The sequence below is a fragment of the Cavia porcellus genome, unplaced genomic scaffold (genome assembly GCF_034190915.1).
Source record: "Cavia porcellus strain 051 isolate PalLab524CR breed Dunkin Hartley unplaced genomic scaffold, mCavPor4.1 scaffold_24, whole genome shotgun sequence".
NCBI lineage: Eukaryota > Metazoa > Chordata > Mammalia > Rodentia > Caviidae > Cavia > Cavia porcellus.
This window is the reverse complement of record NW_026947507.1, coordinates 27,753,823-27,825,911: the sequence shown is the minus strand read 5'-3', so window position 1 is coordinate 27,825,911 and position 72,089 is coordinate 27,753,823. Positions and strand designations below refer to the sequence as shown.

General features: G+C 34.9%; 1 protein-coding gene across 1 annotated transcript; it reads right to left on the bottom strand.

The window, feature by feature from the left end:
* Positions 1-57,788: 57,788 nt before the first annotated feature.
* On the bottom strand, positions 57,789-63,803 carry LOC134472691 (endogenous retrovirus group K member 13-1 Env polyprotein-like). The gene is made up of 2 exons (XM_063234790.1): positions 63,193-63,803; positions 57,789-60,301 (listed from the first exon to the last, which is right to left on the bottom strand). Exon 2 carries the CDS (start codon positions 60,296-60,298, stop codon positions 58,214-58,216), a length of 2,085 nt encoding a protein of 694 aa, XP_063090860.1. The 5' UTR covers positions 60,299-60,301; positions 63,193-63,803; the 3' UTR covers positions 57,789-58,213.
* Positions 63,804-72,089: the final 8,286 nt, after the last annotated feature.

Genomic DNA, 72,089 nt, shown 5'->3' with positions numbered 1-72,089 from the left:
CCATAAATTACAACACTGAACAACAAACTGAACATAAACTAAAACACCAAGTATCCCTTCACCACTAAAAACCTCCACTTCAAGGCTTCCTTTGGGCAGGTTAGCTTTCACTGGAACTCCAACTCTGCAGCATAACATGATCACAAATAATTCCTGCAGGACAGCACAGTCAACTAAAAAAAAAAAAAGTACTTTTGGGAAGAAACCATTGAATCCCAAGTCGTCTTTTGCACTGAATTCTGTTTCTGGGAGTTAAAGCTGAATATTTTTTAGTTTTTGCTTTGAGAGAAAAAGTATTTGAAGGAATGTCTTAGCAGGTGAATATTTAATTCTTTATATTTTATGTGTCCTCTGGTAGATTTCATATATGAATAAGTCACTCAGTAGAATAGAAAGACAATCAAAAATAATGAGATATGACTAGTTCTTCCTCTCATTTCTAAATATTTTAAACATGTATATAATTGTAACTTTTTAAAAAAATATAAGTCACAAGTTTTCACATCAGTATACTTAAATAACTTGATATAGATTACATGAAGGCAGTAATTATTCAATTACTTTTTGGGAAATTTAAGGTTATTTATTTTAAATAGATGAGATTATCCAGGGGTATTAGTGTACACCTGAAATCACAGGACTAGGGAGGCTGAGGCTGGAAGGTCACTGAGAGTTTGAGGCCGTCCTGGGCTACATATTTCATGGACCTCTCTGAATTACATGGCAAGATCATTTCAAAAGACCTAAGCAAAAAATAAATAAATAAACAAATAAAATGTTCTGGTACACATTTTATAACTATAGATACATGTTTACTCTTTTACCTGCCATTCTACTTATGTTTTGCATTTATGATGATTTTTAGATTATTTTAAGGAATTAGTCCAAAACGGATGGTTTGCAGTTTTTTGTTATAGTTTAGTGTACTTATCTTTTTTTTTCTTAAATGGATTGGTAGTTATTCATCCTAAATATGGCTGTATTCTACTTCTGGAACTACACAGTTCTCTCATTCTGATACATTATTCATTTGTTTTATACTTTTAAAAAAAGATATTAAGATAAAAGAGGACATAACAACACAGGTCAGAACAGAATGTTTTAAGCAACATAGTGTTTCATCACAAGATAACCCGACATAACAGTAGATACCATAGTGTCTCTTTCTTTGAAATATTTGAGTTTACTTTCATAAACTATAGCATCAAACATAACAAGGCGATGTAAAACCATTCAAAAGAATGAAAGTGTTACAAGGTATTTAGAATCAACTAACAGAAAATGAACAATGGTTTCAATATTATCTCCTTGTCTATAAAAATTTTATTTATATTGTCACATAAAATAAAATCCAAAAAGATACAACATGATAAAACCAATGGAGACAGAAGAACAAAAGTTTGATGGGACTTCAAACAAGATGATATTAAATTAGCACTATAACATCTTGTTTTCTTGAAAATACCTGTTCATACCATCTCAGACAATAAAATCAAACTACCCAGAATAAAACCATTCCTATTAATGAATGAAAACATTATAAGGCTTCAAAGCAATATAATGGGGAATCATGATTGCCACATTCTTTTATGTATTCTTACCATTTCTTACAGTAGGGAAAATATTTGGTACTTATACATGTGAGTTTGATTTATTTCACTTATGAGTATGGTCTCAAGCTGCACCCATTTATTTATAAATATCTCAATGTGGTCATTCTTTATAGCTGAGTAGTACTGCACTGTATTAAAAATATCACAACTTTTTTTTTATCTATTCCTCAGGTGATGGACACTTAGGTTGTTTCCAAGATCTGGCTATTACAAATTGTGCTGCTATAAACATGGGTGCACATATATCACTGTGGTATGATGCTTTCAGTTCTTCTGGGAATATACTTACAAGTGGAATAGCTGCAACAAATGGCACTTCCATTCCTAGCTTTTTGAGAAATCTCCAGACTGACCTCCACAATGTTTGCACCATTCTACACTCCCAGCAACAGTGCAGGAGAGTTCCTTTTTCCCCACAGCCTCTCTAGCAATTGTTGTTGGTATTTTTTTTAATCCTTGCCATTCTTTCAGGAGTGAGATGGAATATCCATGTGGTTTTGATTTGCATTTCTCTAATGAGTAACGGTGATATACATTTTTTCATGTATTTATTTGCCATTTGTATTTCTTCATCTGAGAATTTTGTAATCATCTCACATGAATACAAAATTTTGGATTGGATCTTTGAATTTTGAGCGTCTGATTTTTTAAAATTCTTTATATGTTTTAGACAGAAGTCCTCTGTCTGAGAGTTTACTAAGATTTTTTCCCAGTTTGTGGGTTTTCTTTTTACTATGCTGGAGATTTCTTCTGATAAGCAGAAAACTTTTAATAAGAGGTGATCCCTGTTATTGATACTGGAAACTATTTCCCATGTGATTTGATTCCTGTTCATGAAATTCTCTACCTACCCCTATGTCTACAAGGTTTTTACTGAATTTGTCTTCCAATAGATTTAGTGTTTCTGTTTTGATATTCAGATCTTTGACCTACTTAGATTTTAATTTAGTACATGGTGACAGGCATGGGTCTAGTTTTAGTTTTCAGCATATAGAGAGCCAGTTTTTCCAACATCATTTATTAAGGAGACTGTCGTTCTGCCAGTGAATATATTTGCCGCTTTATCAAAGATAAGGTGGTCGAGGTGTTTGTAGTTGCGGTTGTAACTTCTCATCTATTCCATTGATCTTTGGCTCTGTTTTTATTCCAGTACCATGTTGATTATACACCATGACCAATTGAGATTCATCCCAGGTATGCAGGAATGGTTCAACACATGTAAATCAATAAATGTAATCCACCATATCAATAAAGCCAAAAGTAAGAATCACATGATCATTTCTATAGATGCAGAAAAAGCTTTTGATCAGTTCCAACATTCATTTATGATAAAAACTTTGCAGATAATTGGAATACATGGTCTTTACCTCAATATAATAGACAAACCAACAGCCAGAATCATACTAAATGGCCAAAAACTGAAGGCCTTTACTTTAAAATCAGGCACAAGACAAGGATGTCCCTTATCACTACTCCTATTTAATATAGTACTGGAAATACTAGCCAGAGCAATTAGACAAGAGAGAGAAATAAAAAGGTATAGTTAGTAAAAGAGGAAATTAAATTATCATTTTTTGCAGATGACACTCCATAGGAGACCCCCAAAATTCCATTGAAAGTTTCCTAGATATAATAAATAAATTCAACCATGTAGCTGGATACAAAATCAATACTCAAAAATCAATAGCATTCCTATACACTAACAACAAAATCACTGACAGAGAAATAAGACAAGCCACACCCTTCACACTAGCAACCAAACTAATGAGATATTTAGGAATTATTCTCATGAAAGAAGTGAAAGACTTATACAGGGAAAATTATAATACACTGAGAAAAGAAATCAAAGAGGATCTCAGAAAGTGGAAAGAAATCCCTTGCTCATGGATAGGAAGAATAAATATTGTGAAAATGGCCATTATCCCAAAACTGATATACAGATTCAATGCAATGCCAATAAAAAATACCACCAACATGCCTCATAGATATAGAGAAATCACTCCTAAAATTCATCTGGAACCAGAAGAGACCTAGAATAGCAAAGACAGTTCTAAGCAGCATAGGCAAGGCAGGAAGCATCACAATCCCTAAGTTGAAGTTATACTACAAAGCAACTCTGGTAAAATCATTTGTTTATTCTTACCTATTCTGTTTTTCTTTTGTATCCAACTGGATAATTATTGTGGAATCATTACAGAGGCCATTTCTTTTGAGAAACTTTATCATTCTTCTTTCTGCCAAAGACCAAGTTGCATTTTCCCTAATTTCTCATTACCCTATTAATCACATTGTAGTACAGCTGCTAGGAAATCTATCTGTACTTGATAGTAACACTTTGGGGAAAATAAGCCTTTGTGTTTTCTAGAACATTTCATGGTCAACATCATGTATTGCCCAGCAAAGAGTAGTCAGATATTCACTGTGTGAAGGGTGATGTGCATGGATAGTAACTATATGCATCTCCTGAAGATCACAAGTTACTGCCGTATATAGTACTTATTCTAACAGATTATGCCGGTTTTCCTCCTGTCTGTCTGTATTTGCCATTTTTCTGAGACCATTTCAGACTAGTCTTTTTGCACTGTTTTTTATGGTTGCAACATCTGAATCTGACATTCACGCACAAGTTATCTTTTTGAAATTCCATGACTTCTATTTTGTTTTTGTAAAGTGGGGAAAACCTGAAATACATAAAGAGCATCAGAAAATAATTGGTTCTTAGAGACTTGAGCTCAGTTGTGTGATCTCTAAATTTTACACTATCTTTTTATTACAATAAAATATCTATAGTCCCCTTTTCTCTCAAAAATGTTACTTTAAAATTACCCTGTGGAGCCAAAGTTACTGATTCACAGAGAGTATAAAGGAATACTGAGAGTATAAAAATTCTGTCACTTTCCAGCTATGACTCCCACAAGTCACATCTCTCTCATGTTCATAAGCAAACATTAGAACAGTGCTCTCTCAGGCACGGAGGAACCTGTCTGTAGCACCAGGTACTTGGGAGCCCTAGACTGCAGGTGGGTAGCTTAAGTAGAGGAGTTTAAGGCCAACCTGGGTAACATGGTGAGATGTGGTTTGAAAAAAACCAGAAAGAAATGAAATTAAAACATTGTATTCTGTAACTTTTCAGGTCTCATGCAGTCACACAAAGTGAGAATATTTCCCCATAAAGTTATGTAAGTAAAATTACATGACTTCACATTTTTAAGGAAAGTCTATCATTGAAACTTCATTACTATATCTTCGGCATTTAGAATCATTTTCCAGTAAATGACAAATCCCCTTTTTCTATCATTAACCACAAACCAGTGTGAATTTTGTGTTCATTAATTCCCTTTACATTTAACCTTTGTCACCATCAAACATGTAGGTATGGTGTCTCCATTTCAATCCAGTCACTAATTGCTGTGCTTGAGGTGCCATCAAATTAGAAGATTCTCAAAAACAAACATAACAACTTTGAAGTATCTGCTCTTCTCAAAATATTAGTCATGCCAGACCACTTAATTTATGATTTAGTTGTAATAAATTATTTAAGCATATGACTGCAATTTGAGAAACTACATTCCCACAGTGTTGCGTTTTTATTCACTTAATAAAAATCAGCTCACTCATATATACCTACCTCAGTGGTATTTTTCATTCTTTTTGATCACTTTGCTGCTCTTAATTCTTTTCACTCTATTTTATACATGTAACATATTTCTTTATCTACTCTTTTGGTACTTTGGTAGTTTTTCTCTGTAGTTAAAAAGAAGGTAAGATTTTATGAGGGAAAATTAGCAGAAAAAAATGGCACAGATAAGATTTAGGAAAATGATTTGCTCGTAGCTAATTGTATAATTGCTTTTTAGTTGTATAAGTATCAACTTAATTGAGAAAAGAATAACTGCATCTTTAATTTTTAAAATATTACATAGCACTCTCATGATATAAATATAAAAGTAAGCAAACTAAAAAGGTTTAGTAGTGTACATCTTTTCTTAAAAAATATTAAGTGCTTAAAGTAAAATGATTAGTTTCACTCTGAAAAATCACCAGATACACACATATATATTTTGTTAACATAAACCAGTGCCTGTTGAAAAGTATGCATTTTACCCAAAGAGAATATAGAAAATATATTGTACATAGGTAGTATAAGGTATTATAATCATTATTTAATAACAATGATTTTATATGATAATTTTTGTTTTTTATATTTATACTCAGAGATTTACAAATTCTTCAAATACAAAAGCAACATATTAACATGTTTCATTAACTGTTTATGTTTCAATATTTTACTTATGTACAACATAGAATAGTGATTTTCAAATACATCTTGTCATAATTTTGGTGATCTTGTGACTGATTTTTCCCCCAGGAATTCTTCAACAAAGCTGCAATCAACGTTCATAATGTAGAAAAATAAGAATTTTTCTAGATCAAAGGTACTGTCATTTTATCATATAGTAAAATAACTCTTCCTAATTACCAGCTACCTATACTCCAGTCTGCCTATGTATTATGTTCCACTATGATAAAGAGTGAAAGTGTACAAAGTCTTTGGATACAGCCCTACTGGCCCCGCAGTCAGATAGGTGTGACCAGGAAGGGAAGAACAGACAGCAAATCAAAGCTGATACCAGCTAGATACATACCTTGGTGCGTAGGGCTACTTCTTAACAGGAAAAACAAAAAGAAGATCAGGTACAAAGGAAATCATATATGTTCATTTCACTTCAAGGTTTCCAGGATCATAATTAAAAATCATGGTGGTACCCATGTCACAGACCACTTAGCTGAACTAATCTTAGGCAAAGTTATAAAAAAGACAAATTTGTCTTTCTGCTGAAGTTTCACACTCTGCCCTTCTCAGATAATGTTCTTGTTCTCCCAATCTCTTTCTCTGCTCTGGGTCTCTACATCTTCTCTACTTAGGATGATTTGTGTTGTGATCTTTAGCCTGCAGGGAACTTCTCTCTATAAGCATTCACCTTGAGGAAGCTCAGAAAAAATCTGAAATAAGATGCTATGTATATTTAAACAGGATTATTTCTATGTGGCATTACAAGCATAACATTTCTGGCACTTCATTATCTTCTTAAATAGTTCAAACACAAATTCTACAGTATGAAATAAAGTTTTACAATAATGATTTCATTTTTATAGAATTTATTGATACTAAATAAGAAAAACAGAGTTTTAGAGTGTCAATAATGATTTAGAGATGAGAAAGAAACTGGTCTTACAGAAATGAAAGGGTTGAAGAGAATTATTCAATATAACAAAGATGCTAATTAATAGCATGTTAAATGGAATCAAAGATTGATCCTAGAGAACAACACAGATTACAAAAATAAAGTAATAACGAATGAGGTCAACCATTTTTTAGTTTTGTTATTAAAAGATGTTCCTTAGCTAGTAAAAATCATTTTATACATGGTTACTACCTTCATTTAGTATGACTGCTTCTTAAATGAGATGAGGTGTGGGGATGACTGAGTTTAAGTATTTTCAGAGTAAGAAGGAACAGAAAGAAAACTATTCAGAATGAAGACTTCTGACCTCGAGATTATAAAATTGAGAGTATTGGTTTGCAAGTGTTAAAGTAAACACAAGAATAATTAATATTGATGGACTTGCTACTCAATTAATAATAACATATTATTTCACAACAATAACAACATGTACAGAAAGAAGATGCATAAATAAAAGGAGTTTTATATAGAAAAAATTTGGGACAACTCTCTTGGACTCAATTTCATAATTTCAGATAGTAAATTACACATTATGTAGAATTACATATTATCATATAATTGTCACTGATTCATTACTATGTGTAATCAAATATATTTTATTTATTATAACTAAGTTCCATGATACATCTCTAAATCTCCTGGAAACAAATGTATTGAATGTTGTACATATAAATTTGTTAAAACTGTATTGCACTGAACTTCCAATTTCAGCTTGGAGCTGTAGAGAGCAGGAAAAATCATGCCTCCAACTCCACAATAAGAGTAAAGCTGCAAAACTTGAATCATCAATGAATGCTGAAATTATATGCCAATTTGAATGATAAGAAAAGAATAATTATCTACAAGTTTAGTTTTGGTTTTTTTTTTCTCGCTCTTTTTAATGGTACATTTTACATATACAGTGGTCACATACATAAAGAATTTGTACCTGTACATGAAATATATTGATTTCTCTCTTTTTTCCCAACCCCTTCCCCTCCCTTCAACCTTTCTTCCATTCTTTGTTTACATTTTGTTTTAATGACAAAAATGTTATCATTTTTAACACTTTTGCAGTTGAGATATCTGTGAAGCATCCTCTTAAGAAAATGATCAGAGTTAGTATCAATAATAGGAAACATCAACATTACATAACCAGTTATACAGTACAATAAGGATATAACATTATAATTGTAATATTCTTGCCAAAAATGCATAGTTTGCAGAATCATAATAAAGTTGTAAAATAACACTTCTAAATTATCAAGTCATAAAAGACAAGGAAACACTGTGAACTGTCCCAGACTGGAGGAAACCAAGGAGATATGACAAATAAATGAGATGCATTACTGGACCAGCAGAGAGTTACTCATCAAACAGCTGGTAAAATGTAGGCCAGTAGGATAATTCTCTTTGCAAGTTAATTTTCTACTTATGATAATTATAGTCTGGTTCTTTACAATATGCATATTCAGAAATTTGATAATAGTCTACAGAGGAGTTATTCACAACACTTCAAGAACGTATTTTATGTCTGAAACTATTTTAAAATGAACTTATGTTAAAAGAATAGTATGATATGTTCAAAGATGGCATTGTAAAGACTGGCAGCAAATTATAGTGTCTTTGGTGCCTGGAATCCAAACACCTTAAAAGCAACAATCAAAGAGGAGAAACAGAGGAGCTCAGAGAAATCAAGGAGAGCCAATAGGAAAGTTAGAAATCACAGAAATCTTGACACAAGCCAATGCAGAGAGAAGAACAAAGCGGTTTGAAATGCTAACCCTGGCTCCTGGAATTGGGAATGGGTTCCACAAACATGGAGAGGGAGCCCCAAGGGTAAACAATTCCAGAACAGTGCAAGCCCAAGGAAAGGTCAAGGTTACTGTAAAAGGCAGGGATACAGTGTAGAATTTTATTCTGAAAGTGACCATTTCCACATAGCAGACCAGAGTTGAAGAAACAGTTCACTGTAAGATTCTCCATACTTGAGAAGCCAAAAGCTATTTGGAGAAAATTTTCATTGTTTAAGATTGAGCCATCCTAGGAATAGAAGTCACAGAAGGATGCAACTTTAGAGTCTCTGGAGCCATTCTACCACAGTGACAGGGTTGGAGACAGCTGCAAGAAACAGTTGTAGAGGATTGGTGCACTAGATACTGGCCACTGAGAACTCCAGGCAGCAGTCCACTTGGGTTGGGAAGGGCACAGTGGTCCTCTCCTCTCTGGAGAGAAGCCAGACAAATTAAGTGGGGTTTTCTGAGGGGCATGGGTCTGCAAATGCTGACATTATGTCTGGCAGATGGCATGGTCCCCATTATTGTCTATTTCTACCACAGAACCCAATGATCTGTTTGCTTTCTCAGTCTGCCAGCATGCCTGAGATTTTTGTGCACTAAACTTCATAAAACAAAAATGGACAAATATATACTAGCACAATCACAATGGAAGACTTCAATACCCACTGTTACAAAGAGACATGTAAACTAGAAAAACAAATGAATTAAACCATTTAACAAATGGGCTTGAAGGATGTTTAGAACATTTCTCTAGGACAGCAAAGTGTACATATCTTTTCAGCAGCACTCCATAGGATGCTTAAATAAATACAAAAGAGTTAATTCTCTACATACTGTTGGATCGTAGAGGAATAAAACCAGAAATCGATAACAAAGGATATCAAAGAACTGTGCAAGCACATACGGATTAAAAATATTTTAATGAATGGTCAGTGGATCGTGGAAAAATCAGGGAAGAAATTTGATATTTTCTAAATCAGATGACAATGGACAGATGGCACATCAGAATCTATGGGACTCTTATGAGAGCAATCCTAAGACAGACATTGATCGCTGCGGCCGTACACATTAAAAGAACAGAGTGATCCCAGATAAATAATCTAACAATACATCTCAAGGTCCTAGAAAAATAACAACCCAGAACAAAAATCAGTAGAAGGAAAGAAATTATACAGTTCACTATGTGCGCTGGGAATTTAGCTCAGCGGTATAAGTGCCTGCCTGACAAGTACAAGGTCATGAGTTTGATACCTGGTACCAAAAAATAAATAAAGTTCAAAGTGTAAGTTAATGAAATAAAGGATAAAATAATACAAAAGATTTATAAAGCAGAGTTCTTTTAAAAGATAAACAGCAAGATTGGTAAACCTATCATAAAACTTACCAAAAGAAGAAAAGAAAAATCCTTATCAATGAATTAGAAATAAAAAGGTGAAATCACAACAGTCACCAAGAAAATCCAGAGAATTACAACAAACTCTTTCAAAAACTTTTATTACAGAAAATTAGAGAACCTAGAAGAGATGAGGAAATTACCAGACAAATAAGAACTATCAAAATTAAACCCAAATATATAAAAATGCTAATAGACCAATGACAGACACTTTATTTTATTTTTTGTCTTCTTCCTTTTTATCGGTACCGTGGATCGAACTCACGATTGCCTGCTTACAAGGCAGGCACTTATGCCGCTGAGCTAAATCCCCAGCCCCTATAACAGACACTTTAATAAAGACAGTAATAAAAATTCTGCTACGAAAAGCACATATTCTCAATATTCATTGCAAGATTCTATCAAAATATCAGGGAATGCCAAATCAATAGTCTTAAACTCTTCTAAATTGAAAGGGAGGAATATTATCAAATTCCTGGAAGCTAGTAGTACCCTGACATCCCAAGTGGGAAAAGACTTAAAATAAAGTAAAATGTAAGTACAAAAATTCTCTAATAGATATTGGCAAATCGAATAAAACAAATCATTTAAAAGAGTGTAAATTGTGACAAAATGGGCTTCATTCCAGGGTTCCAAATATGGCTTAACACACAAAAATAGCTTTTTCAATAGGCAAAGAAAACCCTTTGGCAAAATCCACGATAAAAAATCTCAATGAAGATATGTTGAGAATGACCTTACCTCATTCGGATTGACAATATTTATGACAAACACACTGAGCATCAGACAGTCTAAATGGTAAAAAACATTCCTTTAAAAATCAGGAATATCACAGGGCAGTTCATTCTCCTGATTTCTGTTCACTATACCAATAGAAAATTAAGCCAAAATGTTCATAGAGGAGAAAAGTAAAAAGAATTTTATAAGAAGTAAGGAGAGGGCTCAAAAATCTAAAGTAGAAATTTCATTTGATGCAATTATTTCACAACTGGGTTCTTCCCAAGAGTTTGACCTTGCAGTAGTCCGTGCATACCCACCTCTTGGTCCCTAAAAGTTTGATATTGCAATGGTCCATGCATACCCACATTCATACCAGTGAACTTTGTGATAGCTAAATTATAGAAGTACAATATATACCTCTCAACAGATGAGTGGATAGAGCAAATGTGCCATGTATGTATAGTGAGGTACTGTTGACCCTTAAAGAAGGATAAATGTGAGTCACTGGTAGAAAGCAGGTGCACCTTGTAGACCAAATGCTAAGTAAAATAAATCAGATCTAGTAAGTCAAATATAGCATCATTTTTCTTATAAAAGAAACTCAAACTTTTCTACAATAATAGAAGAATACTAGGAATGGGGAAGCCATACTTTCTGGAGATGGATAAGGGGATCTGAGAATAAGAGGAGAGGAAAATAGGGGAGTAAAACAGGATTAAGGTATAACGTGTATACATAGCCATATCCTACATGGTATATTCATTATGTATCACACACATATACTGATGAAAGTGAGTAGTACATTCACTTTCCGTACTTGAAAAATATTTAATATAAAATATGAATGTATTATTGACTAAATTGCTGTTTACTAAAATAGAAGACTATTAAGGTACAGCCAGAAACTAAACACACATTTTAAAATTTCATATTCTTTACACTATGCAAGCAAATCTGAAGAACCATCAGTTAATTTGTGTTTACTTCAAATCCATAATACAGATTTCTGTACCCTCTATTGTTTTTTTAATGTAACTATATAACTGAAGGTATCAGCTGCCCATAAATGTATAATAAGTAAGTATGTTTTATTTATTTATTCTTTAACGCCAAACACTTTATACCGTATTACGGATATTAGAAAGAAAATCACTGAGACATTTCTATGTGAATTCCATCTTCTTGTTACTAGTAGACCATATATAGTTCATTAACTAAATTAGCATTTAAAACACTGCCATGCAATTATAGGTGATGCCACTGTTGCTATCATAAATGTCATTGCCCTTTCTGATCTTTAACAAACAACTCAGCAGATGGCTTTCAGTTTTCCTTTAAGTTGTTCATCCCTGAATTACTTCAATTTCAGACACTAAATGGTTTAATAAAGGCATCTCTGGATTATTCAGAAATTGAATTCCATAGCACTCAAGCATCAAAGTAGACCTGCTTAAACTGACAGCGTTCAGTCTCTCCAGCTCTCTTGCTTGTGACCTTTGAGAAAGCAATGATCTTTCAGTCATCTTGTTCTGCTTCGTGTTCTGCTTTGCACTGGCACATAAAGTCATCTAAAATAATCACCACCCATGAATGTCAGTGGAACCGTGCAATTCTCTCTTATATTCTTGGTTTATGTCATGTAAGAGTGAGAAATTGGACATTTCATTAAAGGGTAAAAGATGTTCATACCAAATGCAGATAAAGCTGTGGCTCTGACTCGTATTCAGGAATTAAAATATTAGGATAAAGAAGGCATTGTCAAGTGCTTTGAAGACTTCGTTGAAAAAGCTTCATTGGCATGTTTTCATAAGGAAGATAATTTCTCCAGACATAATGAAAAATTGTTCAACTTGCAGTCCAGGGATGTATTAGTCTGAAAATACTCCCGTGTAGAAAAGTTACAATGGTTGAAAGGAGTGAATAAGATGGTCAGTTATGAAGGCCTTTTGAATGATATCTTCAGATTCTAATTGCAAGGTAACTAATTCTTTAACAGACTGTGCAACAATAAATGGAACACATGCAGGGTCTCTGGGTGATTTCATTTATTTAATAAGAACATATTTAAATTTGTATCTTTTAAAGTGAAAATTCATAACCCTCCATTTATAATCAGTGATGAGGTTTTGAATCTATTGTGTGTTTCCTCTCAGCTTCTTTTTCTGTGTTATAAAAAATGTAAAAGAGAAATTAATTTATAGCAATCTAGCCTTCAAAGAGCTTTGGGATCAACAAACAGTGAAATAAACATACAAAGTGTTTTATTGTTTCGATGCTTTTTATCCCATAATAGAAAGTAATGTTTTCACTTCGAATTGAATAAGATCTCTAGAGATATTTGGTCACTAAAATTCATTTTAGTGAGCAGAAAAACTAAAAATTAAGAATTTTTTAGCTCACTAATAAGGACAGAAAGGTAGTACTTTAATTCACCCTTTCATTATCTAACCATTTATGATCTCACTCTTTGAGAATTGCTGGGGAAAATAGGAAAACAACAGGCAATAAAATACATCACAACAAAGTTTACTATATAATTAGTTTAATTGGTTAAACTCATGCAATACATATGAATTCAACTGCAAAGCAGCACCTCAAATGCAAACACATGACAAAGAACAAATTCACACAATACATGTGGGTTTTACAGCAGGTATTTTGTGGATATTAGGCATTTTGTTTTTGTTACTAATAATGTTGGAATAAGTAGTCTTATATTCCTTTATTTAATATTTGTAAAGTTTCCTTTTAGAAATTTCATAGCGTTTAATGCTTTACTTTGTTGAAATTACAAAAAATTTGCATACCACAAATTACAGTTTTACACATTACTTTTTCACAGTTTACTGTCTGGATCTGTTAGGTCTCCAGGCTTGTCTCCACTCATACACACACAGACACACACACACACACACACACACACACACACACACACATTTCTGACACCAAATACCATAAGGCAGATGTAAATCACAATTTAACCTCTGTCTGAGAACTTCCCTGTCATGCAAAAAGAATCACTCAGGGGAATTCAGGAGAACCTCTGAAGGCTCTTCTTGCAATCAGATGTGTTGAAATAATTTTTGCACGCACAAGAGTATGCCATTTATTGCCTCTCAACTCCCACAAAACTCTTCTTTGCCTATTCTGGGAAAATGGATCTGGGCCCTTTAAATTGTTTCCTTGCCAGTTGGCACAATGTTAAAGCTTTTTTAAATTAGAGAGTTCTTGTGAAATACTGTAAAAAGTAAGGAATTTCATTTTCTGTTTTAACTGTTGGTGAATTTGCTCTTTGTAAAAACAAACAAACAAACAAACATCTTCCCTGTTTTCCAGGGCCTGGTGACTAATACCCTACAGCCCTTCCAACTGCACATGCTCCAGGTTTTCTAAGAACCATGCTGACTCCTCTACTCACACACACCAGCTGCAACTGGCCTGTACTCTGAATGACTGCTTCCTGCCAGCCTAGTGATTGTGGATTTTCTCTGGCGCTAGCAGCCCAGGGACATTCTTTACCAGCCCCCTGAGCTGCAGTCGCAAGTTCTCTCCATAAATATCTCTACCCAATTTGAGAAGGGAGTTTTGTTCCAGGTTTGTCCTTTTTGATAATGTCTCTCAACCTTAGGCCACTGGTGGAATTCTCTTAACATTTTCATATTTATTTTCTCCCACTTTTTAGCTTAAAATTCCTTATATGAGACTTCCACTTTTAAACTACAGTGTGAATTATATCTTTTGACTAAACTCATACGCATATGTAGGAGTGACAGAAATCCGATGTTTCACTAAATTCACACTAAATATATCCTCCGAACTATTTTTCCATAGTCAAAACTAAAAATGCCTATGGCCATTAAAATATCACTTATTTTAGTCCAGATTTTCAAGAGGAGCAGAATTGATGCAATGAATGAAGTGAGGGGAGTTATTAGGGAGTTTTCTCATGCAAGTATGAAGGCTGAGAAATACTATGACAGCCCATCTTCAAACTGCAGACCTGGGATGCTGGCAGAATGGCTCAACTCATGAACAAAGACCTCAGAACCAGGAAAAGTAATAGTGTCACTCTTAGTGTAAGGCTAAATGGCTAAAATCCTAGAATCCAAAAGGTGAAGTTCTGTTTTCCAATGAAAGAGTAAAAGCAGTGTCTTAGCATAAGGGAAAATAAAGAAAAAAGAAAATCATCCATCTTCGGCCTTGTCTTTATCTAGTCCCTCGGTCAATTGGGTGACACCTGTGCACATTGGGAACAAATCTTTCCTTAGTCTGTGACCTGAAATGGCAAAGATCTCTGGAACATTTCAAGTCACAATCAGAAATAATGTTCCAGTTAATTCTTAATCCAATCATGACACCTAAACTTAACATTACATTACCTAGCAAGAAAAACTGTAATCAATTCATAGTTAAAAGAGACATTGGTGTGAATCAGTGCTATTACTCCTCCCACATGTGTATTTACAGATATGCACACACATATGGATCGTCACTTACACACATACCATATATAAAGGGACCTTAGACTTCGAAAGGGACCATACAAGTTAGCTTAATTAAATGTCTCCTTAGGTCTCAGAAATCTGGTCTTTCTGGACAATTATTTTACACTACACGTGTTCTCCTATACTGACAAGCTACTGCCATTGGGACGAATGCAGGTTGCTGAGCACTCCTAGGAATAAAGTTTTATTACACCACATAGGGGCCTATTCTTCAAGGGTTTTTGTATAACTACTTTCATACCTTGACTATACTTGAATGGTTGCAACAGAGAGGATAGGGCTCACAAAGCTACAGTATTTACTACTTGATTTTTTATAGACAAGGCTTGCTGATTTCTGCTCTGTACTATTAAAAGGCACTGGAAATGTAGGATACAGTTGTCCATTTGTGTTGTGTAGACACAAAAATAATGAGACCTTTGAAGTCAGCTGTTAGTTTCTGATCTAAGCACACATGAACCGCTCCATGAACTTTCAGATAATATCAAGCACTGGAAGGCCAATATTTTCTTTGCCACTTGGAGATTTTACTTTCCACTGTGCTATGAATCATTGTTAAAGTCAGCAGCCTGAACACTGGATTATATGTTATGTCGAAAGAGTGCTTTAAGAAGGATGGAGAAGTAAAATACGCATACTTAAAGGAATTCTGTGCGGGAAGCAAAGAGAAAATGGATTTGAGTGTCACTGCTGATAAGAGAAAGCTATTATCAAAGCACAAAGACTAGGATTAGAAGTCAAACTGGAAGCAGCATATTGGAGAAGAAACTAGAAAAACAGGTTAATTAGGCACTTACAAGACTTCAATTTCTCTGCTTTCAAATAAGACTTGGAAATATAAAAGACAATAACAAGGAAGGCTAATATAAGGATTGAAACACAATGCAAAGGTCACTTATTGAGTAAGGTTTGGTACAATATTTTTACTTCAAAGACTACCAAATCCAGGTAAGCAATTGGATAATTTAAAAATAAGTGGAATATTATGAAGTAAGATGTTAATGAATGCACAAGCTAGAATCAAATTTGGTATTTTTTGCTTCAAGAAAAGTAAGTCTGAAAAAAATATTCTCAATAGATCAAAAAAGCCTATAAAGTGAAGAAGACATGTAAGTTTTTCTCAAAAAGTAAGGAAATGTTTAATGGATGCTAATCATTTGTAATCATTCATTTTGTCCTTTAATATGTCTTAGAGTAATATATAATGAAATATATAAATATTTAGGATAATTAATTTGAGAACAATTGCATTTAAAATGATGTTTTCTTATTATGAAGCCCTAGGCAAAGACAGAAACAATTTAATAGCAAAATGTCTTCTTGGATTACAGCTAGTGAAGCAGCTAGCTTTCATGCTCTATTATTTTATCCATATCCTTATTTGCACACAGAATTTATTTGCCGTAAAATGCTATCCACCACACGAAGAAAGAGAAGTTGACTAAACTGGTATGTACTTGAAGTATGACAGAATCACAAATGTGTGTTACTTTGAATAAAAATCGTATCACTTATAGTACAGCAAGCTTTGCAATTTGTATAAATAACTTTTCCTTTGAATTTGTACTTAGATGCAAAATAGGTGATGTATAAAAGTGATATTTCCATTAAAGTAACTTGCTCCATGCAGCTTTGTTACTTCTCAATACACAGAAGTTTTGTTAATTACAGATATGCTTTATTACTGGTATATAAGTAACCGTGATAACCTTAGTATCCAGGAATTATCATCAAGCCAGCAAAAAGCACCTTGAGAAGCAACTCATTCTACTTAATAGGCCGGAATGAATTCAGCATCTGTCACAGGAAAAGAAGTACATTAATTGTAACTGAGTACTGCTATACGGTTCTATTTCATCAAAATAAAGAAACCTTTCAAAAGAGGTTATTGATAAATTCTATAAATGACACTTTTCTATTGTTCTCTCAAGCTAGGATATGTTTGATTCTCTGCATTAAAAAGCATGCTTCTGTCCCACAAACCAGGGGCAGCCATGAGGAGTGGAAAGAGTGAAGAAGCCAAATCATACCTTTCTGTGAGTCAGGAACATCCATGGGGAACAGAAAGAGAATAAAGAAGCCAAACCACAACTTCTGGTGAGCCCCCAGTGGGCAGGCTGGTAGACAAGAAGCGCCCTCCCCATCTCCCTGCTCCCCACACCCACCCCCAGTAAGCAACTGGCTGAGTGAGAGGAACTGGGGTGAGATGACAGCAAGTGAGGTGAAAGGTACCGCTTGATGCTTTTACTGTTTGATTGACTTTGTAGGCCTGGAGTCTGTTGTCTGGGTATCTATTTGGACCAAGGCAGGGTGCATTGTGACAACTGTGTGGAATTTTCTTCCGTCTGGTGTTTGAAATCCAATGTTTTGTTCTGTTTTACTATTTTGTTTTATTCCTGCATCTGTAAGGTGAGCAACTCTTTTGAAGACAACAATAGGCAATAGGCAATGTAACAACCATTGTTAAATTCCTATCTTATTGTTTTGAAAACTTACAAAGCTATTGGGGTTTTTTTTGTTGCTGTCGTTGTCATTTTGCTTTTTTTTTTTTTTTTTTTTGTTTCTTCATTTTTTTTTTTACTCTTTAAAAATAAAAAAGCACGCTTTTTAGCCTAGCCTTACAGAAATCATTTATTATAAGAGAATGACAGCTAACTAGATAGAAAATGAAACTGCATCAGTTTGAAGAGAAAACTCAAATCTCTGGTGACTCTTTCTTAGTATCTTGGTAACTCTCAAAAAAACAAAAGAACCACAAAATATTTAAAATTAGTTAAGCAAAAAGAACAATAGATATTATTTACAATTTCTTTGTTTTTCACAAGATATTTGTGTAGATATTGGTGTATGCTTAGATCACTGTCTAAACAATAGCAAACGCAAACCAGTTTTCCATGTCAAGTCTTTTGTTAAAACATATTATTACATGATTTCAAGGAAGAGATTACATTTGAACACTATTTAGCTCTATTTCAAACTTTAGTTATATTACTTCGCTATGAGCAATGTATTTAAGCACCATGATTTACAACAGTTTTTGTTTTTTATCCTAGTAGATTCATCTCATACTATTTTAACTCAGAGAGGGTACACAATGTCTCATTAGGAAAAGAAAAGCAGGAAGAGGAGAAAGAGAATAAATGGAGAATAATCTGAGGGAAAAAGAAGGGGAAGAGGGAAAGAACAAGAAAATTACCTGGGGTGATGGGAATTAGACACTATGCAAAATATATTTAAAAGTGCTTATTTTCATGTATTTACACAGCCTGTATAAAAATCCAACAAAAATTTAAGAGTTGTCGATCTAAAATCAAGAAAGCAAGGGAAAAACCTGAATAATACAATTGAGAGAGTATTTTATGTCGTAGTGAAATATGAAGATTTTTTATTTTAAAAACCTTTCTACAGTAACTTATTCAATAATGTTGTGCTGTTGGGCTATTTGAAGACAATTACAGGTGTTAAGACTATAGGCTTGACTGAAAAGTGAAGTTACCTATTTCTTGTGAAATTACATTTCCATGAAGGGAAGTGAGAGAAGAGTAACTGCCACTCATATTTACACATATAATTTATTTTAACTAAAGTAAAAATAACATTATGGAGCACTAGGGCTTGTTAATTAATTATATGCTCTCCTTTGTTGATGAAATTAGAAACAAGTGAGGCTACACCGTCACTTCGAACTAGGAGTATTAAGTCGGTAAATAAGAGAAATATTCCATTTTGATTATATATTTATATTTAAGTTTTTTTATGAATTAGCAACAAAAATCTACAAAAATCCTCTATCTTTTGAGATAACTCATGTCTTTATTGCTTTTGTTTTATTTTGTTTTGCTTTGATTTGGTTTTCTTTATGCATGCTCCTGTTTACAGTTCTAGTGTGTATCATAATCTTCAAAGTAGTTACTCAGTATAAGACTTAAACCAAAAAGATTCTTATGAAAATGAGACAGATAATCCCACAAATTTTCTTTTCAATAAACTTACTCTTCATATAAATGAAACAAATTTTCTTTTCAATAAACTAACTCTTCATCTAAATGAAACAAATTATCATGTATATTGAAAGTTTTTTTAAAACAATAGAATATGTAATTTAGGGAAGTATATGAATTGCTCTCTACTTCCTATTTATCTTTCTTTGATTTTGTTTTCTGTTACTCTATGTATATATAAATATATATATAGAGAGAGAAAGAGACAGAGCCAGAGATAATGTGTGTGCATATATATGTATCATGTTTCACGTGTAAGAGAAATCACATGATATTTAACCTTGTATGTCTGATTTATTTGACATAACATTATATTCTCAGGTTGCATCCATTTAGCTATGAACTCCTCAAATTTATCTTTTTTTATGGAAGCACAGTACCCCATTGTCTGTAAGTAGCACATTTTCTCTACACATTCATCTGTTGGTAGAAATATATGTTGTTTCCAAGATCTAGTTACTATAAATTTTGCTGCTATAAACATGAATCTGCATATATCCACAAAATATGATTTTAATTTTTTGGGAGGATACCAAAATGGGGATAGCTGGGTCAAGTGGGATTTCTACCTTATGTCTTTTGAGAAATCTCTGTATTGTTTTCCATAGTGGAGATACTAGCTTACATGCACACAAATAGTGCAGTGAGTTCGTTTTACCCACATCCGCTCCAGTGTTTATTATTAGATTGTTGGTTATAGTAACTTTTTCTGTGATAAGACTGTATTTCAGTATGATTTTCGTTTCCATTTCTTTGTTGGCCAGGCAGGATAAACATTTTTTCATGTATTTATTGGCCACTTATACTTGTTTTGAGAAGCATGTATTTATTTCAGTTGCTCATTGTTACATTGGATCTTTTATTTTGGGAAGGGTAGTTTTTTGGGTTTTTTTAAAAAATATATTCTGGATGTTAATCCTGTGCACATGGAAAAAGTAGCAAAATTGTCTCCCATTCTGTATATTGCCTCTCTTCTCTATGGTGATTGTTTCCTTGGTGTGCAATAGTTTTTTTTTTTTTTTTTTTTTTTTTTTTTTTTTTTTTCATTTGATATGATCCTGTCTATTGAGTCTTAACGTTATTTCTTTGCCACTGAGGTTCTGTTCAAAGTCTTTACCTATCCCATTGTCTTCAAGAGCTATAACTATTTTATCTTACAGCAAATTAAGACTTTCTATTTTAACATTTAGATCTTCAATCCAGTCTGATTTTAGTTTAGTACATGGCGAGATATTTGGTTATACATTCAGTCTTCTGCATGGGAATATCCAATTTTCCTAGTATTGCTTATTAAAGAGACTGTTTTCCCTTAATGCATAGTTTTAGCTCTTTTGCCAAAAATCAAATAATTGTACTTGCTTGGGGCTGTTTCTGATTCTTCCACTGTGTTCCATTGACTTATATGCAGTTTTGTGCCACTACCATGCTGTTTTAATAACTTTAGCTTTATAGTATAACTTCAGTTCTGAGCGCGTGATGCTGTACTCTTTGGTTTTCTTACCAAAAATTCATTTTGCTTGTCTGGATCACTTCTATTCCAACTAAATTTTGCGATTTTTTTTTTTTTTTTTTTTTTCAGTTCTATAAGAAATGCTTTGGTATTTTGATGGGGATTTCATAAAAGCTGTATATCAGTTTTGGTATTATAATCATTTTGATTATATTGGTCTTATACAGGAATGGGAGACATTTTTGCATTCTTGTGATGTCACCTCCATTTCCTTTTTAATGCAATGAATTTTCAATGTAGAGGTTTTTCACTTTCTTAGCTAGGTTAGTAACTCAGTATTTAATTCTTTTGGTGTTGTTGTGAATGGCATTATTTTCCTAATTGCTTTTTCAGTGAGTTCATTATTATCATATAAGAATGCTATTGATTTTATATTCTGCTACACTTATGAAGGTGGTTATCAATTCTAGGAGTCTTTTGGTGGATTTTGGGGGGTCTTATTGTTAAGGATTCCGTTACCTGTAGATAATGATAATTTGACTTTATCCTTTCCTTGTATGTATTTCTTTTAGTTCTGTCTTATTGTTCTGAGTAATGTTTGAAGGATTATATTGAATAGGAATGGTGACAATGAACATCCATCTCTTCCTCATTTTAGATGGAAGGCTTTCAATATTTTTCCATTTAATATGATGTTGGCAGTAGGTTGGTCATGAATGACTTTTATCATGTTGAGACAAAGGCTTTCCATTTTTTCAGTTTTTTTTTTTTTTTATCCTGAAAGGATGTGGTATTTTGTCAAAGGATTTTCTGCATTTATTAAGATGATCATGTGGTTTTTGGCCTTGCTTCTGTTTATATAATAAATTATATTTATTAATTTGTGTGTACTAAATCATCCTTGGATCTTTGGGAGAAGCCTCTTTGATCATGGTGTATGATGTTTTTAATTATTTGTCACATTCTGTTTCCCAGTATCTTGTTAAGTATTCTTACATCAGTGTTCATTAGAAAAATTGTCCTATAGTTCTTTTCTTTTGGTTGGATCTTTGTTTGGTTTTGAGATCAAGACAACTTTAACTTTTTAGAACGATTTTGAAAGTATTACTTCCCTCTCCGTTTCCTTAAAATGTTTGAGGATTATTAATAATAGATCTTTCTCAAGTCAAGTGGGAGAAGGGTGCACATGCTTTTTGTCCTCAAGTATTATTGCTGTTAAAACTGTTCTCAAAAGGACCAAATTCAACAGATTTGTTTCTAAATGGCCACAAAATACAAAGTTTTGACTTTTAAGGCCAAGTGTCAAAATTCAGGGTGTTGTACAGATCATTTCTGTTCGAATGAAAATTTCCCCATAAACTTTAATTGATGAAATTTAAAAGGATAATAACAGAAAATAATTTTTGTAGCTGAGTGTGTTGACACATACTTGTAATCCCAGAACTCCCAGTTCAAGGGGAAAACACTTCCTCTAGCTGGAGTTATAGATTGCACTATTTTTTATCAAAATCCATTGCAAATGTACATCTATTTATAACAACCTATAATGGTTTATTAAGCATGTCATCTTTGAAAATGGATTCTCACAAATATTGATATTATATCAAAAGCAATCTTTAAATTGAATATGTTCATCTCTTGGAAGGCATGTATAGGATTCCATTGGACTTTGTTTCTGATAATTTTCAGCACATTGTCACATTTCAGGTTATCACTTCCAATTTAAAATTAAGTAGAAGTTACTCAGTTACATAATTCAAATGGCTTTAATGTACTTAACTTGCATAAACATAGTCTGCATTCTAATCTGAGGTTGAACTCACTATAAAATATTATCTAGTCTGCAGCAAGCACTGATTATAATTTAATGTTTGATAATAGTGGTTGAGAGCAGTGTTTTTTCTTCCAGGAAAAGAAAAATCAAGCATCAGTCCTGAGCTCAAAATATTGCTATGGAACCTTACCCCACTAATTCATCAAACTGCTCTCTGACAAGGCAGTTCAAGATAACCACATTTTATTTTCAGACAATAATTTATTAAAACTGAAGAAAGTTGAGTCCATGAAAAGGAATTTTACTTTTGAAACATTTGATTAAAGAATAAACCAAGATTCTAGTATTTTCTCTATATTTTTTTCTGGTAAATAAAAAGTGGATGCGTTAATCAGCTTTCCATCTCTATATCAAAGTATTTGACAAAATCAACTTATAGTAGGAAAGGTTTGTTTTAGCCCACATTTTTAGAAGTTTCAGCCCGTGGTTGGCTGGCCCCAAGAGAGAAGTATTATGGCAGAAAGACATGGTGGAAGAGAGATGTTTAACTGAAGCAGGAAGAAATGGGATTGTGAAAGAGCCAGGGCCAGCCTGTCCAGGTTAGAGTCCAGCCTCCCATCACTAAGGTTACCACACTCATGATCTCATCACCTCTCTGAGTCTTACTTTTGAGAATCACAGACTGCTGCACTGAGGATCACACCACCATCACATGTGTCTTTGGGAAACATATCATGTTTAGTCATAACAGGCAATGATAGGCTTTAAGTACATTACATTTACACATTTATAAATTGGTTGAAATAAGCCTTTTCATGCTCCAAGTGAATTTTTATTATTTTTGGATTTGAAAACCTATTCCATTTCAAGTTGTATGGGATGAATGTTCTCTCAATAGTTAAAAAAAAATTCTTGCCTGCTCCTGGCACATTATTTTTAGAGATTCATTTTTTTAGTCACTTAAAATGTGGCATTGATTCAACAAATAAGCAATAGCTGATGAATATCAGCAACATCTATGAACTCATCAAGAGCAAACAAAAACACTTGAAATCATTTGTTTGCAAAAAAAAAATAAGGCAAATTGATTATTGATGCGGCTTTTAATGGTCTCAATATTTCATGTAATGGTGCTGGCTGAAAAGATAATGATATTAAACATGTTTGTTTGTTCTAAACACATTTCTTCAGCTGGTGCCATGTAATGTGATTTAAATCACTCATCATTGGTAAATAGCTTTTCCTGCTTGGCTAACAAATGAGACAATTGGAAATTTATGACTGTGACTTTCTTTTATTTATTTTTTTTTATTTTGTGAAGAAATAACTTTGTGATTAAATGTACTATTTTACAAGCTTGTTTGAACATTTCTCTGAATAGTGAGTTGTGTTGAGATTTAGTCTATCAACATTGACACATGTTTTAAGTACAGGTGCAGTCACAGCATAAGAAACACAATGATATGTTATTGGATTCAATATAAAACAGAACCTGCATAATTATGCCTTAAAAGTGCAATACTTGATATCCACTCTTAGTTTACTCACTTGGATTGACATTATAGGCATGAACAAGTAATAAAAAATACATATGTTGTACAAGAATGTGGAATTTGTTATGATTTCAAGTTACTACTGTGTTACCATAATTGCAGAGAATCAAGCAATGGTTTGAAGTAAGGAGAGTGCCACAGTACTCACAAACTCTTTCACCACTGTTTAGCTTCTCTGAATGAATGAAGGGACATGGCTGCCTTCCAATAAGCTTATGTCCATGGTCACTAAAATTTGAGTTTCCTATAATTTTCATGTATCATAAAATATTTTCTTCCTTGGAAAATTTCAACCATTTAAAAATGTAAAATCCATTTGAGCCTCAAAGACCATAAGAAATAGAAATCAGAGTTGACGATGGACCACAGTTTGCCATCATCTGTTTCTGATTGAGAAAACTACTTCCAACTATACCTTTGCTATAAGACACAGAATTAAAGCTTAAGAATATAGAAACATTTACAGAAAAAAGTGTTTTAAAAAGTCAAATATTAGCCAAATAAAGCCAATAGAATTATTACATGTTGGTTTTCTTTCCTGCCACTTGACAGAGATGACTTGGTTTCTTCTCTTTGTTATTAATTTGTCCTCACTGGGGTTTACTAGGTTTTCAAAGTCTGTATCTTAGTATGTTTCATTAATTAGGAAAATTCTTGGGCTTCACTTTTTCTTTCTTTCTTTCTTGTTGATTCTTTGGGACTACATTAATATATGTCCTGTTATACAATTATATATATGTTTTTTATTACTTGGCATTTTCAAATAATGCACTTACCCAATGAATTTTTTGTTTTCACGTGTCCTTTTTTATTTCTAATGTTTCTGTTTGTTTACTTTGTCATTTCCATTTATGTTCTGAAATTATTTTAATTTCATACATTTTTTATTTTTAAATTTTTATTGACATATAATAGTTGTACAAAGGTTAAGATATGGTATAGCATTTCACAAAAATGTAATCATTAAAATTATAAAATTCATCACCTCAAAGACTTTTATTTCTTTGTAATGAAATATTTAAAGTCCTACCTTTTAATTTTTCTGAACTGTGTAACATAGTATTATTTATTATTCAATATAATTGTTGTAGTTATTTAACATCTTTTACAAATAATCTCAATATTTAGGAAATATCTTGGAAATACCTGGCTTTCTTTACTGAGTATAAATCAATTTCTCTTCTTCTTGTTGTGTCTTAATGTTTTGTGTTTTATGCTGGGCCTTGTATTTAAAAAAATGGAGACTGAACTAAATAGTGCATAACCTAAAAGATGCATATTCATTTTATCATGGTATTACTACCGTGGAGGCCTGCATTAACTTAATCTGCTACTTAGCCAAGAAATTTTATGAAATAATATTTACTCATTTAATCACTTATTTCAAATATTTTGAGGTGAAAGTCAAAATTGATCTTTCATTTAAACTTAAACTCTGAGATGGGATGACATTTTGGTGGTCCGCTTATGCGTAAAGCCAAATATCAACTTCTGGGATCTTGAGTCCTTTCTACTCTCATCCTCCCTTCTTACTACATCTCCAGCCATTTAGTTTCTGAGGATGTCTGAGTTTCCTCCAATACACCACTGCACTATACTCTTGTTTTCTTAAGCCTTTACTTAATAAAGCTTAGGGAAGCTAAGCGATTCTCCTCAGCTCTCTCACTTTCCTCAGTACTTCAGTTGTCTTCTATTTACTTTATTAAGCATCTCTAAAAGCCTTTTGTTGTTTCTCTTCTTTGTCCCCAGACTTTGTAGCACGATCCCATCGACTCAGCAGAAGGCTGATGATCTAACATTAGTTATAGGTCCAGACATGTTTCCTGAATTAGCTTCTCTGGACTCTGATCAGTTCTTCCAGGCCACACACAGCAAGTGAGTTTAGAAGCCCAGCTAGTGTCTCCTAATTACTTTTTAGAACACTGTTATAGAGGAAAACAGATCCATATTCACTGGTTAATAGTTGAAATTTATGATACTATATCTTGATCACATCCTCATGCTTATGACTATAAACACTGTACAGCGAAGGAAACTTAGAAATCTGTGTACTGAAATCAGTAGAATGCATTAGGAAGGTTCAAACTCAATGTTGAATTCTGTTACCTGTTATAATCTCTGATCGTTACTATCCTGTATGTCTATGACACAAGTTTTGCCATTATCTTGAAATTTCAAGTAAAACTCAGAAATTACACATTTGAGTCACTCTAAGTTTTGCTTTAAATATTTAAGTACAAAGGACTTGTGTCCAGTTTTGTGTTGATTCAAGGACAAAGAATAATTAAACCTAAATACCAAAAAAAAATCAGTTATATAAAGAGCCAAAGAAGGGAGACTATCATAACAAGAGAAAATTAGTAGAAATACAACTTTCTTGAGAGTTTCCATGTAGGAAAAGGATGATAGTTCAAAGCTGGAAGTTTGTGGCACACACAGAAATGACTGCTTAGTTCCATTAATTAATTAGCAGATATGATTGTTCCTTTATGTGTGGAATGTATTTTTGCTACATTCTCTAACTCTATCTTATTAAACTCTAGCGAAGTCCTTTAGACATAATTACTTATATTTTGGCATTATCTACATTCATTAAATTTGCTTTTGCAGTCCTACTTTAATATCTATTATTGTTTTAGGAATAACACTAATTGTTCCACTCCACAGAGCACATTTATGCGGAAGAAATAAATGATGTATGTTGCATTAATTTGATATTCTTATAGTCTCCTAACAACTTTGTATCATTATGTACTACAAAGAAATTGCTAGTGTTCATGGTATAATGTCAGTAGCTATTTTGATGATACACAAATATTTCAGAAATCACAATAACTGGTTATATTTGTGCTTTTTGTGTTTGCACAGAGCTTACCTACCTTTCAGTGGTAGAAGTGTGTAGATAAAGTATCATTTCAGTAAGATAATTCTGAGAGTCAGTAAAAGCTAGTGATCCTCAAACTTTCAAAGGAGATGTACAATGCAATGAATTTTCTTGGTGATTGTTTGCAGATGTGATTGCTACTGGCATGAAACTGCAGACTATTTTTCTCAAAAGACTAATAAGTCTGAATTTTATCTTTATTGAATAGATGTGACTTTATATTACTGCTATTATATGACAAAAGACAATTTAAGCAACGTAAACTTAATTTTAAAAAAATGATTCCAACATATCATTTCATGAAGGCTTTCTGTTTAGTGAACTCCTGGTTTACTATATCTTTGAAAAGAGATTTTCAGGCATGGAATAATGTTAAAATGCATGCTGTTTAGTTCTGATGTGCCCGTTTGGATTCTTGGTATGCTATATAGTAAAGTATTTGATTGCCAGTGCAATATATAAGATTGCTTTGTAAAAGTATGTTGGATTTTCAAGCTAAGACTGAATGATGATATTATGATTTAGATAATTCCAAAAGTATAGAATGCATCAACTTTATTTTATTGGAATTTTTTTGTTCATTTTCTGCTTTACTTCCTGCCCCACTCCTAACACAGACACACACACACAGACACACACACACACACACACACACACACACACACACACACATACACACACACATACTTGGAGAGGCAGGCAGAATTGAGGGGTAGGGCGCTGAATCTGAAGGTAGTCACATGTATGAATTTGGAACCTCAGAGTTTTGTCCAGTCTTTGATCTTTAATATGTGCAATTAACGTCTTTACTTGTTTGCTTATGCATAAAATAATACAGCACCTTACCTGCATCATTTATTTATGAATATTTCTTAAAGGAATGATGTGGGCCTGTCTAGAGAAGTAGAAGAGCACAAACTAGAAGAAGACAGAACAAACTGCTTGAATGCTACATATTCCCAATGTACCGTGGAACTAATAATCAATCCACTCTTGAGATTCCCCAAAGTATGACCAGATGAATATGGAAGGAATATTAAAATGATACAGGGTGTGGGATAATATATTTTGTGAATGCAACATGGAAAATCTGAAAAACAAACACAAATGACAGAATGTATATGAATCAACAGAACATTTGTGCGTGTGATACTATATACCATAGAAAAAAGACCAAAACTACTAATTGTCATTCAGAAATTATCTATGATCTGACCTTTCAATACCTCTGTCATTAACCCGGTTGTTTCAGTACATAGCATTGTTTTTTATTAGCAGATGCTCTTGTTTTTAAGTCTAAATGAAATTGATTTTTCAATTTTTGGATTCTTTTGTTATCTGGCTTTAAGGAAAATTATATTAGTGATAATATAATTATACTGTAATAAAATTATTGTAAATAAAATTCAATGATGGTAAAGCTGCTTTATGTTTTCCTTCTTAGAATACATTCTAAGGTAAGAATGGTGACTATATGTTTATTATTCTGTCTATAAAATAGTATTTATTAATTACTGAAAAGTTGGGCAATATGAAAATTATGAAGAAAATGATGTCAAGTCAGCATAGTGAAATATTGTCATATTACTTTTTAAGATTTTTAGTTTTAAAGATTTATCATAGAATATAAATTACTCACTTTTTATACTTTTTGATATTCATCATTATCATGAAATGATTTCAAATACCAATTTATAATTTCCATAAAACATTTTCTATACTTACATACTCTATTCAACCACTTCTCTAGGCATTTTATTTTCATCTAATTATTTCATATTGAGTCTGTAAAATGATGAATGTACAATTTAATTATAAAGGTATAAGCATAAACTAATAATAAACCATAATTTCAACATAGGTAAATATTAAAAATAGCTAATTTTCTAGAGAAATTTTAATTGACAAGCACTTCTAAGAGCTATACAAGAATTACAGTGAGTACAAAGAAAACCCTCACCTGACTTCCCATATTGTTAATAGATTTAATATTTTTATTAGTGCATATTTGTAATATATAATGATCACATTCCTCATGGTGAGATGGTACATGAACATAGCACATCTTAAATTATTTTTTCATCATTTCCTCCTCTTTCCATTCCATGGTGTTTTATGCATTTGCAAAAGATCTATCTCCATTTCCTATTATCTTTCATTTTGATGTTGATATTTTAAGTTTTTCATATAATGGAAATGAGGCATTTAGACTTGTAAGTGATTTATCTCACTTAACATTATCGTGTCATAGTGCATCCATTTTCCTACAAAAAATCCAACTTTATACTTTATGACAGAGCGGTACTCTATTGTATGTAAGTACTACACTTTCTTATTCCACTTGTCTCCTGATGGGAATAGAGGGTGTTTCTGAGATTTAGCTATTGTGAACTGCACCGCTAAAAAATGGTTATACATATATCACTGTAATGTGATATCTTTAACTCTTTGCGGGAGATGACTGGGAATAGCTGAGTAAAATTTCTAGTTATAATTTTTAAGAGATATCCATCTGGATTTCCATAATGCTTGTACTAGTTTCCACTCTCACTACCGGTGTAGATGGGTTGCTTTTCCCTGCAGCCTAGCCAGCCTTTGTTATTGTTTGATTTCTTAAAGATGACTATTTTTCTTGAGTAAGATGGAATGTAAGTCAGTTTTATTTGGCATTTCTCCAGTGGCCAAAGAGAATGAAGTTTTTCTTCAGATATTTATTGGCCATTAATTTTTATTCTTATGACAAGTATCTGTTCATTTCATGTGTTCATTTTTTGATTCTTTTATTTTGAGGGTGTCTAATTCTGTTTGAGTTCTTTATACATTCTAAATATTAGTTCTTTGCCTGAAGAATAGTTGGCAAAAATTTCATCTCATTTTATAGGTTGTTGCTTCATTTTGTTGTTTCCACTTCTGTGTTCTATACACAAAATACAAATCAGGGCACACTGTAAGGAAAGGACCTAGGATTCTTATTTTAGCTGTCACAATCCAAAATACATGTCAGATTAGATGACTTTAGAACAGAAAATGAAAGGAAAGCATCAGATGGAATGCATGTGGGGTACCCTTGCCCCAGACCAAGAGAGAAGCAAGTGAATGACTCTATATTTTCAAAAGTTAAACATCGTAGAAATGCTAACAAAATCTTGAGTGTTGTGGTGTGAGGTGCAACGTGGTAACATATATGAATGGAGAATTAGTTAGATATTAGACTCTAGCTCTATGGAAAAGCATGTGAGCATGGTAAATTTATCATGGCAGTCTTGGAGAGTTTTGTGTAACATGAAGTTAACCTGGTTTGTCTTCATAGCCTTATTTCTGAGGACAGTGTAAACTGTAAAATTCAAAAGTGGGCTTCTTTAGAAGGTTTATTCAGTTGCTTACATGAAAGACATGGTGTTTTGAACTAAGGTAGTGTTGGACTCAATGTAGATTTATAGGACATGAAATATAATCTTAAAATAAATGGAAATCTAACTATGCAGAAATAAGGATGAGAGAAAGAAAAATTTCCCCCTTATGACTGACAGCTTGCAACAGGTTTAATACTAAAGGTACCATTTAATTACTTAATAAAAAAGACCAAAAGAAGCACAAGTTAAAGACAAAATGCAAAATTCCTTTGAAATTGAAACAGCTATCTAGAGATCCATGTTGAAATATTGAGTAGTCAGTTCAATACATGAACGTAGAGAACTACAGCCTACTGGTAAAATATAACAATATAAATTTTTAATCATCATTCCTTAATTTTAAAGACACAAGACCAAAATGCTGGGAAAGATCAAATATGAATAAGTATCAGAAGACTGAATTTCAAGGTATTTAACATTGGAACTTGGTAAATACATTCAGCAAAACACTGGCGAAAGGGCCACTTAATTAGGCATTAAAATATGACAAATTAATATGTATTTCAGCAGGTATGAAATTCAATTAATAATTAATAACAGTGTTCTCATGCCCAGTTGAATTCACTGATGAATTTTCCCAAACATTTAAAGAAATTTATACCAATTTTTTCCAAGCTTTTTCAGAAAACAGAAATGAAGTGTCAGTTCCTTAGTGATACTATGAGGTGCGTATTACCCTAATACTAAGATTAAATAGAAACATTTGAAGAACATACTGTTTCTAATATTATCAATGAGAATACTGTAAAATTGCTCAAAAATAATCTTGTCAAATTTCATTTCACAATATATAAAATTGTGAAATAATTAACAACAATGAGAAAGTGGTATTTATTTTTTTATAGGCAAAGATACTCAACCTTTAAAATAGAAGTAATTGACTGCATCAATAGGCTGAAGAAGAATAAGCACATAATCACATGAATAAATGCTGAAAAACTTTTGAAAAAATCCAGGTTCTCTATATGATAACCCAGTAGGCTAGCAATAGAGCAAACTCTCTAATTTGATAAAATAGTTATAGAGATCTATAGATAACATCGTATGTAATGGTGAAAATTCACATCAGGAATGAGCTCAGGGTGTGCCTGCGCTCTCACAACCTGCTTTCAATACACTTTCCAACAGCAATGAGGGCTCTCCCTTCCCACCACTCCTTTGAACCTCCTTTTCAATACTGTTAGTCCTAGGCAATGAATAACAGCAGAAAAGCAGAACTTATACTGAGTGAACAGAAAATAAAATTCTTTGTTCACAGATGACATAGCAGTTCACATAGAAAATCTCAAAGATCTATGACAAGTTTCCTGAGACTAATAAACCACTTGAGCGAAATTTTAGCATACACAGTTATAAAACAAATATCAATATTTTTTGGTTTCTGTAATGAAATCATTATGCCTAAGTAATGGCCAAGTGAAAACTGAAGATAAATAAATATATATAATTATTTACATTAACACACCTTTAAAAAGTAATATTTATATGTTAATCTAATAAATATATACTCAATATATACAAGAAAAATTATAATGATGAAAAATATCATAGGACTACATAAATGGAGAAATAGTACTTCTTCGTATATAGAAAGAAAATAGTACTTGTCCATGTATGGAAAAAAATATTGTCAAGATATCAATTCATCCCAAGTTGTTCTTTTAATTCCTTGAAAACTCAAATTAAGTAGTCCCAGTAAGGTATTTTGTGGATATGAACAAAGTGACTCCAGAATTTACTTACAGAAGCAATAAATCCAGCATAGGCAACTAAAGAAAGGTACTTAAAAATACTAAAGACAAGAAAATACTGAAAAACGAAGTTTAGAAGACTGCCACAATCGAATTTGCCAGTGGGGATGAAAAATGTAGAGCTGTGTTCGGAGACAAGTTTGGCGATTTTTTACAAAATTAAACTTAGGCTTACTTCTTGGTATGTGTGCAAGAGAGCTGAAACTTATCCACACAAAACCTTGTGCAGGGATATTTACAGTGTCTTTATTTATTGCTCAAAGTTAGAAAAAGCTATGTGGTCCTTCAGATAGTGTATGGGTAAATAAACTATGGTACATATAAACAGTGAGGTAGCGTTGAGTGTTTAAAAGAACTGTCAAATCATCTAAACAGTGAAGAAATGTGTATTACTCAATGAAACAAGCCAAAGAGAAAAGGCTATGAAGTTATAATTATAGTAACAGTCATGTAACCTTTAACAATATGCATACATTTGAGAAAAGTAACATTTGGCAATTTTATCATTGCAGGAACAACTTAGTGTATTCTTACAGAGAGATAGTCACTGTCTCACTTTGGCAGTATAATCTTGGAGAAGCACTACACTGTATGCAATCCATCTTTGGTCAAAATGTCACATGACTATGTATGACATCCTTGAAAAATCAAAACTATGGAGACCAAAAAAAAAAAAAAAATCAGTGATTTCCAGCAATTAAAGGATAGGGAAAAATGAATAGATGGAGAAGATGGGATTTTTAGCATTGGAAGTACTATGTGTGATACCATGATGGTAGATATATATCATTACACATGCATTTAAACTCATAAAATGAGTTTATGAGTTTCACATAAAATGTGCAACATCAAGAGTGACACCCATAGCATAAACTATAAGATAAGCTCTAGGTAATAATGACATGTCAATATCTATGCATCGATTTTAACCAACAAACTACTATCATGGGGTGCATAAATAATGAGGTAGGTTTACATGGGAGGGACAGAGAACACATGGGAAATCTTTGTACCTTCCTCTTAATTTCATATGGAGCCTAAAACTGTTCTAAATGTATTTTATTACAAGTAAAATAAATATTAAATGGAGATATATTTATATAATATTTCTTATACATAAATAAATAATAGCAACCATTACAAAATATCTCGTACTCATTTAAAAATGCAGATAACTGTAATATCTTTTAGCAGCTTCAGATATATGTGTCATATTACACAACTCATAGATGCTCAAACTCAAACTTTCTTTCTGCCTAAACTTGATGACATATAATACCATTATATTTGTATTTTACCATGTTACTTGTTATATGGTCCCACCATCATCTGAATCACACTGAAAGGCAAGTGGCAGCTGGTCATGGGACACTCCAGAGATTCAGAAGCAGCACTTTTTCTTCTGCTTCACCAGATTGTTTTTGTTTTTGCTTTTGTTTTCATTTTCCAAAGGCATAGACTCTTGACTTGTGAAAAGTAGTGAGAGCGAGAAAAAAGGTTTTCTTCCCGCTATCACCAAGATCAAATATGAACTGAATGGGCATCAGAAAATCATTTTGTGCCGCATTACATAAACCCTAGAAATAAAAAGTAACATTTCTCTTGCTAGCTCCAGTAGGATGAGCAAAAATAAAACCGAGTTCTCTTTGTCCTCCTTCTTTTTCATGAGTATATATAACAGAGAGTGGGAGAGAGACTGTTTACATTTATAGTTATCTGTTTATAGAAATGCTTCATTCATTTTCCACTATGGGGAATAAGCCATTCCATTAGTAGAAATCATCATATAAGTGGAGTATAATACAATGGTTATATTTGTTTTACAATGTTTATATTTGTTGAAACAAATATAAATATTAAAAATATAATTTGATGAACACATTTCTAAACATATTTATGTTTGAATGCCTTTGAAAAGATAGTGTTCAATTTAAGTAGGTCTCAAGGTTCTGAAGCAGTAAATCCTATCTTGAAAATTCTTTCTTAACAGTACTGTAATTACAGAAGGCGAATAGGGGAAGGATGTGAGTTGGCTGTGTGGCTCTTCCCGCTTATCATGAGCCATGTTCTAGATGTGCGATCATGCCAGTCATGTGCTCTAGATTTGCATGGCAGTGTTGGAAATGAGAGAAGCAGAAAGCTGATTGGAGCAGAGGAGCTATATGGGGGTCTAAAAATGCCTTTAGCTACCAAGAGAGCAGAATTAATTTTTGTGAAAGTATTTTTACTAAAACTAAACACAGCAAAATATCTGAAACAACCAGTCTCATGGAAGAAAGTGTAATAATCCCAAATAACACAAAGGAATCCTGAAAGTGCTTTGAGATGTAATAATGACACTTGTAAATCTTTCATATTAGTGTTCATGGAGGTTTCCATCGATACACACCAGTATTGATGCTGTGGCTTATGCAAAAGCACTGTGAATTAGGAATAATGATTATGAAATCTTTCCTATTTTCTTTTCTATTTGAACCCAAGAAACATTCATATTCTATTACTCTTTATCTTGTGATAAGGCACAGATGTGAACAGACAAGTTCCATGTCATGTTCCAGTCAGCTCAAGGATATCTCTGAATTTGCATTTTTAAATTCTATGTTTAGGGACAAATCCTATTTCCCTGATTTTTATAACTCTATGAATCTTGATTTTATTCCTTCCAACAGATTTGCTGTCTTTATCTCATTTGTCTTGAACCAATAAACATAGTTGTGCATGGACAGTGTATTTGATTAAAGACAAGTTTTATCATTTTATCCTTCTTCTTTACAAATGATGCTCATGAATCTATGCAAAGCTTCTCAAACATACACACCCACCATCTTCAAAAATGTTACACCTTCTCAATCACTGGTGGAACAAGAATTATAACCATCAGGTTTACTTCAAGAAGAACAATAAAATGTAAGAGGCACATGACAAATCAAATGCATAGCTTGGTTTGGCAGAGAGGCATAAAGACACTCTCATGGCATAGAGTAGAAGAGTGGTCCCTAGAAAGTAAGAAGAATTGTGGAAAGTATGGAAAAAAGTTAGATAGTTATCAAAATATACATCAGGAGATTAGCCCTGATGCTTTACCATAACTAAGGTAACTATCATCTATAATTTATGACTTATTTCAAAGTAATTAAAGCCTATTCCCCAACATAGAGAGATGGTAACTGTTGAGATTTAAATGACAATTTCTCTGATCAATACATATTTTGTACATGTGTGAACCATCATATCATACCCTAATAACAAGATAATGCTATTACATATCAATTTAAAAGCATTATATAGAAAATTGAGATCTCGGAGGTATTGTGATATCATTAAAAGCTAATAAAAAAAGTTTTTTTCTTTTGAAAAGAACAAAACCAAATGAGACAAAACAGAATAGAGTCAAACAAAACAAAAGGATGAACATGGTACGTGACTTAAAAAGAAAATACAAGGAGATCAATAATCGCTACTGTAATGCCTCTTGTGATCTTCAAATGAATCGACCATATCATCAGACGTAATAAACTCAAACAAAACAGTTCAGAACAAACCAATAAAAACAAAAAACAATGAAGACATTATAAGATTTCAAAAGAAGATAGTATTAAAACCACAATGGGTATCGTAATATATCTTGTGTCTTCAAAGTAGTTGCCTATATAGTCAGACATGATACTGTCAAACAAAAAGAATAGAATAAAATCAGTCAAAACAAAACAATGAAAGCAGTACAGGGTTTCAAATCAAGCTAATAGGAAATCAAAATGGCTACCATTGCCGTAATATTTCCTGCTATCTTTGGAGTAGCTGTCCATGTCATCAGATCTAATATGATTAGACAAACTGAAACAATAAACCCAAACTAAACAGAGTAATGAAAAAAGAATGGATTTCAAATCATGATAGTAGATTAACAATAGCCACTGCCTTCCCTTTTTAGACACTTCCTCCCCTTTCACTTTCACAGTATGTGTTGTGCATTTTGGATCCCACTAACTCCTTTAATTTATTATGCTAGGGAGACAACACACTATTCACTTATGCAACTTTGAATCTTTTTACCCCTGAGCATGAATTCAAGTTGTATCCATTTACGTACAAGAATCTCAGGGTTATCTTTCTCTATAGCTGAGAAATTTTCCATTGTATAAAAGTGTCATGGCTTTATAACCAATCTGTAGCTGATGGGCAAGCTACCCCCACTTTTTTCTGGTTCCCTGTCACATAGAGCATTAGTTTATCATCTTTGACTTTTAGTCTATAAACGCTCTTTCAGGTTAATTATATTTCTTACACAGAGCATTTTGATGGACCCTATCCCCTAATCCACTCTGCCTTTGTTTCTTTTTATTAGTGTGTCAAGGTCATCTCTATTAGTGATCATGGCCAACCTTCTCTGCCTCATCTCTGCCATGCTAGTTTTTTTGACATTGGTGGCCTAATTTTCCCTTTCAATCAACTCTTTGCCCTGATCAGTGAGACCCTATCAGTGCTTCTGAAACCACAGTCTTCTCTCTCTCTCTCTCTCTCTCTCTCTCTCTCTCTCTCTCTCCCCTCTCTCTCTCTCTCGAATGTCCTTCAGTATTTTTTGTAAAGTTGGTTTGGTAGTCATGAATTCCCTCAAGTGGTCTGTGTCATGGAAATATCTTTTTTCTCCATTAATTTTGAAATTACATTAATTTTGAAATTAGTTTTGCAGAGTAGATCAATCTGAGTTGGGGGTTATTTTTTCTTTCAGAACCTGAAATACTTCACTCCAAGCTCTTCTTGATTTGATGGTTTGCGTGGAGAAGTCTGTCATGATTCTGATGAGTTTTCCTTTTTAAGTGATCTGTTTCTTTTCTCTAGCAGATTTTAGTATTCTGTTCTTGTGCTGAATTTCTGGAATCCTGATTATTATATGTCTGGGTGTAGATTTATTTTGGTTATATCTGTCTGGAGTTCTGTATGCCTCACTTAACTGAGTATCATTTTCTTTTCCATGCTCAGGAAGTTTTCTTTAATTATTTCCGTAAATTGCCTTTGAATTTCATTTGTGTTTACCCCTGCTTTTTCACTCACATTTATTATTATTAAGTTATATTTCTTTGTGTCATCTTGTAGCTTTTGAACTGTTACTTCCTGGTTCCTTGTTAATTTTTAAGCGATTTTTCCTTTCACGATTGCAAGCTGCAAATCTGTCTTCGAGGTTTGAAAGTCTATCTTTAGTTTCTTTCAAGAAGTTTTGCCAGCTTTCAATGGAGTTTTTAGTTTCCTGGTAATTTCTTTGAATCTGTTTCATGTCTTTTTTATATTCTTCATTGAAGTTTTCCCTCATTTTCCTATGCTCCTCTATTCTTCTATCTCTGTCTTCTTTAGAGGTACTTAGCAATTCTTTATTATGTTTCGCATTTTTTCTTTTATCTGAGATAGTATTTCTGTTTTAATTTCTTTTGTGACTTCATGAAGTTGTTTCTTTGCTTCAATTGCTGTTACTTCAGAAACTTCAAGTGTGCAACTCCAGATCTCTTCTGTGTTTCCATCTTCTAATCAGAACTGCTTTGGTGGAGGTCAGAGATGTCCTTTTGCTTCTTCCTCTTGTCATCTTCCTGGTTTCTTCTGGGACAAGTGTATAGTGAGGTCCCCAGCACTACCTGTGTTGGCTATAATATCTCTGAAGCAAGACTGTTTGCTTTTGCTAGTTTGTGCTGGCTAGGGATCTGATGGTGACCATTAGGTGCACTGGTGTAGGGTTGTTTGCTGCTTTTCCCAGCCTGCTTTGATTCAGTGGTGGCTGATGGAGTGCAAGCAGAGGCATCGCAGGCTGTTCCTTCCCTCCTGAGCTGGTTAACAGGGTGCCCCCACCACATAGAGTATGCACAGGGGACACAGTAGGTTGGGGACAGCTTTAGGAAAACCTCAGAGATGGCTGTTGGAATGTGCATGGGGAGGAACTCAGTCAAAACAATTTCTAATAGTTTACTACTAGCTAAGAGTAGCTGAAGGAAGCTGGTTTCAGCTATAGTTCTGGGGTTATACAGTTTGACTCCAAAATGTCTCCTAGTCAATCATCCACTCAAATTTTAATGGACCATATGAATAAACAATAGTGCAATGATACTAGAATATATTTTATGTTGTTTAATGACATTGTTATTAATAGAATGGCAAACTTTCATATCAAGGACCTGTTATTAGTCCTAGATTGAACTTCAGGTCCAGAGTTAACGATCCTTTTCCAGTTAAATCACGGGTTACTGTACATAGCAGTTGAACATTGCTGGGAAGCAGAGCAAAAAAGACTGGGAAAGGCAGTGTATTTAGTGAAGCAAGTGAACTGAACATAAAAATAGTCCTGGGCCAGAAACAAATTATAACGTTGCAAATTCTTACGTGTTAGATTTGGACTAGCAAACTGTTAGAGAGATGAATGAAGATTCAAGAGACAGAGAGGGTCTCTGTTAGGGGCTCAGAGTGGAATGGAGCCATTAGCTGACTCAAACCCCCAGATTTATTCAGGAACAGCAAAGGCATAGATTTTTACTGAGTTCAGATGTTTGTTTTAGGTAGCAAGGAAAACAAGCAAGGCATGGTGACAGTTTGGCTGGATAATGAACTTTTATCTGATTGTCCTGTTGGGAGCTTCTTTGCTTTCCCCTGTAAGGTCAGTCTCTTCCCCAACTAGCAAAGCACCCTGTCTTCAAGACTTTTCAACTCCTCAAACTTTTAGTAGTTTTTGCTTCCCGAGGCAACCCAAGATCATCGACCCCAGAGTGTCACATAAAACTGCACAGTTAAAAAAACTCCTTCACCCTTATAATCTACTTCAGTACGTCAAGTTCAACTCTAGTAACCAATCCACTTTCCCTACACCTTCTCTCTTTCCACTTTTCCTTAGTTTCTACACGTAAGCATAAGCTTTGAATATAATAGCCTAATGTACTTATTCACAGCACAAAAGACAATTTGAGTAGAATTTTAAAGCAAGCTGAAGTGAGAAAATGATTTCAATCGTGCTGCCTTCAAACAAACACATGACAATACACAAAGAATTGTTTTTATTTCATACTGATAATAGATACAAAAACAGTTATCATGTGACTGTCACTTAAGTCTACATTCTTTTTTCAAATGAAAAAAAATGAAATAATTTGGTGTTTGAGAGAATAAAAGATAATTTGACAATAAAATTTAGGTTTGAGTTTATTCTGAAATGTCTCTATCACACTTGAAAGTAATCCTCTCCACCCACTTGAAATAAAAGCTTCCTCGGACACAAAGGAAAGAAATGGATTTTAAATAAGAGGATTTTCAGACTGTGTGTACTATTCTATGCTAAGAGAGAACTAAGCAACTACATCAATGTTACAGATTTTGTTAGTTCAAGAACATAAAAGGAAAAATAATGAAAATCTTAAATAAGCTTCTTGTATAGAGGCACTCAATTGTAAAGCTAGTTTATCTTCTGAAACAAAAACTTAAAAAGGTAAATAAATGGCACTTAGAGCTTGCTTCTTCAAAAAGCACACTTATAAAAATGAAAGAAATATTTCAGTGTGCTCACCTGCATACATATTTCTTCATTTCAGTGCCCTCTACTTTATCAAACTTTTATCAACTTTGTGTTCTCAATTCATAGATTTTAATTCACAAAGTTTTGGCTTTAGACTTACAGGACCTCAAATTTGAATCATAATGCAAAGCCCATCTCTCAAAGTTTCCAACACTTCTGTTGCATTAGTTACACAAAATAGAAATGAAACAATAATCACTGAGCCTCTTCTATGTCCAAACACTTCTTCCACTTGCTGAAATCACCTTGATTTGGTTTAGCTTTATTGGTACATGTAAAAACATATTTATAGAACTAAATAGAACTCAAATTTGACAAATAAATGCTGTAGTAAAACAATCCATTACTATAGAAGGAGAAAGGAAAGACATTTAAGACACAATTTCCAAATGAAATTGAGCACATTTTAGTGTATTAGTCCAATTTTCTTTTGATGATATATAAATTTTAAGGGTGAACCATTTCATGGGTGCAGTTCAACACTTAAGACAATTGGAAATGACCAAGTTGTCACCAGAACAACGCTAAAGACACATAACATCACTCACTGGAGCATACTGAGAACAATTTCTTCCACTTCGAGGTCTCAAGGGCTGTTAATGTTTCACCTTGATGTTTGAAAAGTTAGCTGAGATAAACCTAACATGATTCAAATAATAATATTTCAGTCTCAGATAGATAGCATAATGAAATATGCAGATGTATTCTAAAAAATTTACCATGGACTTCTGTTTCCAAAATCAGACAAGACAAAATAACATTTTGGTCTTAGTTCAGCTGGAGTAATAGCCTTTTTTTTACTGATTCCAATAAAATTTCTTTTTATAACTCCAAGGTCTCAAAATACACATTATAAAAAGTCCAAAATCCCCAAAACTATGTTTCTGTACATTTTAGTACCTAAAAGAAAGATTATCAACTTTATCTGCCTCTTTCTCTTTGCATGCTTTCCTGGGTATTTAACCTTAACTATCCCCAAATTTCACAAATTTTAGTGGAAACCTCTTATGAAATTCATTTTTTGCATTTCTTAACTATCTGAAAATTGCCACTATTATGTTATGACAGAAACAATTCTCAGAAAATTTTGAAGAGGAGATTCGTTACCTGCTATTCATTGGGGCAAAGCAAAATTTGGGTATAACTCAAGCAATTTCCCACAGACCACATAGTAAACAAAAGACACAAGGAAATTATCCAGATATGCCTAATGTAGCAATTCATGTTTTTCAACTATTTAGAGAAAAAACCACAAACCATTTTCTCAAATGTTATAGGAACCACACTCTTATTAAATATCCTATCACTAAGACAAAGTGCTCTACAGGGGGGTATGGGGGACAGAAAGTGCTTATTATTTAACCCGTTCTACCCAAGAAATAGTCTTTTGCCTCAAAGAAAAAGCAAAATAAGAAATCACAATTGTTCATAGGAGTCTAGAATGATCATAAATGCTGCAATGCAATTCTAGTCTTTAGGGTTCAAATCACTGTTATGCATACCTGGGAAAGGTAGAGAATTGAGCTCTGTAGCCAGTGTACTAGGAATTGGGCTTGTCTCATTTTAGGCACTGAATAAACGTATTTTAAATTGACATTCAATAGACTTAAGTGTAATTACATTCTTTTTCTGCAGCAATAGATTTTAAAGGACCTTATTAAATACTGCATTCTTATCAAAATGTCTTATTAGTAGGACATTCCCACATAACCCTACATGTGTTGGCAAAATAGTCAACAAGAAAATTATAATATACTTTACCATATGATCATATAATGATTTTCATTTGTAATGTAAGAAAGACCAGCCAGTTTAAATATAAAGCAATAATGAATAATAAAGAAAGTCAGAGGTCTGATATTCTCGCTAAATATAATATGTAGTTCTACCCATGACTGATTTTCATTCCACAGGTCTACAATGCAAATGAACCTAATAATGAGAATACCATCACATAAATTCTCACATATATGCCTCAGGCTTCTATCAAACAGATGTAGAATAGCTACAGAAAAATACAGAGAGCTGACAGTATAAACCTCAGCTGTGCTACTTACAATGGGAACCCTGGCTAACAATATTTTGGATTGCCATTATTTTGCAGGTTGATTTTCCTCAAAAAACCTTTCAAGATGTTAGTGACATCTGATAGAAGTGACAATGACAAAGCTTGATTAAGACAAAATGAGAAATGGAAGAAAAGATTTCTTTTAGTAGAAACTGTAGGTCCAAATACAGCTTGCATCAGACATTCTGCAGCATTTAAAGCTATAGTACTATATTGTCATGGAGATGAGACAGAGCTTATCTTAATATTAATGACCCAGCTGCAATATAAATGCAATCCTAGAAATTATACATATTTATATAACCATTTCACACTTTGCACCATATGAGAAGTACACACATGTTCAGGAGATATAAAGCGAATTGAACCAGAGTAAGAGATTATTTTTACACTGAGTGTTCACTTAACCTAGTCTACACCCAGCATTTGAAATAAGGAGACTTAATGTTTTTTGGAAGACTTAATTTCCAAAACTTTACTCCCAGAGTGTTATCCACTCAACACACTGCTGCTATTTCTAAATGGAACATGTATGCTACGTTAGATTTCCATTAAGAACCTCGCTTTATATATGTTCTTTGCAAAGAAAAATCCATCAACTTCTAATTCTTGTACCTTTTCAAATCTTTGTCTTCATTTAACTTCTAGCACAGAGGTTTCAGGCCTTCAGTCTATAGTACTTCCCATAAGAAAATGGCATTTTATTGTGAGAGAGATTTTTCCACAATCTCTAATAAGCTCTCAAGTCTTCAATTATTCTTTCTCTTCTCAAATCAATAAAATGCATAATCAACTAATTCTTAACTCAATCACATATTTCCCTAATTTAAATAAAAGTTTGTTGACTAATGAATGGAATAAATTCCTCACCACAGAAGGCCAGCCTTTTTTGAGCTGTAAAGGACCTTTGGGGAATTAAGATGTGTAACGTACATTGCTAAACATCAAAGAGAAATAAACAGAAACCTTCACAAATTTAGTCTTTTAAAGATTTTTATGTGTTATTGCTAATTTTAGTGGAGATCACTTGATCATTCCTTCTAACATGGACCAAGTTCAATATATTTAACCTTGCTTGTCCATGTGTCTACCGTCAGTTTGCAGGCAGTCTACAAGTGACTGCCCTAGGGTAACCTCACTTATAGGAATTCACAAGTTTGATGTTATTGATATCAACTGGGATACTAGAGTGACTGAATAACTTTCAGTATCTAACAATATAACTCAAATTTGGTCATATGACAGCAGCCTGATCATCATCGAAAAACAAAAATATGGAAGACATATTGAGGTCATTCTCAAAATCAACCTTTTTTTTAGACAAAGGAAATTTGTCACTTGTGATCTTATCCCATAATGTTTCAAAGGAAACATTTTTTTTGTGTGTGGAGAAGATATATGATACAGAAATTTAGGTCATTCTTATAAAGAATTAACCACAATCCTCTCTCTGATGTTGGCTTATATAATCCCCAAGTGCAAAATTCACATATTCCATTCCAAAACCAACAATGGTTTCTAAATCCAAGAATCCAAAATCTACACCATATCTGGTCATGGCCCTTTAAATATAATCCCTCTGTATCCAAAGTCTTCGAGATGAAAGTGCAGGTTATCTGTCAATCACTGGACCTATAGAATAGATGACCACATTAATACTCTCACCTGAAAGAGTAAAAATGAAACAGACCCAGCTACCACCAGACTGCAAAAGTTTGAAACTCTGACTGGTTACGTGGTGCCATGTTCTATCCTGGAGTCATAAATTGATTTTCATTTAATACCAGTTTTTTTTCCCATAGAAACTGATACTCAAAGACTATTGACTTCTACTAAGTACCAATATTGGAGCTTCTCCTTCAGCAATACCCATTTTTATGTCATTTATTGATGAGTCTAAGGAAAGAACACTTCCAGGAAGTTAGGTAAATTAGTTTGCCTTCTCTCTGCTACTGGAAAATTGAGATCCACCTTTTTTTGCAGCCAGACCACCTCAACACTTTTTAGTCCAGAATGCTGGCTCATTTGAAAATTCAGGCTTCTTAAAATCTTTATAGACCTCAAATGTATCTGATTTGTGATCACACCAATATATCAAAGCCATACAACAATGAATTTTAGCATATTTTCCTTTATATTGATTTACATAATGCTGCCCTGAAATTGAGCAACTGTAGTAAGTTCTCACCTTCCAGACTGTCAGAAGCCTTGCTTCTCCCTAGCTGGGATCCTCTATGATACCAGCTTAACCCTTTAAGAAGTCAGAACAACATATTTATAACCACATTCTTGATTCAGTCTTTGTGTTAAGTGTTCAGAAACTATATTTAAATCTTTTACCTACTAAAAATATAAGATATGAATATTTTTATTTGCCAACCAAATGAAATCTGTTTTTACTTGATCCTCTGTATTTGTTTTCAATTGTATCACTTTTTTTACTATTATTTCTTCCTATACCACATCGTATAAAGCAAGATCAACAGTCCGGCATTTTCAACACTCTTCCTTGAGATATTTCTAACTAAAGCAGAGTCTATGAGGTGTTTTCCATTTTTCCTGTTCGCATATGCAATTATTTTGCCAATAGCTTTGTGACTGTTATGTATGGGTTATCATTTTTCAGTCTCCAGGAGCAATTTCTTCATCATCTTCCCGGCTTTACCGAAAATTTTCTCCATTATTCCAACCTTCACTGGCTCCTAAGCCTGGATTTTATTTCTATGCCAATCTCATCTCAGCAATCAATTTCAATATCAGGTATCTAGTGCTGTGTAACAAGCAGCCCAAAGAATAGTGACTAGAACAATTATTTATTGTTGTTCGTTTGTGTAAGCATCAGTTTCATAGCTATTCTAATCTAGGTCAGGCTCTGGTGATCTCACCTAGGATCTATCAGGCGTCTGTGGTCATCTGTGGTCAGAATGTCTCTGGACTGATCAGTTAAGAAAATTCACATGTATGCTCATGCACTTTGAGTGCTGACTGGTAGCTAGGGCAATGGTGGGCATAGTGGCATATTAGTAATGTCACTCAGTGATTATTCTTTTGTTTAAAAAATAGTCAAACTACAAAGCTCCTTTGAGACATAGACTCAATAAGGACATCATAAATTCTGTCATCAGCAAAAGAAAGTCACACAACAAAGAAGATTCAAGAAATAGACAATTATGCAATAACTAATAATTTGTGTCCTAAATATCCTTCAAAGGTCACAGGCTAAATAAAAGCTTGGTCCCCATCTAATGGCGTTGTTGAGAGATGGTGGAAATGTCACAGGCAGCAGGGGACAAGAGTAAGTAGATAATAAGGGCATGCCTTTGAAAGATCTAACTCTGTCCCTGGCCTCTTTTTCCTTTAGCCTCTTTCTGTGCTCCCTGGAAGCCATTGAGTATTCTTCCTCCTCTACATCTTCCACCACAATATTTCAATTGTGCAACAAGCCTAAAGCAACAGAGTCAGCTGACCAGTAATGGAAATCTCTGAAACCACAGTCAAAATTAATCTTTACAACTTTGTTTATCTTAAGTATTTGGTCACTGTAATACAAAGCCAAATAACACTAGGAACTCCAAAATTACACTGCAAAATATATACACTCAGAGATGAGAAGAATCAGGACCATTTCTGTGATGAGTTCTCAGAAAAGGTCTCCCATAGATACTTTAAAAATGATTCAGTGAACATAGTTATCCTCTGCCACAATCACCCACCAACGCATAGAAATTGATTCAACATAGACTTTAATATGGGAACTCTTTGTACTGATAAATTCAGCTTTTTTATTTTACTAAACTATTATTTAAAATAATTTGATCATGCTCCATGTGTCATTTAGGTTATCGAATAAAACTAAGATATTTTAAATATTCTAAATATTGTCATGAATTTAAAGCCAACAGTAAGAACTCAAAATGTTTTTATTTATCATGATAATCTGATTTTTTAAAATCTTATAGTTTGGTGGTATTGATGTCAATGTAAATCTTAATACTATATTCATTCAAAACATAAGTGTGCTGAAATAAATGATAATATTTATTTTCAAAATAAATTGTCAGTTGTTGAAAAAATTGATCATGGTTAACAAAGAACCATCCAGATGTAGGAAGTACATCCTCTACTTTTGATGCTGTGCTGGATCAGACAGAATGGTAGGTGCGCATATTCTCTCAGCTGTTCTAGGATCAGTTGCTCCATAGGCAGATTGTGAGCAGAGAAAGGATGCAGTCAAATCTCAGAGCAAGGTTCCATCCTGACCCTGGGAGGTTTTCCTGGGCTGTACCCCAAAGCAAAAAATGCAGTGAAGCATGAAGCTTCTTTTTATCTGAGGAAGGAATAGTGTGGCTTCCTGGCTCTTGCAAATATATTCACATTAGACAGTTGGTCTTCTCTTATGTTCTCAGGTTTCTGCATGAATATTTTCAAACTAACTTTTAAAAAAATAAGGAAGATTTTATTTTTACTTGGCAACAAAGCATAAATGAAAATCAGTGAAAGTAGGGAAGCTACTCTGGAAGTAACTGGGAACCTCTTTCTGAGGCCAGCATGTCAAGAATCTGAGAAGCAACAATTCTCCCAACAGGATAGGAAAAAAAGAAGAGCTTTGGACTTCCAGGAGAACACAGGTGGACAGATAGCAGCATCTATGGAGGCTCTCTGACAGACCCAGCTTAGTATTCAGGAATGGTGCAGAGTAAGGAATCATAAGCAAGTGGAGATATGCCCTGCTGACCCAAGAACCAACTGGGTTGAGAGAAACCAACTGGGAATGCAATCCTGGTGCTAAAACAGGAACAGAAAAGCCCCAGTGTAAAAGCTGGAGCCCGCACCTTTGGAAGCCGTGATTTGGGTTTCCCACAGCCACTGCTGTGTCTACATCTGCCCAGCAGGGAGAGAGAAGAGTGAAAGCTCTGAGAAAGGGAATTGGTGAAAGGAGTTGAAAGCAGGACGGTGGGGAGCCGTGCATCCACCTGCGGTGAGTGAGAGAAACTGGGACTCTCCATGGTCTAGGAGATTCCAACAGAGGACATTCTGGGACTGGGCAGACTTGCGGGAACAGTTCGCTACAGTGACGTCAGTCACGTATCCCCCTCTCAAGTGGTATTGGTAAGCAGTGCCTAGCCTACGTGACGCTGCTGGTTGAGACCCAGTAGGCTAACACACTCAGGTCCCAGTGCCTGAAGGTAGACTGACCTGGCGGGGTGGGCCGTGCATAGGCTGCCCAGTCTGCAACTTCTTGGTGCACTGCGGTGGGCGGGAACACCTAGCCTGCACAATTCAATCAGACTGTGACTGACAGGGAAGGAAGCTGGGCCTCCTATATATGCTTGCATATATAAGGAACAAAGAATATGGGAAGAGGCAGCAACAAGAAAGGCTCCTTGGCCCTTAATCCTGAGAAAGAGGCCATAGCAGACACAGCACCAATAGATATAAAGCGCTATCTCCAGAGCCTCATAGACAATTTCAGGAATGAAATTATTAATGACCTGAAGCTAGACAGAAGCAGAATAGTTAGAGAAACGCTAAGCACCACCCAAGACAAAACAGATGGCGGAATGGAAGAACAGAAAACGAGGGGAGAATTGTTTGATGGAGAAAATAGAGAAAACATAGAATACATAAAGCAGGTTCAAAGAGATTACCAGGAAACTAAAAACTCTATCGAAAACTGGCATAACAGCTTAAAAGAAACTAAGGACAGATTATCTGAACTGGAGGGCAGATTTGTAATATAGGAGAATGAAATGAAAAATTTCTTAAAAATAACAAAGAAACAAACAGCAATAATACAAAGACTAGAAGATGATAAGAGGGTCTATAACTTAAGAATTAAGAACATAAAAGAAGAAGTAGGGACACAAACAAATGAACTACAAAGGCTACTCACAGAAATAATCCAGGAGAATTTTCCTAATTTAGCAAAAGGTAAAGATACTCAGTTGTATGAAGCATACAGGACCCCAGCCACCTACAACCCAAACAGAGCAACATCCAGGCATATAACAATTAAAATTCCAGAAATCCAATACAAGAACAGAATATTAAAAGCCTTCAGAGACAAGAAACAGATCACTTACAAGGGAACACCCATCAGAATTACAGCAGATTTCTCCACACAAACCATCAAATCACGAAGAACATGGGGGGAAATAAATCAAGCTTTGAAAGATAATAATCTCCAGCCAAGATTGATATATCCTGCACAACTATCCCTGGAAATTGATGTAAAAACAAGGTGCTTCCAGGATAAAGAGGAACTAGGGGAATATGCAACCACCAATTCAACTCTACAGAGAACACTTCAGGGTATTCTAAAAAAAGAAAAAAATACAAAGAATCCAGAAATCGTGGCAGAGAGGCCACAATGAATGGAGCAGAAAACAAAATGAAGAAGACAAACTGACAACTAATGACAAAAAAAGGGCTCAACAGAAATGAGGCAGAGAAGATTGGGTGATACGAACAGCTATTTTGGAGAAAATGACATCTTAATAGGTAATACTGATTTAGTATCATCTTGTTTTGAAGTCTCATAAAGCTTTTGTTCTGTCTCCATTGGTCTAAACAGGTTGTATCTTATTGGATTTTATTATGTATGATAGTACAAGCAAAAACTTTTATAGACAAGGAGATTATACAGAAACCATTGTTCATTTTCTGTTAGTTGATTCTAAATTTCCTGTAATACTGTCATTCTCTTAAATGGTTTTACATTGTTTTGGTATATTTGACGCTACAGTATACAAAGCTATACTCAAAGATTTCAAGGAAAGAGACAATATGGTAACTACTTTTATGTCGGGATTATCTTGTGGTGAAACACTATTTTGCTTAAATGGTTATGTTTTGATATGCGCTGTTTTGCTGTCATTCCCTCTTTTATCTCAATCTCCATTTTATTATTTATTTTTATCCTTGTAATTAAGGGAAAAATAAATAAAAAATAGCAGGATATATTATAGTAACCCACTTTGACTTTCTATTATCTTGATTTAAAGCCTTGTATTGCTCTCACCATCTTATTTTGACTGATGTCCCTCAATTCTGTTTTGCTTTATAGTACCAGGTTTGAAAGTTTAGGCAACAGATGTGAAGATAGTGGGATTCATTATGACCCCCATTATGGTTGATTATTATCTACTTTTGAAGACCTATAATGTCTCCAATGTTTTGGTTTTGTTGGTTTTTTTTTTTTTTTTTTTTTTTTTGTCTTTTTCGTTTTTACCGGTACCAGGGATCGAACTCACGACTGCCTGCTTGCAAGGCAGGCGCTTATGCCGCTGAGCTAAATCCCCAGCCCCGGTTTTGTTGGTTTTGTTCTTTACTGTTTTGTTCAATTTTATTATAACTGATAATATAGGCAATTCTATTAGAGATAGCAGGAGGCATTATTGTAACCATTGTTGATCACCTTGTATTATGCTTTTACATTATCTATTATGTCCAACCTTTTGATTTGACTGACTCTGTTCTGTTATGTCACATTTGGTTCTACTCTCTTCCAAAAAAGTAGTAAGAACTGTGGGAGCAACAAAACCAAAAATGTGTAATTGTCATTGTACAAAAGAGGGGAAAAGAAAGTGCTCCAAATGATATAACTGCATGTATATTTAAGTGTATAAGATAGATAATGATATTACTGAGTTTTGTTGCATCATTGAACAGAACTGTTTGCAGTCTCACTGTTGGAATGTCCACTTTATAAGCTTTAATTTTGTAACTTGAACAATTATTTCTAAGATGACAATATGTAATCCATTAACTAGTGATTTCCTACTGTTTATTTTTTTCTGTAAATCTGTATAACTTGTACCCTTTCTCTGCTTGTTTTCTTTTTCTCCTTAAATAAAAAAAAAAAAAAAAAAAAAAAAAAAAAGAGCTGTGGATATTCAGTGTGTTTGTGTTTCTCATGTCTCTGGTAATTGGTTTGGAAGGAAACCCAGGAGAAGAGGTTTTCTGGGGTCTTGGAATCTTCCTGCATTTATGTGAAAGATTAAAACAGTTAAAAACTTTTTCATATCTCTTAAACCGGTAAAACAAGATATATCGCAGAAGTTAGATAATGAAATAGATTACTGCTATTACTCATCTACAGTATTATGCCAAATGAAGGGAAAACACAGTAAGTAGTATATAATAGTAGGTAGTATAAGACAATAAAGAACAAATACTTAAGCAACTGATAATATTTTGAAATATTAAAAACCTCACCTCATGAAGTTGCATTTAGTTGATTAAACCATTATCACATATACTGTTAAATAACTCAAATTATTTTTACTCCCATCACTCGAAATGCCAAAAGCAAGTCTGAGTAAGCATCTTTGCCATCATAACACAATAAGCTTCTATTTCTGTAGTGCTGGGCATGAGAATACAAGTTGATTTTCTCGGCTCACAAGCAGGATGTGGCCTGAAAAACTTTGTTGTCTAAGATTGCTTACACTGTAAAAATCCAACAAGAAAATAGAGTTAAACTTTGTGTGCAGCAATTATTCTTGCTGTCAGCAGGAGCAAAATTTACCACCAAAGGAAAATCTGAAGAATCAAAGGCACTCTCACGTAGAAGTCAAACTGCCCTCTTGAGTTCTTACATAGACTTCTAATAAAACTCTTTGGCAAAAACTATCATGGCTCATAATTTAATGAATGTGAGCGAAAACAGACCAAGCAGCAAGTTTTATATGAACAGTGAATACATTATTCTTTATAAAAATCTAGTTAGGGGTGAGAGCTCTAGAGAATCACCAGTCCTAAGGTTAAGATGGCTTCTCTTTAGGATGCCCATTTCTCCTACATACACTTTTTGAGAGGATATTTGGCATCTTACGTGACTCTTACCTGCTCTGCTCTGTCTGTCCATTTTTATCTGTTTAACTCTTATGTATATCTTGGCGTTTATCTTCAGCCAACGTACTGATAAGTGGACAACCTTCCTTTACAGAGAAACTGCTCACTGTGGATGTATTTTAAGAGTGTCCACTCTTTCTTCTCAATTTCTGTATCCTCAGTGGCTAACCAAAAGGGGACTAGGAAAATGGGGGGAGGGAAAGCAGCAGACAGACAAGCCATTTTATCAGCAATGATGACCACAGAGGAGGCCCTGGCAGCTCTCTGCAACCTCGCACATTGGACCTCAACACAGCCACCTGCCAAAACCTTCTAGCTTTCCGATCACCCTACTGTGGTTTGCACTTTCCATTGTCAAAGAGCTGTCTTATTTTTTAAGCCACAACTAACCTGGATTTCCAAAATACCCCTATAAAAGAGTGAAGTTTGTGTTTTTTTGAAAAATCATTCCACTTTCAACTCCCTTAAGAAGAATTTGCTTTATTTTCCTCAAATTGGATATTCTGCTTCCAAACCATTTCTTTCTAGTTTAATTTTGAACTTCGCAATTTTTGATTGGGTACAGCAAACCCGCTGAGAATTTTGGACACTAGCTATATTCAAAGCGTTTATTATTCAGGGCACACCAGTGTTGCTTATCTGGAGTCTGTCCCATAAACATTTTAGGAGGTTTACTATTTGAGAAGGAAGGCTACAATCATCAGGGTGGGAAGCAGACACTACAGAGTGCCCTAGATAAAGGAACAGCTATGACAGAATAGGAAGGGGCCTAACAGGCACTAAATGTAGGGGGCGGGGAGTGGCGGCAGCCTTTGCATCCACAACTCACAGCACAGGGAAGGCAAGACTCCAAGGTGCTGTCAAAGACAGATAAGCACGCATGCATGGAATTCAATTTGTGCTGGTCCAGAAGTCAGCAATGCAGTGAATGACACCCCCTAGAGCCTCCTTGAATAGCTTGGAAATTAAACCTCCTTTTCAGACTTTTTGATAAATAGCAGGCAGGGCAGCCCTGCTAAGGAAAAGAGAATGAAGAACAGCAAGTGCGAGATCTCTAGGGAAGACTTCTAGTTTGGGAAAGACACCACATTAGTTAAATAAAATCAAGACATTGGATTGAAACTACTAGGAAACACGTCTAAACAACAGCGATGCCCTCAATGTTCTATTTAACGCTGTTTGTGGAAGCCATGAATCAAGGTTCCCAGAGGGAGAAGCCAAGTGCCTGCCCAGTCCAAAAAATCTACAGATTAGAGATGCATAAATGCTCAGAGTGCTCTAGTTTCCTGCCAGGAAATACTGCTGAGGGCTCCCAGCCTCTCTGCCACGAATGGAAACTATATAGCAAATCAAAGTACATTTTGGCCATTAAGAATACTTGGGCTTTACTCCTTAAGGGAGAGGTACATTGAATATTAAAGAGCCTAAGACAGGACAAATTACAACAATTAAAGAATTTCTCCCCAAAGGAATTTGTGCTCTTTGGGGATAATCACACACACACACACACACACACACACACACACACACACACACACACACTATACACTCAGAATCTTCCCTCCTGATCCTCTCTCTGCTCCAGCAGCCTGGATAATTTAAATTTCCTTGTTCAGCCTGGCTCTCCTTGGGGACTTGCTCTTTTCTCTGCCTGAACTTTACTGACTTTGCCCCTGTCCCCACCTAACCCCTAAGCCTCCTTCATTCAGATTTGACGTCCTCAGAATTCTTCACTGCCCTTTGGATGTGGTGTTTATGCCTCACCCTTGCCCACCTTCCTCACAGGCTCACACAAATTGCTAATTTACATAGAACCACATGGGTTGTGTCACATTCTACCTCCATGAGTTCCTCTTTCTAGGTATCTTCTTATTTATTCATAATGTCTTAGCTTCTACATTTAATGGTTGCAGAGACACAGGGAACATATTAATCTTACTTGTTCTTAAATTCTTAGGAAGCAGGTTTTTACTGGGCACATAGCAGGAATTCAAAAGTTAAATTTTGTCTAAATGAATTAAAACTTTTCATAAGGAGCTTTAAAACGGTTTATGACCTTTTCCCCCTAATTTGAGTAATGCTAAAGTTAAGAACTCCTAACGAATCACACCAGTTATCAGAGGACAGGAAGGAAAGTTTGAATATAATAAATGGAAAAAAGATAGCTTATCCAATCCTTTCCTGTATCTTACCAGGCTCCCTCCACCATACACCCATTTCCTATTTCCAAAGCTGAAGTATGAGAAAGTATCCTTTTTCTGTCAGTTTACAGTCAGTCCTACAATCTTTCTGTTCTTTTAGACCAATGTGATGTTCATTTTAAGGTTGTAGTTCATGTATAAAGAATTTTTGTGTAGAATTATTGTAAATGAAGGACTTCAGTATGTGACACATTCAAGGTGCATCTGATTTAATTGGTTATGGAACCACATCATAGTTTTAGTGTACAATGAACCAAAATTGTGTTTACTGCTAGAATATGGTGATGTTCCCTGTGACCAGGAGATTATTATTCTCTATATATATATTCACCTGATACTTTATAGCCCACATAGTGTACCACTATACTGATTAAAAATATTAAAGGAAATTGTTGTAGAGTAACTGCCAAGCAATTTAATCAAAAATACACTGAAATAAAAACCTATCCAAATTGCCACTTCTTAATGCATGTAGAATTGCATACATTTTGTGAAATGATGCAAAACGGAAACAAACTCGCCCTTGGTGATGCAGGTGTGAATCAAAAACATGCACTACGTATGAATAAATAGTTTTTAACTATTGAAAATTGTTGTGTAACACAGATGTGACCCCGTTGTATTCCTAACATATTTTATCACCTTCCACGTGAAAGCTATTTTTGTAAGAATAGCTCACATTGATTTAAATGGTAGTCTTCATGACAATAACAAATATCTAGTTAACTGAGATCTTTGTTTTCATTTGAATTTAGCCATCTCACTTTAAAACATACTACAGAATTAATAAGCCTAAGAAATTAATACTCTTTCCTCTTGACATTCTCCCCTCTGATATATTTAAATATACCTTATAAGATTTTGGTAAATATTATAGAACGTATATTAACCCTTTTCCAATTGAAATGTATGAAATGAAAATTGCCATGCAAGAAGTCATACAAAAGGGAAAAAGATTTCCATAGTTCAAATGTGAGGCTTACCTTTTCCTCCTTTCTATAAGGCAAGCTCATATGTCAATACATCAGCATACCATTTGCTTTTCATTGAGCTGTTTGGCTGGGATTCATAAACCCAATTATTTTTCAGTAGCATCAAACAAGATTCTTACATGATTTTATTCTGCATCTTTGAATTTACTTCCTGCTGGTTTTTGCTTTGCTTGCTTAAAAAGAAAATCTGCCACATTTTGGTGATGTATCGGCATGTTTCATCCTCATCATAGTGAAACAAATATTCATCCAAGAAGGGAGTAAACAGTCTTGCTTCACATTTGAGTCTAGTCAAGATGTGATACTCTCGAGTAACTATTTTCAGGCCAATGATATGTGTTAGTTTATGACAAGTGTGAAACACCACTCCTCATTTTACAGTTTTATACCAAGGATCTGGTTCTTGATTATCATACAAATACAGTCTTAACCTTCAATCCTCTCCCCTTTGCAAAAATATTTCTTACAATAACAGAATTCATATACGGAATACTGTTACTTTAAAGAAAGGTAACATTGCACCTTTCTTCAATTTGAGGTGAAATTTACATGTGTTCCTTGTTATTAGTCATAGAACAAACATGATAAGAAGTGAAAATAAAAACAAAGTAACTTAAGCCACATTTGGGACAGCAGCACATGAGAATTCTAGTTGTCTGAGTTATATCTTCTTCTATCATCAGCCTTTTTTTTTTTTCAGAATTGAGATGATCAAAATTTCTAGAAAATACAAACATTGAAGACCTTTGAACAAATGAATACAATGAAAGTGAGGACACTTGACACCGCCAATGCCAAGTCACCCCTCTTAGTGTTTCAGAGTATAAACCAAGAAAATTAAGCCATATGCTGGCATTGGCAATGCCTCTGGCCAAGACAGAAAGATGAGACTAAGACAAATGCTCTTCTTGAGATTCAGGGATCCTTAATATACTCTATAAGGTATTTAGTAAGCAGGTTCATATTTGTCTTTATTTTCTATTATTTTGTTAACTGCCAGATTTTGGAAGACAGGACAGATTGCTAATTTGAAATAATCAATAGCTTGGCTAAAAAGAAGTGTACAAATCATTTCACAAGTATTACTTCATGTCATTTTGTTAACAACTTTGAGAGATGTAATTAGACCTCTTTAACATATAGGAATGTTATCAGTAAAGTTGATAAAGTTGGTAATAAATACATGATTATATGATAGAAATGTGACAAAAACTTATAGCATATCTGACTCTTTGACTTTGCTACTGTTTGTCCCCACAAGTAAAATAATGACTGGAGATCATAGACCTTTTTTGAGAGAAAATAGTCTTCCCTATTATTTATCCAGTTCTTTTAAATACACTTTGCTGTTGGAAAGTATTCATTGGGAAACTTTAGCCACTTAGATCTTTGCATGCTGAATTGCATTTAATCACAATTTCCCATACTTTCATACCATGAATGTTTGATTATTTCTATGCCTAACACCACCATAACAGGCTACACAGAAGCCCTGAAATCAGAAAGATGCAGGTGATTAATAATGGTATTTAGCCTAAGGTACCACATTGAAAGGAAATCTTTTTTTCTCGTTAACTTTGAGATGACAGCAACTTGAAAAAGTGTTATATAACTAGGTGCCATTCTGTCTTAGGAATATGTTTTGAAATGTCTGAGATAATGGGCTGATTATTAGCACATATTTCCTATAGTCATACAGGTAGAAACAGACTGGAGTGTGCTCCTCAGTCGCTCCCTGACCTGTGTGCTGTACACTAAACCTTAACTGATAATTTTGTTTTGCTTATTTGTGTTTTTGTATTTAAGTGTTTGTCTTGCCCTTTAGAGTATAGACAGAATGTCATGTCAGTCACTCCAGAAGATTTCATTTATGATTGCAATTTCTAATTATTTATTGCAATTCAAAAATCCTCTCATTATCCCTTCCTAGCTCGGTACGGGCTTATTTTCCCATGATTTGACTTTTCTGTGTATCTGACTTAAACTAATAAGATGTTAGCAGATATCTCACACACACACACACACACACACACACACACACACACACACACACGTGTGCATGCATGCACACAGGCTTGGAATTCCACCACTCAGTATGACTCCCACGTCTTGCATTACTGCCGTTTCTGTGAGTGTGAGAAGAACATATTCACTGGTCACAGGAGGACACAAGAGACATAAAGACCAGAGCTGACTGCTCACTATAGTCCATTGTGCTAGTATCTTAACCTGATAACATTTATAAAGAAACTGCCCAATTAGGTCACATTCATAAGTTCTGGGTAGACATAAAAAATAAAAAAAAAAAAAATTAAAGCAGAGAAACACTAGTCAAGAATACAGAGCCATGGAGATGTTTAATTGAAGAAACTAAATTCACCATGTGATCTTATCTTATGCAGTGTTAACTGAGTATCTAATTACTTTGAGTGTATACATTAAAGTGGAATCTTCAAATATGTACAGTATTTATCAGATATTTCAATTATTTCAAATGACATAGGGGACAATAAAAATATACTTAACCAAATAATTTTGTTTTTTTGTAAAAAGAGATAGTAAAACTGCAATTTCATTCCCATATTATATATTTTTTTAGTTTTTACCAGGAATTTGTCTGCCCAGGTTTCAAAGTCCAGTGTTTTATATAAACATGGATATTTCAGTTAGATTCAGAGACAGAGGACAGAAATTTATAAGTATAACATATATCATTAACAAATATTTAAAAGCGTCATAGAAAATTAAATTATATGATAACAAATTTATTCACCCTATTTGAATTTTATTTGATGTTTTAGATCACTAAAAGCATTGAGCATACAGAGAGCAAGAACGTTTGCCCTATCTTAAGGTTCCTGAGTATACAGTTTATTATCAAGAAGATTTAAAAAGCCAAATAAATCATTATGTAATTTTAAATTTCCAAAATGTGAGTTAAAATATAAGAATATATTTTTGATGCAAGGTTTGATAGGTTCTGCAGTAATTCCTGGCAAAAGACAATTAAAAATCCATGGTTTTTCTTATTCAGGTAGGCATTTGGTTCATTGCTCCCTAAACAATAAGGGAAATATCTCACTGGCATATCTCGGAAATTTGACACACTTGTAAATACATACCATTTTAATAAAGCTGTGTGGAGAGGAGAATATGACGTGAAGGAGTTCATCAGATTTAGATATTTTAGTCATAAAATTGGTATAACCTTCCCAGTAACAATTGAGTAGGGTCTTAGAGAGGTCACAGTACTGTCTTGTCCATATTTTATATTTTTCATTTAAAGAAAAAAAGCAAAACAGAAAGTGAGTGAAAATAATACACAATTTCAAAAAAAAATAAACAGTAAGAAATCACTAGATAATTACATATTGTCCTCTTACAAATAGTTGTTAAAGTTACAAAAGTGAAGTACCAAAGTAAATATTGAAGCAGCGAGACTACAAACAGTTCTGTTCAACGATCCAACAAAAACTTAGTAATATGGTTATCAATCCTGTACACTTAAACACACATACAGTTATATCTTTTAGAGCACTTTCTTTTCTTCTCTTTTTTACAATAGCAGTTACACATTTTGGGTTATATTACTCCTATAGTTCTCATTACTTTTTACATTAGAGACACAATGTGATATTTATAAATATGATTCTTATTTATTTTACTAATGATGATAGCCTCCAGTTGTCTCCATATGCTGTGAAGACCTATATATCATACTTTTTATAGCTGAGTAATATACCACTGTATAAAAATACCACACCATTTTCATCAACTTTGTGGTTGATGGGCATCTTGGTTGTTTCCAAGATTTTGCCATTACAAATTGTGCTGCTATGAACATGGGTGCACATATATCACTTTGATATGACCCTTTCAGTTTTTCTGTGAAAATAGCAAGGAGAGAAATAGCTGGGTTGAATGGAAGTTCCGGTCCTAGTTGTCGTGAGTGTCTAGAGCACTCTGAACTCCGGGCAAGGTAAACACGCACGCCTTGTCGGGACACGGGGGGTACAGCGCTTGGAAAAGAAAGACAGGAGAGACACCTTTGCTGTCTGCACCGCGTTACACTGCACTGCACTGCACTGTACGCACAATCTTTATTTTAGGATTCATATATAGTAAACCCGATCAATTCACAGAGCCCAGATAATTAAGTAGTGAAAAGGCATTCTTTGTGGCAAGCTACAACGTGACAGACTACAATGTTTATTCTAAAACTATCTAAGTGAAGTAAATAATCACAACCAGTTCTCACAACTTCTCTAGCCCAGGAAGAAATTCATTAGCTCAAGAATGTTGTTAATTTGTCTGCTGTTAGTGTCACAAAGGGTGGCCAGCCACTTCCTCAAGACTTCTGCAAAACAAAGCCAGCTCACAGTATGGATTCCAGAGGGTGAGGGCTCACTGAGAACGGGCATTCCCGTTCTACCTCCTTCTCGCATACCAGGGCGGCTATTGTAAATTGCAGGTTAGAGGGGGTTGGGCCTACAAAGTGACACCTCATCCCCCACACTTCCTTCCTTTTTATTTTTTAACAACAATTTCCATAAGATCAGGTTATTAATAGCATTTCGTCTTATGCAGTAAAAATACACAAGAACTATGGCAATGAGAACTATAATTAAACTAAGTCCCATGCCACTAAAAGTGTGGGTAATGCTCTGCCAGATTCCTTTGGAATCTAATCCTTTCAAAGATTGAGCAAGCAATTGCGCGAATTGTGCTAGAGATTCATCATCATTTTGCTTTGCAAAATCCTTGTCAATTTGATTATGCAAAGATTCTATTTCCTCCTGGGCAGAGGTGTTTCCATTTAAATACATTCTAATCATTTCCCATTCATGTTCTGTCTGATTATAAGGTCGTTGGGTTATACAGAAAGTAGTTGAATTCCAATCACATTTTAAAAACACTTGATGCTGAAGAGCCAATATTTTTCTACCCATCCATTCAACTGTTTGTTTAAGGAGGTCTATTTGTTGTTGTAGTCTGGCGTTTATCTGCCACTGAGTTAACCAAAGTTCATGAGAATTCTCATGCCATAATTCGACAACATGTTTTTCTTGCAAAGAGGTTTGTAAAGCTACTCCTGAGACTGCTGCTAGAGAGGCTACAGTTATCAGACTTAACAGTACAGCAACCACTATTCCAATAAATCTTTTTGTACGTTTTAACAGATGTTTAAAAAATTCAGTAGTAACAGAAATTACCGGGTCTTGAGACCAAGGTCGAGTTAAATTTACAGGCAACCAAATATGAGTTTTTTGTTGTAACAGCATAACTGTATAAGGCTTAGTGAAATTTAGTGTGCTATTTAAGCATGTAAACAATTGACAATTTAAACAAGTACAAGAAAAATGTGTAAAATTAAAAGTTCCCACTAAAAAGACATAAGGCAGAGGTGCACAAACAGTAATATTATACATTTTAAACCTAGTAAAATTATAAGTAGTAGATACAGATCGACTAGTCCCTGAATATGAAACATTGTACAAGGTTACAGGTTGCATAGCGGCTGGGATCTTCCAAATATGATTTTGAAGGTGATGAGGGTATTCTTCGGCTGCAACAGCAGGGTTAGCGATTCCACCATCTCCCCACCACAAGAGAGCCGTCTTTTGTTGAAATATAGGAGCTCCGTCAGTTATTTTCTTTGGATCTGGAAGACTATACACAACAGAGAGATTACATCTTGTCTCATTCCATTCAGCACATCCATTAACGAATTTTCCAAATGGTCCCCAAATAATATACCCATCAATATTTTTAGCAAATTTTCCCATACATAGTTGCCAAATTATGGGATTATAAGAAATATTTTTATAAGTAAATTCAGGGCATACAGGAAATGTATTTGTATCAGGTGCTGTTAAATTTCTCCAGGTAACATTAAAGGTTTGAGCAGCCAAGGCTTGAAGCCTTGTCCTTTTGTTGCCTGCTTTTATTCCATGTTGAATCCAATACTGCCATCCCAGAGGGATGCAAGGCGGTTCCCCAATGCAAATAGGCCTTTGATTACCATAATAAGTAAAATTGAATAGTGTCCCATCATCTTGATTGTGGGGGGTTAAATCAGCCCACGGTGCTGACAAAATTTCTCTAGGTGTGGTATAAAGTAAAATATCACTAGTTCCCCATTTTACAGGTTCTAATAAAGGGGGGTTTGGAATATATGCCCAGTATGAATGCGGAGGTACCTCAGTCCCCGACGCAACGGTGAGCAAGGCACATAAAGCTAAAAACAAGTTTTCGGGGTTTAAAGGCTTTCCTGCTTGAAGGACAAGCCGTTGCCCTTCTATGGTCAATTTCTTTAATTGTCCCCATGTAGGGAGGGGATTTAAATTTGGTCGCTGTGAGCGGCGGGATTTTCTTAGCTTTAATCTGGCCATGGCTGCGATAGGAACAAGCTCAGCATCCTCAGCCTCTAGCTGGTTTTGCGCTCGCTTCTGAAGGCACGGTTCCGGTTCCTTGGGGAGTTGTCTCCGGGGCTGGTGAACAGGATCTGGAGACGCGGGTCCTGATCCATCGTCCAGGGACCCACTGCTGAATTCCATTTTCTGTGGAGATATAACCAAAACCTTTCCCCCTATAGAGCAATGTGCCCCTCTCCCATTCAGCCTCTGGAGCTGTTTTAGTCCAAATAGGTTCATTAATCACAAAAGGCTGTTGTTGCTGTTCAAAATGTTTTTCAGCTCTTGTTAATATTTCACCTTGTGGTAAATTGAGAAAATTTAAAATAAACAATGCTTGATGCAGTAATGTTTTTGGACTGTTTTGCAATTTAAACAGTATTGGTATCTGAATATCCTCCTGACTCCTCCTTTTTAATTTTTTAATTTGCAACTTAAGAGTGCCATGTGCTCTTTCAACAATAGCTTGACCCTGGGGGTTATATTCAATCCCTGTAATATGAATAATATTATGGAGATCACAAAATTGTTTAAATGTTCTGCTAGTATAAGCAGGTCCATTATCTGTTTTGATTTTAGAAGGAATTCCCATAACTGCAAAAGTCTCCAATAAATGTACAATAACATTTTTAGTGGATTCTCCCTGTTGAGCAGTAGCCCATAGAAATGAAGAATAGGTATCAATAACTACATGTACATAAGAAAGCCGACCAAAAGAAGGTACATGTGTAATATCCATTTGCCATAATTTATTAGGTTGAGTTCCTCGAGGGTTGACACCTGTGGGAATAATTCTTAAATGTAATGGTCTACAAATAGGGCAGGCTTTTACAATTTGTTTAGCTTTTGTAAAAGGTATCTTATATTTAAGATGCAAATGTCCTGCATTTGCATGATTAAATTGATGTTCTTCAACGGGTGTGGTGAACATAACTAAGGAATCCACTGTATTGTTACCTGATACTAATGGTCCGGGTAACTGAGAATGAGAACGTAAATGAGTAATAAAATAAGAATGATTTCTTTTTTGAACATGTATTTGTAAATTTTGAAATAAAGACAATAAAGCAGGCTTATTAGAATATAACACAGCTGAATAGATATTTGTCACTACTCCAACAGAATAGGCCGAATCGGCTATAATATTAATAGGTTGGTTATGAAAATCTAAAAACACTTGTAATATAGCAAAAAGTTCATTTTGTTGTACAGAGTTAAAATTTGTCTGACGTACCCAGTAAGATTTTTGAGTCCAATATGCAGCTTTATTTTTAGATCCATCTGTAAATATAGTCAAAGCTTGTGGAATTGGCTGTACAGCTAATAAGGTATTAACCACAAATTGTTGACGTCTAAAAAAATCCCATAATTTACTTTTAGGAAAATGATATGAAAAAGTTCCCATGAAATCTGCTAAAGCAATTTGTAAGGTTTCAGTAATTGACAACAAATATTCCCATTGTTCCTTAGTTAAAGGGATAACTATATTGTTTATATCTTCTCCTATCAAAGTTATAGAACGAGCTCTACCATTCATAATTAAAGCTGCAATCATGTCAATATAAGGCATAACATTTTTAGATTGCTTAGTTTTAGTGAATACCCATTCTACTGGCATAGCATTTTGACCTAAAACTGCAGAGGGATATTGAAAAGTATTAATAATATATAAAGTTAGAGGCAATTTAGGATCAATCCTAATTAAAAATGCATCCTTAATTCGTTGTTCTACAAACTGTAATTCTTGCTCGGCTTTTGCTGTTAAAGAACGAGGGCTGGATGGATCTGAAGAGCCCTGTAGAGTAGCAAACAAATGTTGTAATGCATGGGTAGGGATACCTAGTGTGGGACGAAGCCAATTAATATCCCCTAATAATTTTTGAAAATCATTTAAAGTGGATAACTTATCTCTCCTAATAGACATTTTTTGTGGAATCACCTTTTGTCTAGTAAGAATATATCCCAAATAATGACTAACTTCTTCCTTTTGAATTTTATCCTGTGCTATTACAAGTCCAAACGGAGAAAAATATTGAGGTAAAGTTTTTAAAATATCTTTTAAAACATTTCTATCACTATATCAGCATTTTTGTCTTGCCTTTTTCACACAACCTTCCATAAACCACATGTGCCACTGTAAATATTCTGGCTCTTTTAAAAGAATTTTGGCCAAGGCTTTCCAATCATAAGGAGCAAGATTACCATAGTGATCTGCTACTGATGTTATTAATTCTCTAGTGTAATGAGCCTGAGGGCCATAAAGGGTTACAGCCTTTTTTAATTTTGCTAAATCATCCATATTAAATGCTTCCCATCTAGGGGGAACTGCCTCTCCATCTATTGGCTGAGGCCTGATTACAGGGAAAGCAAAGGCAGGCTTTTCCTCATCAGAATCCCCTAATTTTGGTAAATCAGCCAAAGCTAGCTTGGCTTTACTCCAATTAGGGTTAGATGGAGGAGGTGCAGAGGGAACTACAGGCGGGTTCTGCTTAACGGAGAGTTGTTTCACCTCTTGTGTTAAATGCTGTATAGCCTGTAAAATTGGGCGATTGTCATAATTTGATATTGCTGCGGCAGCTAAAGCTGAGTCGGCTGTAGCGGATTTTACTTTTGGTTTGGACGCCTTTTCACTACTTAAAGCGATAGCGTCATTTTGAACTACATTCTGCTCCTCCTCTGTGAGGGGCAATTCCTGAATAACTGGCTTAATTTCTAGTTGAAGATTTTCTACAATATGTTCATCTTCCATAGCTTTTAATAAAGAGTACACAACCGACCAAATAGCCCAAAAACGTAAAGGAATCTTTTCCTCCTGTTGCATAGCCCTTTCTATACTAACCCTTGCCTTCCTCCATACTTCTACATCCAAAGTTCCTTCATCTGGAAACCAAGGATTATATTCTTTAATTGTATCAATACACATATCCAAGTCAGCTGACCTGAGCGATATGCCATATATAGATAATAAATGTTTAAGAATTTTTAAGAAAGGAGAGGAAGCAGATTGTCCCATTTCCCCGTAATAAAATTATACTTACCTTCCTAAGCGACCTTCGGAGTCCCTGAATTCGGGCGCCACTTGTCGTGAGTGTCTAGAGCACTCTGAACTCCGGGCAAGGTAAACACGCACGCCTTGTCGGGACACGGGGGGTACAGCGCTTGGAAAAGAAAGACAGGAGAGACACCTTTGCTGTCTGCACCGCGTTACACTGCACTGCACTGCACTGTACGCACAATCTTTATTTTAGGATTCATATATAGTAAACCCGATCAATTCACAGAGCCCAGATAATTAAGTAGTGAAAAGGCATTCTTTGTGGCAAGCTACAACGTGACAGACTACAATGTTTATTCTAAAACTATCTAAGTGAAGTAAATAATCACAACCAGTTCTCACAACTTCTCTAGCCCAGGAAGAAATTCATTAGCTCAAGAATGTTGTTAATTTGTCTGCTGTTAGTGTCACAAAGGGTGGCCAGCCACTTCCTCAAGACTTCTGCAAAACAAAGCCAGCTCACAGTATGGATTCCAGAGGGTGAGGGCTCACTGAGAACGGGCATTCCCGTTCTACCTCCTTCTCGCATACCAGGGCGGCTATTGTAAATTGCAGGTTAGAGGGGGTTGGGCCTACAAAGTGACACCTCATCCCCCACACCTAGTCTTCTGCAAATTCTCCATACTGATTCCCATAGTGGTTGCACCAGTCTACACTCCTATCAACAGTGGAGAAGTGTTCCTTTTTCCCTCGCAGTCTCATCAACATTTGTTATCAGTTGATTTCTTGATGGCAGCCATTCTTTCCAGAGTGAGATGAAATCTCAGTGCTGTTTTAATTTGCATTTCTCAAATGACCAGGGATGGTGAACATTTCTTGATGTATTTATTTGCCATTTGTATATCTTCATCTGAGAACTATGTGTTCATCTCAAATGCCCATTTTTGGAGAGGGTCTATGAATTTGGAGGCCTTGATGTTTTTCAATTCTTTATATGTTCTTGATATAAGTCCTTTGTCTGAGGGGTTGCTGGCTAAAATTCTTTCCCATTCTATGGATTTTCTTTTCACTCGGCTGGTGATTTTTTTTGAAGTGCAGAAACTTTTCAATAATAAGATATCCTAGTTGTTGATTCTTTGAAGGGTTTTCCATGCAGTTTGCACTTTCATGAATTCGCTGCCTACCCCTAGTCTCCAAGACTTCTACCTACCTTGTCTTCAAGTAGATTTAGTGTTTCTGTTTTCATATTTAGGTCTTTGATCCTTTTGGACTTTAGATCATGATCATAGTCATGGATTTAATTTCAGTCTTCGACATGCAGAGAGCCAATTTTTATAACACCATTTATTAAAGAGGCTATGCTTCTTCCAGTGTGTATGTTTAGCCCCTTTGTCAAATATCAAGTGGCTAAGTGTCTTTGAAGTTATGCTTGCATTTTCTTTCTTTCTTTTTTTTTTTTTTTGAGTTTATAATATTGTTTTATGAAGGCCACCCAGAGTTAACACAAGAAAATGCAGGAAATCTGTCTACAACACTAAAGACATAGAATATTTAGCCAACAGCCTGAATCCCACAGCAATGTCCCACATGATTCCAAATAAAGACCAGAGCTCATGACAATGCCTCCCACGAGTCCAACTGGAGGTCCAGAGCTCACAAGAAAGATTCATGCCAGTCTCTTTTATGGATCCATGCTGGGAAGGACTAAAGATCAGTGATGGAAGCTAGAAAGTCTATGCCAGCAGGATGAAGGAGCTGTGCTGGTAGGTTGAGGGTTTTATGCTGGAGTCGAGAATTCACACTCATAACAAAGACCAGAGCTGTCCTGAAAAGCACTACAGCCATCCTCAGTGAGAAGGAGGCCCCGAGCTCCTCTAATGACAAGTACAGTTGGGTACACACCAGGAAGCCAGCATGATGAGGTCATCCTGGAGACCAAGCAGCATACTTGTTCCCTTCTGGAGTCAGGAAGCATTGCTCAATGTGAAGACAAGAGCTTCTCCAGGAGAACCAAGCAACATGTAGGAGAACCCACAAAACCTCAACACATAGCTTCTTCTTCTCCATGTCTCTATTTATGCTGGCAACTTTCCTCAGGTGGAACATCTATGCTCAGCACCCTGGTGATTTAATTCAGCTGGCCTTAAGTTGACCACCAGTTCTTAATCCATAACATGTGTGTTTTACCATAATCAAAAAACTAAATTAAAGGGGTTGGGGAGGAGAACTAGCAGTGTCTCCTGAGATCCACACCATGTTGGAACTTAGGACGCTGGGAAGCCAAGCCAGCACCTCCCCTTCCTGGTAATCGGTGGCAGTGTGGCCCACTGCAGCCCTTCCAGGGGGAGAACCAGCAGTGTCTCCTGAGATCCACTCCATGTTGGAACTTAGGACTCTGGGAAGCCAAGCCAGCACCTCCCCTCCCTGGTAAGTGGAGGCAGGATGGCAGACTGCAGCCCTTCCAGGGGGAAACTAGCAGTGTCTCCTGAGATCCAAGCCATGTTGGAACTTAGGACTGGGAAGCCAAGCCAGCACCTCCCCTCTCTGGTAAGTGGCAGCAGTGTGGCCCACTGCAGCCCTTCCAGGGGGAGAACCAGCAGTGTCTCCTGAGATCCATGCCATGTTGGAACTGAGGACTCTGGGAAGCCAAGCCAGCACCTCCTCTCCCTGGTAAGCGGAGGCAGGGTGGCAGATTGCAGCCCTTCCAGGGGGAGAACCAGCAGTGTCTCCTGAGATTCATGCCATGTTTGAGCTGAGGACACTGTGAAAACAAATGACCATCCTGCCTCCCTGCTTAGCAATAGTGAACCCACTGCTACATGGCCTAGAGTCAAATATCCCACTTCCCCTATCCTCCTTCTCTCCCCCCCTCCCATTAGCAAATGGGAAAGAGAAATCTGAGCATCTCCTGGGAGGTGGACCATAGCAAATAAGGGGGACTTCCTTCTACCATTTCTTTGAAGGCAAATATTTTTACTAATGTTTTGCTCTTTTCTGATTAATGGTACTGCTCTATTCAATATTCTGTTTTGATAAGTTCTGTAGTGTTCTATATTTCATCTCATTTTGATATACGGGATTGAAAGAACAACTATTATAAAGATAACAAAATATACTGTGATACCTATTACCGTTATCCCAGTAACCTGCTGTGAAGTTCTGTACCAATTTCACTGTACGATCTTATTTGGCTTTATTCTGACTTGTTCTGTTGTGTACTTTCAAAATAAAATTTTTTTTAAAATGGGGGGGCTGGGGATTTAGCTCAGGGGAATGAGCACTGCCTTGCAAGCAGGCAGTCGTGAGTTCGATCCCCAGTACTGATAAAAAAGAAAAAGACCAAAAAAAAAAAAAAAAAACTAAATTAAAAGAGAAAAACTATTATAACTGGGTTATAGAGGAAGGAAGGCTTTTTGCTCATGACTCTTGACAGACATTACATTTATATTGTACTATTGTACTTTCTAGTGCACTGCTCTGCAAACAAGAGGAGGACAGAATAAATTTGTTGCATAGATCAATAAAGCAGCTTGAGATGCTCTGGCCTCATCTCTAAAGCAGAAGTAATTTCTAAGCAAACACTAAAATGATCATCTCTACAATGCCAAGGCATATTCTGTATGCTCATATCTGTATAAGCACCTCAGTGTTGTTATACAAAGACTTGAACACTGGCAGAGAACTTGAACACAGAGAAGGAAGACTTTACTTTATGAATCCAAATCTCCTTTTTTTTTATTTAAAGAAAAGGAAACAAAAAAATTACATGGAGATAAAAAAGGGTAGAAATAATACAAAATTACAGACAAACAAACGGTAAGAAATTGCTGGTTGATAAGTTACACATTGTCATCTTAGAAATAGCTGTTCAGGTTATAGAATTAAAGTATTTAGAATGACATTCAAAAAGTGACTCTACAAACCATTCTGCTCTATGATTGAACAAAAGCTCAGTAATATGATTATCAGTCCTACACATTTGTTTTACATCTCAAAGAGGGTAAGATTAAACATATCAAAACAGAACAGAACATTAAAAAAAAAACAATTTAAAGAAATACAGGTTTCAAAGCAAGTCCACTGGAGATCTTCATTATCTAACTGTCTCTAGTTTCTTACAAATAGTTGTCCCTATCTTCACCCACTTTATATACTTAATGCATATTATAGAACTAATCAAATCATTACAGGATGCTGAAGTCTTTTTAGGTCCTCAAGTTCCAAATTAGGGAAGACAATAGTAACTACCATCGCATCTCTCATTCTCTTTGTGATAGCTGTCCCCATCTCTACATATGCTGAAGTTGAACTCAAGAAACCAGTCCAATGTCATTCTACTCAGCAAACAATAGATTGCTAGAATTTATATTATAATGCTACAAAATAAGCCTTGGGTTTCTCAGCGTCTCTTCCTCAGAGTATCTGCTCCTTACATCTTGCATTATATAATCTGTTCCCGTAAATAATTAAAAAAAAAAAAACCCATGTGTGAATTTCTACATATATATCTATCCTCTCTGTATTATAGGGAAAACCAAGTCATAGCAAGACAGCAAAACAATTTCCTAGAAAAACATGCAATGGATAAGACATATAAGACTACAATATAAATGATCGTCCATAGCTACTATGTTTTCTCTTGTTATTTTCAATAGATTTGTCCACAACACTGGCTTATTATAGTTAAACATAGTATCAACTATTTTTATAAAAACTTAACTTTGACAGCATTGTAGGATTTGAGAGCTGTTACTAATTAATACCAGTATGGATATCCTTTACAACTTGTCATGCTCAGAGTAGTTGCCTCTACTTTTAGGGTTGGTACTAACAAGCATACCAATTTCAAATAAAATCAGCCAAGGCCAACCAATAGTCTTATGATTCAGATTCAATTAAGATCAGTCATAGTAAGACAATGTAAGTAATACAGGGTTTCAGTTTAAGCTAATAGGAAAGTAACGATAGTTACCATGGTATAACCTGCTATTTTTGGTTCAAGAGGTCTGTGCCCTCAAATATGACATGAGTGGACAGACCAGAACAAATTAAATTCAAACTAAATATGGCACTAGGACTACTGTGTCTTTTAAATTGTTATACACCATTAACAATGACCTCTGCTTTTTTTAAAATATAGTTTCAGAGCTGTCTATACTAAAGACTATAGCTTACCGTCTCTGCCTCATGTCTGCTACTCCACTTTTCTGCTATAATTTGTCCACCTTATTCCCTCATTCCATTGTCTGCCCCATTCACTGAGGCCTCTCTGCTGCTGTTGCTGGAATCCTGATATCTCTTCCTCTCTTTCTCTGTAATGTCCTTCAGCGCTCTCTGTAGGGTTGGATTGGTGGCCACGAACTCCCACAGTTCCTCCTTGTCTTGAAAGTATCTTATTTCTTCATTAATTTTGAGAGAGAGTTTTGATGGGTATATGAACTTTGGTTGCATATTTTTTTCTTTCAGGACTTGGAATATTTCTCCCCACTCCCTTCTTGACTTAAGAGTTTGTGTTGATAAGTCTGCTGTTATTTTGATAGTTTTCCCATTGTAGGCAATCTGCATCTTTTCTCTGGCTGCTTTTAATATTCTGTTCTTGTGGTGGATTTCTGGAATCTTGATTATTATATGTCTAGGCGTAGATCTGTTTCGGTTGTAGGTAGCTGCTGTTCTGTATGCCTCTTTTATCTGGATATCATTTCTTTTTGCTATACATGGGAAATTTTGCTTTAATATATCTGTGAATATTCTTTGTATTTCATTTTTGGTTGCTCCTGCTTCCTCACTCACATTCTTTATTCTTAAGTTATGTACCTTTTTGTCATCCTCCAGTTTTTGAATTGCTTCTTTCTGATTCCTTGTTATTTTTAAGAGGCTTTTTCTTTCACAATCATATGCCATAAATCTCTCTTCAAGTTTCAGAAGGCTGTCTTTAGTTTCTGTCAAGGCATTTTTCCAGTGTTCAATGGAGTTTTTAGTTTCCTGGTATTCTCTTTGGATCTGTTTCATGTATTATAAGTTATGTTTAAATTCTTCTTCAGAAGTTTCTCTTTCTTTTCTGATTTCCTCAGTTCTTCCACCTGTGTTCTCTTGGGTGGGGCTTGTCATTTCTTTAATTAACCTCTTTATACCTTGCCTCACTTGGATCAGGAGTACAGCTTTAAATTCCTCTATGAGATCATGTAGGTACTTTTTAATTCCAGCTAATGCTGTGTCGAGCAATGGATGGTTACTGTGCTTGTTCTCTTCAGTGTTTACTTCTCCTGGGCTTATTTTCTCATGTTGGGCAGCTGGAGATTTTTTTTTTTTATCTCTTGTCATGTTTCTGGTTCTTTCAGACTGTCCTGGGGTTCTCTGGCCTCTCTGAATTGCTTAGGGCCTTTCAGAAGCATGCTGACTTGAGTTTTTGCTGTCCTCCCCAATTTACTGTTATCTGGGGTAGGCTGGGATGCAGGGGCGGTACAGGCTAGTCTCTAGCCTCTGTGCCAGTCAATCCATAAGTTAGGCTGTACTTTCTGGATGTCACTGAGTTGTGACTATTTTGTATCTGCTTATTGGGCCCCAAGCAGAGGCTTGGTTTAGCCCCAGTGGCTTCTGCCAGTTCTCTTTGTACCAGAAGCAGCTGACCAATGTCACTATGGCACAGGGTTCTGCCCAAATCCCAGCTGTTCTCTTCCAGACCTCTCTGTGACAGGAGCACCAGAACAGCAGATCTGCCCAAATCCAAGATGTCTGCCACTAGTTCTCTGTATGGAGCTGAAGCCAGCAAGTAATCAGGCTCTGCCAAATTTCAAGATGTCTTCCACCAGCCCTCCCTACAGGGGGATCTGGTGATGTCACCCAGTTGTAGTTTCTGCCCAACACTAAAATGTCTGCTGCCAGACTCTGTGTTATTGATTTCCCTGTAGTGGCGGGCACTGTCCAGTTCCAAGATGTTCTCTGGCCAACCCCAGCAGCTGTGGGGTTCCCAGTACTCACCGGAGTCCAGCGCAGGTCCTCATTCCGGGTCCACCACACACCAAGCTGCCCACCTTTCCCGCACTCCCGGCACAGCACGGAATGGTAAGATATCTGTGCACCGTTTAGATTTGGAACTCCAGAGCCTTGTACCATCTCCTCTGGTGCAGCGGTGCAGTCCTGGCTGCTACTCTGAGTCCTGGGTCTCAGTTTCCCGCAGTCACCAAAAGCAACACAGCTTTTCCTGCTGGGTCCACAGGTCAGTTTGTTGATTTAAAGGCATGGGATTTGCAGCCTCCCATCATCAGCGTTCACGGTCTCAGCATGACTTTAAATCCACCAGCTGCACTGTCTTGGTTAATAAGAATCAATATCGATTTGTCTGGCCCTCTCCATGTTGTCATATTCTAGCTTTTAGTATGATTTCTCCAGAGAGACTCTTCGCTCGATCCCCTAGCAAGCCACCATTTTGATCGAATCCCCGCTTGCATTTTCTAATCTGTTCCATTGATCCTCAGGTCTATTTATTTGCCAGCACCATGCTGATTTTATCACTGTGGCTTTGTAGTATAGTTTCAAGTCAGTAATTGCTTGCCTTTCCTTTGTTGCCCAAATTTACCTTCGCTGCTCTAGGTTTCTTCAGTTTCCAAATGAATTTTAGGAGTGTTTTCTCTAGATCTGTGAGGTATGTTAATAGTGTTTTGATTGGGATTGTGTTAAATCTGTGTAACAGTTTTGAGAGTATGGTAATTTTCATAATGTTGATTCTTCCTAGCCAAGGGCAGGAAATCCTTCCATTTTCTAATATCCTCTTCAGTCTCCTTTTTTAGCACAACCTAATTTTCAGCAAAAAGGCCTGTTACATTCTTAGGTTAATTCCTAAGTATTCCATTGTTTTAGATGCTGTTGTGAAAGGCGATATTTCCATATGCTATTGATTTTTGAGCAGTGATTTTGTATCCAGCTACAATGCTGAATTTGTTTATTACTTCTAGTAGTCTTTTAATGGAGTTTTTTGAGTCTTCTATGTAAAGTATCATGTCATCCATAAATAGTGACAATTTAAAGTCTTCCTTTTCTATCTTTTTTCCTTTTATTTTTCTCTCCTGTCTGATTGCTTTGGCTATTGTTTCCAGAATTATGTTGAATAGAAGTGGTGATAGTGGAAATCCTCGTCTTGTTCCTGATTTTAAAGTGAAAGCTTTCAGTTTTTGTCCATTTAGTATAATTTGGGCTGTTCATTTGTCATAGATATTCTTATAAGATTGAGGTAGACACCACATATTCCAAGTTTCTGGAGGATTTTTATCATGAACATGTGTTGGACTTTAACGAAAGTTTTTTCTGCATCTATTCAAATGACCATGTGTTTTTTTTTTTTTCTTTTTTTTTTTGGGGGGGGGGGCTTGGTAGATGTGGTGTATTACATTTATTGATTTGTGTATGTTAAACCATCCCTGCATTCCTGGAATGAATCCCACTTGTTCATGATGTATAATCTGCATTCTATTTGTCAGTATTTTATTGAGAAACTTTGCATCAATATTCATTAGTGAGATTGACCTATAGTTCTCCTTTTTGGTTGTGTTTGTCTGATTTTGGTATCAGAGTAATATTTGCCTCCAGAAATGATTTAGGGAGGATTGCATCCTTTTCAATTTCATTGAAGAGTTTAAGGGGTATTGGCATCAAATCTTTTCTAAATTTCTTGTAAAATTCAGCTGAGAATCCACTAGGACCTGGAATTTTCTATGTTGATAAGTTTTAATTATGTTATCAATTTCAATTGCTGATATTGGGTTATTCAAAATTGCTATATCTTCTTGGTTGAGCTTTGGTAGTTTTGTGTTTCTAGAAATCTGTCCATTTCCTCTGCATTTTACACTCTATGTTAGTAAAGATTTTCAAAGTAAATATTTTGAATTTCCATGGGATCTGTCATAATTTCCCCCTTTTCAGTCTTTATTGCATGAATTCAGGATT

Excerpts from the sequence above, each read along its gene's own strand:
- LOC134472691 (XM_063234790.1), bottom strand. The coding sequence starts at position 60,298 with ATGGAATTCAGCAGTGGGTCCCTGGACGATGGATCAGGACCCGCGTCT.